Genomic DNA, 68,662 nt, shown 5'->3' on the forward strand with positions numbered 1-68,662 from the left:
TTTGTGAAGGACCTGTTCACTGGGGGCACGTGTTTGAAGCAGCTGACTTTAATCGTGCAGTTGAGCCCCTACTTGCAGAATTTAGTCACTCTTTGCTTCAAGGGAAAGAACTGGGTCTTGTTGGAACTGGACCTCAGGAAGTGAGCAGGGCGGGCCTCGGCACACGAGAGTTGGGGATTTGGGCTTGGCAGGAGGATGAAGCCTTGGACAGAGCCCAAGATACTTCTGGGGGGAGGATGTGCCTGTTCCCTGGAGACAGGACCAGATGCACGTGGGCTGCAAGATGGGCGCTGAGGCCAGGCAGGCCCAGGAAGAGGGTGGGCTGGAGGTGGGGCAGGCCTGCAGGGTGCAGGGCCAGGCGCCTCTCCTGGGGCCGCGGTGTTCTGGTGCCAGGGTGTGGGATTCTGCATCCAGCACACATGGGTCCAATCCCACCTCTCAGTTCCTGTTTTCTCGGGTAGGCTAAGGGATGTCTAGGGGCCCCATTTTCTCCGTCGGGTGGGGCAACATCACCCATCTCCCCATGTACGACTGCAGGGTCAGTTCACTTTCTCAGGAGCGACCAGTGGGCCCCACAGGTTCTGGCTGAGGTGCTAGAGGGTGGCCTCTGCTGCCCAGCCAGCCAGCCGTGGACCTGGGGAGCCCCTTGGAGGCTCTGCTGCGGCGCCTCAACCTGGAAGGGGCAGGGCTTGCGGGACTCTTCCCTGCAGTGCGCCTACAGGAGCTGGAGGGTGCTCTCCACTGTCACCACCCCTGCAGATGTTTTGGAAGCAGGTGGAGGGCGGACAGACTCTTCAGGGGGCTGGGAGGCCCTGCCCAAGGCCGGGAGGACCAGAGTAGGTGCTGGTTTCCCTCTCTGGGGTCCTGGGGACAGGAGGTTCCTGAGTCTCCCCACTTGCTAGAGGTCAGCAGTCCACGCTCTCAACCAGGACCTAGTCCTACTGCCCACCCCCAGCCTCATGCCTGCTGACAGCTCAGGCCTGTGCGGGCTTCGGACAGCGCCCCAGGTGGGGGGCTCCCCATGCAGCCCTGCTACCTGCCCCATGGCTGTGTGAGCCTGGGGGTCCACAGGAGAGGCCCGCCCAGCAGCCCCATCTCCTGCTCTGCCCTGGGAGCTGAGTAGCCCTGAGGCCCTGGTGCAGCAGGCCGGCTCTCTCCACCCACCTCCATCAGCAGCCCTGCCCGGGGGGACAGGCCCAGCTTCTCCAGGTGGCTTTGTGGACAGTGTCCAGACCCTTCACATCAGTGACAGTCGGGGAGCTGGGCAGGGTGGTGCTGTTCCCGCGCTGTCACACCTAGTCAGGGCTCTCACGCTTCTTGGTGCCTCTCCTGTCACGCTGGTCCTAGCAGCGGCTGGGCTTCCTGTGCACCTGGATTCTGTGGGCTGAGTCCTCAAAGAACAGGGCTTGCTGACACTTGCTGAGGGACGGGCAGGGCGGTGGGGGCCTGGGACACCCTGCTCTCATTTCAGGGGATGCCTGGTAGAAGCCTCATGGGGTACAGCTCAAGTCCAGCCCCAAGCCCTGCCCCTCTCTTTAGGGAGGAGAGCTGCCTCTGCCTGGCACCAAGGACTCACGTCCACCGTCTTCCAAATTCTTCTGGTATCAGGGAGCCAGCTGGAGCTGGGGGGGCGGGTGGGAAGGATGGTGGAGTGCATGGGCAGGGATCTACACAGACCCCCGGCTTCCACTCCTTTGTCTCATCAGTGACCAATGACACAATGCTTTTGTGTGTGTGTGTGTGGTACCAGGGATTGAGCTCAGGGACACTCGACCACTGAGCCACACCCCAGACCACTGAGCCACACCCCAGCCGTATTTTGTATTTTTTTTAGAGACGGGGCCTCACTGAGTGGCTCAGCACCTGGTAGTTGTGGAGGCTGGCTTTGAACTCATGGCTTTGAACTCCCGCTCCTCCTGCCTCAGCCTCCTGCTGGGTTTACAGATGTGGCCGCCACACCCAGTGAGACAAAATGCCGTGAGCAAACTGGTTCAGTTCTTCTCCTTCCCCAGAGCCTGGAACTCGGAGAGCCTGAAGCCTCCCGAGGGCCCTTCACCACACCCCGATCCCTGGCCCCATTCCCTCCCCTCTCCTGGAACTGGAGACCCTCCCAGGCCTTACAGTTTAGGGTATGGACATGAGGTGTGCCCTGAAGCTCCTGTGTCCCTGCAGGGACATCCAGAGGTGTCTAGTCCCTGGGGCTCCTGAGCTCACCCAGGGTGACTGGACTGGCGGGTGGCCATGGCTGGAGCTGGTCGCTGGGGGCAGGCCCTGCGAGGGCACATGTGCCCTGCCGCAGCTTCCCGGGGGCTTCCTGCAGAGAGCTGCTCTCCTCTCCTCCACCAGGCCCTTCCTGGGGCAATGGAGCCATCTATGGACTGAGGCTCTGTTCTGTGAGCCAAAGTAAACTTTCCCTCCTTTAATTGTTCTTGCCGGGCATTTTGGTCACAGAGAGCTAACGCGTGGCTGGAGCAGCATCCCCCAGTGAGACATCTCCATTCCTTGGAGTAGTTCTGCAGGAAGTCTCTCCTTCGTAAAACCTGCTGTTTCCCTTCTCAAAACCCCTGCCTCGCACCTACCCAAGCAGCCCGCCCTGCCCTGCCCCAGGAGGGGGCGACAAGTCCACCAGGCCAGCTCCCACCTAACTCCTCCGGCCAGGCTGGCCTTCAGGGTCCCCCTCCAGGCCGATGCCAGGCTGAGAGGAGCGGGACGGGCAGGGCTGTGGGGCTCTCCACTCCGCCAGCCACATGGTGCCTGAGGGGTAGCTTGAGGGTCTAGGACTGGTCTTGTCCCAGGGAGGGCCTGCCCCTCCCCTAGGTCACCTGGGAAAGGGGCTTTCTCCTAGCCAGCTGCTCCTGAGGACATGGGTGGGAATTGCTCAACCTGGGCCACTGTCCAGGCGCACCGGGTGTTAAGCTCACAGTGGACGTCATCAGGAAGTGCCGCAGGGCAGGGGTTTGGCAGCCCCTCAGGAGTGCCCAAGGCGCCACCCCAGCAGGAGGGGCGTGGCCGCTGCTCGAAGTATGGCCACCGGCAGCTGGGGTAGCCAGTCGCCCACTGGGCTGTCACCCAGAGAAGCGGGGCTCGTGGCCAGTCTCCTGCCCCAGGTGGCGCCAGGGCTGGTGTCAGGGTGCCGAGCTGCTGTGTCACCAGCTGCCTGTTTCACTGTGTCAGGGCTGGGGGCCACATAAAAGGCGGACCAGGAACTGCCTGGAGGTGGGCAGCGGGACTGGCGTGGACAGGCCCACTTCTTCATTTCACAAAGTGGAGGGAGGGCACCTGCCCAAGGCCTCTCTGTGCCCATCCTCCCTGCGTGGGAGGCACCTGCAAGTCCCGCTGCATTAGGAGGCAGCCAGCCCAGTTACCCTAATGGCAGATTGGGCCTGTGACCAAGGCCTACACCCTCCCCACACCATTCTGGGACAAGGTCCCCAGGTCCCCAGAGCAGGTCCTGGCCCCTGGGGTCGACACTGTGGTATGCCCCCTCCCTCCCCCTGCCTGGAATCCTCCATCTGGGTGCCCCACACCAGCACTCTGGCCCCCCAGGCCGGGCCCCTCCACCTCAGGGCTCCCTCAGCTGCAGTCCCTGCCCTGGTCCTGCCCTGTCCCTGGCTGCCTTCCAGCCTGGCCACCCCAGGGTCCCACACTTGTAAGGTCGTGACATCCCCCGCACTGTGCGGGGCCACACACACCTGTCCAGACCGATGACTGTGACAGCGATATTGGGGGGGGACCTGGAACCTCCCAATACCCAATGTGGCCCCAAAGAAGAACACAGAAGCACCAGCGATTTTTAGAATCTCAGTCGCATTTCTTTAAAAACAAAAAGACCCCACAAATAACTCCCCACCCCACCAGCCCAGTGTAACAGGTTAGCCATTAACACAGAATAGAAGATGTACCAGCCACGAGTCACTAGCTCTGTGGACGCCACAGTGGATGGCCAAGGTGGCCGATTCAGACGCGGTGCCAATACACCACGGCTCCAGCCGGCCACCTGAAATAAATAAACACGGTGCCAAGCGTACCTCCGCGTTAGTAAGTGTTAGGGGACAAACAGAGGCTGTCAGGCCAGGGTCTGCTATCCCAGGCCCTGTGGACTGTTGGCCATGCCTGGCTGGACAGCAGAGACTTCCCAGATGGGCCATGGTCCTACTATGCTCCTGGACACTAGCCGGCAAGTCAGAGTCAGCACCATGGACACAGGCCCCAGAACCAGACGGACCCTTCTGACCTGCCTCACAGGTGGGGGTCCCACGACCTGGCCACACCGCACCCCAGGAACACGCTGCACCCTGCCAAGTGGCTGGCAGGGCCCTCCTCCTGGGGGGTCAGAGGTCTGAAGCTGAGGTTGAGCTCCCAGGGCAAGACAGGAGCCTGCTGAGCTTCTCAGGCCTCAGAGTCCCTTCAGTCTGACCTGAAGAGAGAACCGCTCTCTGCGGGTGACTTGCAGGGACTTCCTGACAGCTCAGCAAGAAGAGTGTGGCCAGATGTGCTGGCCAGGCCTCAAGTGCCCACCGGAGGCAGAGAGAGGAGAGCCCAGGAAGGGTCTGCTGTCTTCTGAGAGTGGGATGGGGCACGTGAGGGGAAGGACACCCTGGCCACGGGGGAAGCCAGCCCCAGGGCTGCTGTGGTCAGTGGGAGGCCGAGGCTGGGGTCCCCGGCCGTGCCTTGCCTGCCTTCCTGGCTGTCCCTAGATGCACACAGCCCCAGGCTCAACCCCAGGGACAGGCAGGGCTGGCTCTTGCTGCTGAAGGTTCGTTCCAGGGCTCCCAGGGCAGGAGCCATCGAGACTTTAAGGCAAAGACACAGCCAGGGCTCTTCTCTCTCAGCCCTCGGCCGGCGCTGGAGGAAGAGGGCTGGAGCAGCTGGGGGTGCGCCCGCAGACAGGCACTGCCACGCCAGTGCAGGTCCTCAGTGCTCTGTGCAGCCACGGCGTCGGGTCCCTTGGAGGCCCACCTCCTCCTGACCTCTCTAAACAGCAGTCAGTTGGTGGCACTACCTGACCCCAAATTTAAGTTGAATGCAGATGAATAGGGAAGGGAGAAGGCGGTGGGTCCCACGGGGGGCCACCAGGCCTGCCCCAGCTCACTGCTGGCACCGTGCCCAGGAGCCACCAGGGACATCCATCTTCCAGAACACCATTCGTACCAGAGTGTTCACAGCTGCTGTGGGTGCCGCCCCGGGCAGGGACGGTGAGGGACGAGGGAGGCCGGGAGCTGCTTTTCTGAGTTGTCTGCGCGTGGCCTTCGCGTGCTTCCTGCCCGCAGCGTCTGCCGCCAGCTAGGTCTCCTGCGGGACCACCTGCATGAGCTTCTGGCAAAGGACGGTGGTGGAGACTGCGGGGAGAGGACAGAGTGAGCGCGGCCAGGCCACGGGCTGGGCCAGGCGTCCTTCTTGTGGAGACGAGGACCCACAAGCCCAGCTCCCACCCAACCTGTCCCCACACCGTGCCAAGCTGCAGGAGGACAGGAACTCCAAGTTTTGTGTGGCCCTCCAGACCGTGTGGTCAGCACTGGCGCCTCCCCAGGGCCTCCTGGCCAGCAGCACATTCTGCAACTCTCCGTCATGCCAGACTGCCCTGGCCAGCGGGCGAGGAGTGTGGGAACAGGTGCAGCTGCCCACCCCAGAGCCCTGTGACTGCACAGCAACCTGGTGGCCTCGCCACTGTGCGTGTGCCCAGCCCATACTGCCTGCGAGGGGCCCCAAGAACCGCCTGGCACTCTCTCCTTTTTCTTTGTAGTGCTGCCTGGCCAGCGCCCCCGCCCCCCCCAGCCACCTCCAGGGCCACCCTGGCACTCTACGCAGAGCCTGCCTGGGGAGGGAGACGGGTGGTTTCAGAACAAGGTTTCTGTCCTACGTCTGCTCTGGGCGTGACCCTGCATGAGATTGCACAGGGACCCAGGCTGGAGGGAGAGTCCTGCTCAAATGATGGGTGGCTCAGCCCTTGGTGTGGGTCTCCTCACCTGCACAGGGGCCACCCTAGAATCTTAGGTCACCCAGCGCTTAGGTGCTGGCAAGGCCCGCCGGTGCGGACTCTCTCAAGCCTGGCCTTCCACACGGGTGAGGACAGGGCCCACTCTGATGTGGACCCCCCCGGGCCTGGCGCCTTCTCCTGCTCTGCCCAGGAAGGTCAGGCAGTGTGTCAAGGCTGGTGAGTGACAGTGGGCACTTCTCTGGCAGCAGCAGCCTGGTTCTCGGGAACCCCTCTTTCTGAGATGAGCTGCTGCCCAGCTCCTGAGCTGGGAGTAGGTGGGTGCCCTCACCACTGACACCCTGCAGTGGCCAAAGGCCTGGCTGCTGCCAGCCCATCTCGGCCAGCAGCCTGGACACTCACAGATGCCCTGGAGGAGCCACTTGGGCTTGTTCTGCCACCAGACCCCGAGGAAGTAGACAGGCAGCCCACTGAGGATGATGGCGAAGCCAATGCCACATTCCACAGGCGTCTTCCAGAAGGACACGGCGATGAGGAACAGGCAGGCCAGGATGAAGAAGACCGGCATGGCCAGGTTCACCTGGGGGCACACAGCAGGGCGTCAGCATCTGGGCCTGGGCTCCTCCCGACCACCACACCCTGCCGAGTGACCTCCACCAGCCCACGGAGAGCTCCAGCCCATGTCCTGTGGCCGGCGGCCACCCTGGAGCCTCCCTGGGATCTGCGCCCACCCCACCCACAGCCCCGGCCAGTGCCTGTGCTGACAGGGCAGGCGCTGACTTGCACCTTCTGCAGGGTCAGCCCCGGGGCACGAACTGAGCCCACGTCCGCAGCACTTCACCTCGGCCCTGGCACAGGCACCAGGCATGGAATGGCCCCAAGTCAGCAGAGGAATGAAAACAAGCAGCCGGGCTCCGGGGGCGGAGGGGCTGCTGGTTCCCACATCACAGATGCAGAGCCTCTGGGAAGGCCTGGCCACCCACCAGCAGGCAGAGTCCTGCCTGCTCAGAGGGCCCTTTGTGGGTGGACCAGGCACTCCTGCCCCAAACCCGCGGCCCGCAGACATGCTGGGGCAGAAGCCAGGGGCCGCAGAGCCAGCTTCCCGGTCTGTCTGTGGGCGGTGCCAACAGGCCTGTTCTGACAGCTCTGCTGTCCTGCGCCCACAGGCGGCCAGGCTCAAGGGAACCGACTCCATGACAGTGCCCAGTCCCCTGGGAAAGCGTGCCCGCAGGACCTGGGGCCTGCACGAAGCCCTCCTGGACACCTGCCCCAGCTGTGGGGCTGGTCGCTGTGAAGGGTGGGGCGTCTAGCTGGCCACTCCTCGACAGCCTTCCTGTGGGCCCTCGTCAGGTGGAACATTAACCACATGTTAGATGCTACACTGGCTACCTGAGCTCCCAGGCCCAGGGCAAGGGGAGACCAGGGCGTCCTGGGCACTAAGTCACGGGGCTCCCTCCAGATAGCCAGGCTCTTCCCGTCTCTAAAAACAGCTGAGGTGGGGTGGGGACAGGGCAAGGCCTGTGGCAGGGGGCAGTTATCATGACCTAGTACCAAAGGGAGCTGGCCAAGTGACAGGAGCTGCTGCCAGTGGCCACCTGTTGCTCCCAGGACTCCCAGTTGCCGGGCCCCGTCCACCGCGCATGCTCACGAAGCTGACTGCAGTTCTCAGAGCCCTCCAGAGGGCAGCAATGCCCTTTTGCTGGGGGGAGGTGGAGACTGGGAGGTCCTGCGGGTCCCGCTCCTGCCTCAGGCTCCTCGGGACACTCCAGCCCTGCCTGCTCTCTGCCTGGGGTGCTGGCTGGACCCACCGCCAGTGCTCACCTTGATGGGCCGCTCCAGCTCGGGCTTCTTGAAGCGGAGCCAGACCATACCGATGATGGCCAGGGCCACGCAGAGCCAGTTGAAGAAGCTGAAGAAGTTGATGACGGAGAAGATGTCTTTGGAGAAGGCGTACAGCAGGGTCATGATGCACTGCCGGGAGAAAGGGGCTGGCTGAGCCCTGGGCAGGGCTGTGCCCAGTCCAGGGAGGAGCGTGACCAGCCTCAGCCTCCAGCACATGGGGGTTGTGTGAGGTGCAGAGAGGCCAGGAGAGCGATGGGCTTCCAGGACAGTGGAGGTGCTGCCCACAGAGCAAGCATAGATGCTTGGACCCAACGCTTCTTGCACACCCTGCATCAAAGCAGCAACCTGGAACTAAACTATGCACCCACCAACTGGGGATCATAGTAAGTACAGAGTCCCCACACTACACAGATGGCCGTTTTAAAACCAAGGTCAAGCTGGCCCTTTAAGCATGTCCAGAACTTCTGTGATACTTCTCTCTTTAAGAGGTGGAGCCTAACCCTGCTCCCCGAGGAATGGCACTTTAACAAACAGGCCCAGGCAGCAAGGATAGCAGACCCGGCCGGGGCTAGGCCACAAAGCACACGGCCGTCTTGCTCTCTGGATCACATGTGCAGCGGGAGCCAGCGTCCCATCGCGAGGGCACCCAAACTCCCTGTGGAGAAGCCCGTGTGCCCACAACCTTTGGCCTCCTGTCCACAGCCCCTGCCATGCCCTTGGAGGGCAGCATGCCAATTGCAGTCATCAAGCTCTGAGACCAAGGTGGGCAGCCCACGCTGGCGCTGCAGGATGTGGGAAGGTAAAGGCTTTGTGCTCTGGACCCCGGGTTGGGTGGCTGTCACACAGAAGCAGAGAACTAACAAACAGGCTCAGAGAAGGAGAGAGAAAAGTGCACGGTGGACGCATGCCCAAGCCCCAGAGGTGCCCGGAGAGTCTCAGCAGTGGGACTGTCTACACCAGCAGGTGCTGCAGAGTTAAAGTGCCTTCTCGGTGCCCGGGGCCTGGCTGACTAGAGCTCCCAGCCCCTGCAGCATCCCAGTCACCGTCCGCGGCTCAGGGACAGTGGCCCTTCCCTGGCTGTCCCAGTCCTGCTCACAAGGTGGCGCTCTGGCTGCTCCAGAGCCCAGAGCGCCACTGTGTACACCTGGACAACACAGGTGGCGGGGCGGAGGGTGCAGGGCTGTGTGGCAGGCTTACTGTGAACACCAGGGACGGCATGGGTGTCAGGAGCTGTGGATGGATCATGGACAGGATCGAGGGCAGGTGGCCTTCCCTGGACCCCACGAAGAACAGCCTGTGGACAAAGCAGTGAGCAGTCAGGCCCAGGACCCCACCCGTGGATGGAGGTGCCTACAGACGGCTTAAGGGTGGACCGCAGCCAGCAAGTCGGGTCCCAGGGGCAGGAGCCCTGGTGGCCTCCCTCCAGTCCTCCTGGTGTTACTCCTGCAGTCCAGGAAGGGGCACACCACTTCCCGCCTCCCTCCCACACCACAAACAGGACTTCAAAGCACAGGCTGTAACACAGATGAGGGGCTGGCAGCCGGACACTCCCTCGACCCCAGGCGGGCACTCACCTGGAGGACGTGAACAGGGACCCGTTGACAGAGCCGAAGCAGGACAGGCCCACAAAGACGGGGATGATCCAGGACATGACTCCCAGGTGGTAGTTCCCAAAGTCCTGCAGGGACACAAGGACGTGAGCCCTGGGACCTCACCAGGGCCGACCCAGGATCCACCTGGCCTAATCCTGGCTTGTGCACACATAGCCATCCCTGGGATCAGATCTGGACTGTGGGGACAACTCAGGACAGTGGCCCTTCCCTGACTGTCCCAGTCCTGCTCACAAGGTTGCACTCTGGATGCTCCTGATGGCAGGCCCTCTGGTGGGCCTCCCTGGGTTGCCTGGCCATGCCCAGCTGGTGCAGGTCTGGGGACGAGGATCTGCCTGCCTCACTTGGGGACTCTCACAGGGCCTGGTGAGTGGCTCTCTGCAAGTGCGGGATCTGAGACTCAGGCACAGCAAGGACACCCTGCTCCCACCGCATGGGAGGGCAAGGGGCAGGAGCCACAGAGGCCAAGGACACAGCCCAGGGGCAGTCTGTCCACCTGACCAAGCGCAGACGTGCTGATCATGGTGGAGGCCGCCACACCTCCGGCCAGCGGGGGAGCCCTCCTGTGACACCTTCCATGGAGACTGAGGACAGCCGCGTGGCCCTTCCAGGTAGGGGAGAGGCTTACATGCAGGGACAGCCTGGTCTCGGGCTCTTGGACCCTGGGGAGGCAGGCGGCTGTCTTACCACGGCCACAGCCTCGGACGTCAGCATCTGCTCAGTGGTCAGCGTGGTGAAGTAGGCCAGGTTCGTCAGCACGTACACCAGGGTGACGATGGGGAGGGAGATGATGATGGCCAGGGGCAGGTTCCTACAACAGGGAGGGACTGGTTGTTGGAGCACAGCCCTGCGTGTCCCCCTGTCTCAGCTGGCTTCTCAGGCAGGGGCCAGATGCCTGGCCAGTGGCTCTATCTGCCTGCCTCGCTGCCGCTGATGGGGTCCTGCTGAAGGCCCACAGCCCTGACCAGTCCCCACCCAGGAGACCCTGGGGGCCAGGGCTGAGAGCCAACTCCGGGGGCGGGGGGACCTTCATACACACGCTGGGGTGGTCCAGAGGACCACCCTTTGTGGACCTGGGGCTGCCGAGGGCATCTAATGCAGGACAGGTGTCCCATGGGCACATGCGGTCCACTCCCAGGGCAAGGCTTATTCCAGTTCACACAGGTGGACGGGGCCCAGAAGCCAGCCCTGCCCGGCACCCTAGTTGTGAGCACCTGGCACAGCTCCCCAGAGGCCGAGCCAAGCCCACCAAAGGGTTTTGGATGGAACCAGCTTGTCCCTGTGACTTGTCCCTGTGACTTGTCCCTGTGACGTCTCCTTCACCCCCCCCGCCCCCCCCCCACGTACCTGTAGGGGTTGATCATCTCCTCTGTGACAAAGTTCAGGTAATTCCTAGAAATCAGGTTTCATTATGTCACCCCACAACCATTAGGAAAAAGATACAAACTCAGCAGGGAGCCCCCATAACCCCTGCGCGCCCCTCACTCCACCTATCAGAGCCAACCCCGGTGAGCAGGGAAGGCCAGGGCCTGGGCGCACCTGGCGGTCACTCCCACCTGCTCCCGCTCTCCCGCATCCCTGCCCACTCACCTCCCTCTAGCACCTTCCCACCTGCTGGCCACAGAGCTGCAGGCAGGTCCCAGCTGGGGAGGCTGCAAGCCTCTACCTTGTGCCTGTTCCGAGGACACAGAGAGGGACAGGTGCTACGGAGGCCTCAGGGGTCCTCTCGCGGCCCTTCAGGGCGGCCTGGGGTTGGGATGCCCTTGAGAGGGCTTCCAGTGTCTGTCCTGCCTGTCCCCAGCTGCACACTTGAGTGCTGTGAGGCCCTGAAGCGGCCAGACGCCCTGGAACCTACCATCCTCCGTAGGCAAAGAGGCCACTGTACAAGGCCAGCACGATGTTGCCCACGTCCAGGTTGGTGCCTTGGAAGGAGAACTCTGGGTTCAGATTAGATACGCCACCTGGCAAAGACCACAAGGGAATGCTGGTCAAGGGATGCCAGGCAGGGTCCTGCCGAGAGGAGCGGGGCACGGGAACCAGCGGACGCGGACACGGGGCCTCTCCCTGCCACCACCTCAATAGCCTGCTGAGCCCTGGACGCTTTCCTGGGCAGAAGAGAGCTGGGTCCCTCCCTGACATGGAGGGGCCTGGCCTGGCCAGAGCCTGGGCCACTCCAAGAGAGGACAGGCAGCTCTGCAGACTTGGCCACTGCTGCCCATTCAGGTCAAGGTCACCACTTGGCTCAATGAGGGTGACCACCCCATTTGCCAAGAGACCCCAGTAGGATGGCAGGAGAGAATGCCGGGTGGACCCACTGGTCATTCACCCATCTGAAGCCTGTGCTTCAAACGCAGCACAGGACCTCCTACAGCAGACACTGCTGGGGCCCCTTGGAGGGTGGACAGCCTCCTGTTCGGGGTCCATGTTCTTACAGCTCTGGAACTGGGCTGTGAGGCTGCAGACCCACCTGCCACCAGGCCCGGCATCCTGAGAAAACCTCACCCAGCCCCGGGGAACAGCCTCCTGCTCTCCTGCTCATACTGTGGTCAGCAAGCTGGCTGGACCCTGTGGGCTGGGGACAGGCATTCAGGACAGGCACTTTCAACAACGCCTCAGCTGAGCGGCCCACAGCCCCTCTAGGTTCTAACCCACCTGCTCTCCAGTGGAATATTCTGGAGTACCTTACAAGTGGGGAAACTAAGGCACGGGCCACGGGCCAGGGGTGTGAGGATCTGCCAGCCTGAGTAAGACCCACCCATAGTGCTATGGCAGAGTAGGCCCCAGGGACTAGGGACACATGCCTGCCTGCTGCTGAGCAGCACTGACCAAGCCAGCACACAGGACACTTCAGATCCCTGTTTTACCAATGGGTCACCACCACTGCCCTCCAGACTGGACAACAGCAGCCTCTTACCCACTAAGGACAAGACATGGGGCTGGGGACATGCTGAGGTCTCCTAGTCAGAGCCAGATACCTGCAGCCCAAGACCTTGGTGACCCCAGTGCCCATGTGGCACACCACTCTGGCCACCAGCTCAGGGTGCAATCATCACTCCGGATGGTCCCCAGGGACAGAGTTCCTACTACAGGACAGGACTTCCTGGGACTCGGCTCGACTTGGTGGCCTGAGACAGCCAAGCGCACGCTGGACCAGGTCCTCCCAACCAGCCATGTGGCTCTGTTCCTGGGACAGTGTGGCTGGGGCCACCCCACCAGGACCTCCCCTGGAGGAGACGACTGCCCAGGTGCAATGGGACAGTACCCCAGACCACACAGCCTTGAGCACAGCTGGTCAGCTCCAGCTTCCCACCTGCCATGGGGTAGGTGACAGTGGGAGGGCAGGGTCGAGTCCCCTAGGAGGTGAAGCTCTGCCAAAGATTGTTGGTGTGGGCCCCCAACTGACACCGAGGCCCTGGAGGCTGGCTGCCCTGCCTGACCAGGGACAGAGGGAGCATGGGGTGCAACAGGTGTTCAAGGACCTCAGCAAGCAGCAGAGCCCAGGGAGTGGCCAGCCTCCGTCTACACTGGATACTGGCCCAGGAGGGAGGCCACAGCTCCACTGGCCACTTGACCAATCACAGGCTACCTTCTCTCCACAGGTGCCATGGGGTGGTGCTAGGTCTGCTGGTCTGGACCCCGAGCTGTCCCTGGGCTGGGGCTGGCACGGCCTGATGTGGTTTGGGGGTGACCGTACAGAGCCAAGGCTCTACCTGCCCTCTCCAGGGCAGCCAGAGGTGGCAAGGCCACCCACGCAGGGTGGCAGCGGTTCTGTGGGAGGCTGGCGCTGGCCAAGGAGAAATGGGAGACATGCACCCTCCTGGGAAGATGACCCCAGGATGGCAGTCCCACCCCGCGATGCCTGGACTCTTTCCAGGTTGCCACAACTGGGTGACACAGAAGGGTTCAGCTCAGAGTGGCTGCTCAATGTCTGGAAACGCATGGCGCAGCCCCAGGCTGGGTCACACTGGCCTGTCCCCCACTGCCCAGGCCAGGCAGAGGTGACTCCCACAACCTGCCATGGATGGAAAGAACTGCGCTGCCAGCTCAGGGAACGGACAGAAAGGACAAAGTGGACCCAGCACAAAGCAGCTCCTACCACTGAGGTGCCAGGGCCTCACTGCCTCCTCTCCTGCTCTGGCCACCCAGGAGCAGTGACTCCGCCCCAGGCAGTTCCTGGCTGGCAGCCTGTAGCAGCCCCTGAAGTCCCTCCCCTGGGTGTCCCCATCCCCACCCATAAAACGCGCCTTCCTGAGGGGCTGGAGGAAGCCAAGGCACATGCAGCTCCATGAGCCCGGCAAACCAGAGGCCGCGTGGCCCTGGGAGCTGGTGGGGCCTGAGAACTGGGGGAGGTTGGGTGTGTGCAGAGACCCAGGAGAGAGGTTTCAGGGAAAGAGTCCAAGTCCCTGTCACACCAGTGCAGCCATGGGAACCACCCACCCTGGGGGACAGGGAGCTGCCCCTGACAGATGCCGGGAAGGGAGGGTCCCCTTGATGGCCAAGTGCATAAGGGAATGGGACTGAGAGTCAAACTCTTCCCACCTGGGACGTGGCCAGCCCTGTGGCCCTGACTCAGGACAGAGGCTCCCCATGGCCACTGTGTCCCCCGAGATCTGCTTGGCCCTCGTGTCGAGGAAAGCCCTGCCTACAGCTTGCCAGGGCCCAGGCCTGGGAAACCCGTGACCTGGAGACGGCCAGCTCTGAGCTCCCTCCTGTGCTCGGAGGCGGGGGGAGCCTCAGAAGCCCACCCCAGGCCAGCCCAGACACACTTGCTGCAGGGAGGGGACCTCCGCTTCCACTGGGGACAGCTGCCATCCCGTCCCTCACTCTGCCTCTGGGCTCCAGTGCAGCGGTCAGACAGAGGAAGGCGCTGAAGCGCGAGGCTCGCCGCCTGAGGGCAGGGGGAGCCCTATCTGAAGAGATGGCCTGAGCGGGCCAGTGAGGGCTGCGGTGGGACCCTCAGGAATTAGACAGGTGTCCCCACCACGTCTGGCAGAGCCGGAGGCAGACCTGGGGCGAAGCAGCCCCGGGCTCAGGGACGCCTGGAGCCCCCAAGCTGGAACCCTAACCTAACCCTCCCCAAGGATTTTTTTTTCTTTTCTTCTATGTCCTCCCCTGGAGACTTGGGAAGGGCGGTCCTGACAACACCTCGACTTTGGACTTGAGACCTCCAGGACTACGGATGGGCACCTGAAGTCCATAGAGGCAGCCCTTTTGCCTTAAGATGAACATCGGCTGTCGCAGCCACCCAGTGCTGGGGGATCCTACGCGCCAACAGGCCAAGGTGCCCCACTGTGTCTCGGACATGCCACCCTAGTTCTGGGCAATTCCCTCTCTGGAAGATGGGCTGGCCCTTGGCTGGTGCTGGGTGGACACTGGTAGGGCCTCAGACTCAGGGCCTCCATTGCTCTGTGTGGCTGCTGGCTCAGCGGGCTCAGGAGAAGGCGCAGTGCCGGCCACCCCAGGGCTCCCTTGACTGACCCCTGGCCTGAGTGCAGGCCCATATCGCTCTGCCTTCGCCTTAAGTCTGGGAATGTGGACACGGAAGAAACCTGGTTCTGGGGATTACGGCTGGGACCAGATGGCATCTGTCCACCACGGTGAGTGGCATTGGCTTCTGGAAGTCTAGGAGCGGGCATCCTAGACTTGGCCTCCGCGGCCCCGGCTTTGACTCCCAGCACCACACGCAGGTGGAACCAGACCCTTTGCCTGGAGAGCAGCTCTGCTCAGCCACCCTGAGTAGGAAGGCATTCCCAATCCAAGCTAAGGACAGTAGAGGGCCCCTGCCAGTGACCGCCCCTCGTCCTGCTCGGCTCCCCAGCCTCCATCCTCTGCTGACTGGCCCGGGGCACTGGAAGCCCGTCTTCCTGCCCTCTGACCCCACCCTGATGGCACGAGTGGCACATGTGACTTCCACATCCGTCATTCCTGCGATGCAAGGACGCACTTCAGAGCTCTCGAGGAGCGCCAGCGGGAGAGCGGCCTCCCTGGGCAGTAGCTTCCTCGACCAGAGCTTGAAGTGGCCACAGAGGCCCCATGAGGATGCCACATGGCCTGGCACTCCTGTCTCCAGGGCCTGGGTCACCCGCTGTGGAGGTCTGACTCTGAGTCTGGCATGAATCCAGAGGGTGCCTGGAGGCCCTGGGCAGGCCAACCCCGTTCTAGAATGACCCAAGTCCGCCAGAACGCCCCGTCAGACCAGCTCCCTGGACCCCTCTAAGGCGGGGCTGGCCTGGGGGGTCCCTCTAAGTTTTGCTTTGGCAGCCCGAGGCTGAGCAGTGGCTGGCTTCTTCTTGGTGATTCACTTTGAGGATCCCACCCGCTGCTGGCAGGGGTGGCCCCGAGCGCAGGTCTGAGGAGGAGCTCAGCTCAGACGATAGGGCCCTGAGACTCCTGCAGCTGCGGTGGAAGTGGGCTTGGGAGAAGGACTGAAGGCAGAGAGGACAAAGGGAAGTGTCCTTATCTGTGGGGACCCAGGGACTCGCTCTCTCCACCAGGTGCAGTGACTGTGGGCAGGTGCCTTCTACAAAGCTCAGGTGGCCCCTGGCTGGAACCCGTCCTGCCAGAAGCTGCTCTCAGCCTCTAGGGTGTAGGGTCCCCACCCTGGCCACCCCAGCCAGGAGCTCCGGGTCAGGTAGCAGGGCGGCGGTGGCTTCTGGCAACCTCTCAGGTCCTTCAGGAACAGACCTGGAGGCTCCAGCACCGTCCCCAGCGGTACTCAAGGACAGGGCTCATGACCCTGCATGCCCACAGCTGCTGCTCGGGAGCCACAGGACTGGGACACTGCACTGCTCTGAGCCTGGGGGACCTGGCCAACCTAAGAGCGCTGTGGAACACTCACTTCTGACCCGTGTCTGGGCCCTGGGTGGGCAGCACTCAACCTCCAGGGCACCTGGCAGCGAGGGGGTCTAACCCAGACAGCTCCCGGGAGGCGCGTGGAGGAGGAGAAAGGCTCTAGGAATGCGTCTCCCACCACCGTCCACCCAGCCTGACCGCTGGGGAAAGATAAGCAGGTCCCGCCCTGGTGTCAGCCACAATGGCCCCCTTGTGCCTCCCCAGCAGCAGTGGGGGGAGAGGCCCTCCTTCCCACTCCCACCCTGGCCTCAAAAGCCACGTTCCAGCCGCCCACTCGTGTTTGGGAACAGCCTGACCCTGGGCCGAGGCCATGGGGCTGTGTCACGAGTGAGGGCCATCTGACAAGAGGGCCGAAGGCAGGTGGTGCCCATGCCCCCCACACTCGTCGGCCACCCCTCCCTGACCTGGTGCCCTGGGCTAACCTGCGCCGTGCGCGGACCCCATGCTGACTGCCCGCATCTGAAATGCCCATCTGGGCTGCATGCGTCCCGAAGGCACTGGACGAGACCCAGGGGCTATGAGGAACTGCGGCCCCCGCCCAGGGGCACCCTGGTCCTCACAGCCACAGAAGAGCACTGGTCAGGACGACTGTGCCTGCAGCCAGTCGCCTGGGGAGAACGGACATTCCAAAGGGTGTTTCTGGGAGCCCCACCTGGCCCTCCAGAGCTCTCCTGCTCACAGGTCGGGGGATCACCAGCCCAGGGGGGCAGGGCCAGTGGGGAGGAGGGGTGGCCTTGCCCCAGAGCCAGGACAGTCAGGACCCCTCTGCCGCCAGAGCCCACAGAGGCCAACCTCAGCACTCGGTGTGTGTCCAGGGCTGTGACCCACCGAAGGAGGAATGTCTGATCAGACCACACGGCTCTCAGCTACGGAGCATTCCACAGCCTGGAAAGGAAGGGGGCGGGCCCGCAGCAAAGGTGCAGGAGGTGGCAGGAAGAGGCCCAGCAAGGTGGCCGTCCATCAACACCTGCACAGGACTCCCCTTCACTCCTCCCAGCCCCTGAGAAGGTGGCCAGGGAAAGACTCTGACACCCGGTGACTGGCCTAGAGCCACAAGGTCACCACCAAACCTGGTCTGCACCTTAACACAGGCGCCCCCAGCGCTGCTCTGGCTTGGCCCCGAATGTCTGAGGCCTCTGTCTGCTCATCTTTTATTTCCATTAAACAGAGGAGGACGTGTTCCTCACCTGCAGTCTCCACACCACTCAGAATGTGCCCCCAGCTGGGTCCCCACCGAGGACAGGCACTAGGGTTTATGCTATCCCCTGGGTGACACTCCCTCTCAAGGGGCTCTCAATAATCCTCCGGGGGTTTTTTGCGGGGGAGGGAAGGGGGAGTACTGAGGACTGAACTCGGGGGCCCTGACCACTGAGCCACATCCCAGCCCTGTTTTGGATTCTGTTTAGAGACAGGACCTCACTGAGTTGCTGAGGCTGGCTGGGAACTTAAGATCCTCCTGCCTCGGCCTCCTGAGCAGCTGGGATTAAGGTGTGCGCTTAATCCAAAGCCACATAGCTGCAGGCCCAGGGACAAGGCCACTGCGTTTGCCAAGAACACCAACAAGAGCTCCCTGGAGGCCCTATCCACAGCTGCCAATGACAGCCTGCGGTGTGACAAGGAGCCCAGCTCAGTCACAGGGCACAGGGCAGCAGGCCACTCACAGGACACAGTGTCCTGGCTCTCCCTAGAGGTGGCCTGAAGGTGCCCTGAAGGTGAGCACCCATAGCACAGAACTGAACTCCCGCCCTGCTCCCGGGGCGCCGGGGGCCAGTCTGCGCACACACTTCCTGGGGTGTGTGCAGAAGGGGCTCCCTGCCCACCTGGAAGGGCATCGGCCTTCCCAGAGGACTCACCCCATGTGGGAGCACGGTGCCAGGGCAGGGCCCACCTGGCTGGGGCCATGCAGCAGGTGCCCAGCACCGCATCAGGCCAGTTGCCACTCACCCTTCCCGATCTGGATGAAGCCGAGCAGGATGATCAGGGCCAGGGCCAGGAGCTTGGCTGCCGCGAAGGCGTCCTGCACGCGGGTGGCAGCTTTCACGCTGTAGCAGTTCACGGCCGTGAGCAGCACTGAGGAGACAGGGCAGGCAGGGTCAGGGTGCCTCAGGCTGGGGGCAGATCCAACAGAAACAGGAGTGTCCCCACCAGCCCCCTCCCCCCAGTTTCAGGTTTTCTGGGACTTGTTTTGATCAACTTCCTGGTTGAAGGTCAAAGGTTGGAAACACCAAATTCTCAAAAGAGCTGGATCCCAGGTGCCCTAGGCTGGGGCAAAGGACTTCCTTTTACTGAGCTGACCTGCCCTGAGGGGCAGAAGTGCCCTCCACCTGCGGGGAAGTGCCAGCTTCAGACTCATATCAAAGAAACTCTGCCCCTGGAAGAGGGATGCGTCACCTCTGCCCCCAAGTGAGCTCCATGGGGTCCCATGAAACAGGGGGCCACCTGACAGGCCAAGAGAGAAACAGGACAAAGTGGACGCAGCCACCATGGGTGGCAGGAGAGGAGCAGGAGGCCTCCCGACACAGGGCACTCAGGTGGGCTCAGGGGACAGCATGTGCTCCAGTTCCACTGCTCCCCGGCTAGCAGACACCAAGACAGAAATCCACTCTGGAACCTTCTGCAGACGTGCGCAACTGCACCGGGAAAGCCTGAAACCAGTGCCCTGGAGGGCCAGGTGGGCAGGCAGCATCTGCAGGAGTCACGGGCTCAAGCCTGCAGCTGGTCCTGCCAGCCCCACTGGACATCCAGCCCTGAGCCAGGGTGGGCGGTGGGCATCTCAGTGCCCAGGAGCCACCGGTGAGTGCCCAGGAGCCGGTGGCACAGCTGTCCCACGCGTAGCTGCTGAAATGAGGTCAGCTAAAGGGCCACGGCTCCTGGCTCCTCCCTGGCTGTGGACCTCTTGCACTCCCAATGGTCCCCACGCCCAAGACACCAGCTCTCCCAGGCAGGCCCTTCCTGGGGGCTGCTGTAAGGTGGGCAGTACAAGGCCTTGGAAGGCCTGCTGGACTCCACAGGCTGCAGGAAGGTCTGAGAGGCGCTGGGCTGGCCCTTCCTGACCCCTACGCAGCGCTGCCAGAAGGCCGGGTGAAGACGGGCCTGACAGACAACTGGGGGCTTCTCTGCTAGAGCCATTTGCAAAGTCTGAGAAACAGGCTTCAAACCAACGACTCCATGAGGGAGGAGAGCGCCAGGGTGCTGGCCCGGCTCCTTCGGAAGCACCTCATTAGCTGGCTCCCTGACTTCTCTGTCCTGGGGCTGTTGTAACGACCGACAGGTCACTCTGCCTTGAGAAGGCATGGTTGACGCGTGCTGAAGGTGGTCATTTTGACTACTACAAGGACACATTTGTCCCTGAGCCCCCTCCCTGACACACACTGGGGGAGGCGGTGAGGGGGGCAGGCCTTTTCCCAGGGCTCCCGGCAACACAGCAACGCTTCTATTCCAGCCTGGCACCTCTCTGCTGGGCGGGGGGCGGGTCCTGCGTCTGCAGGAGTCTCACATTTCCTGATAGGTGACTGTGTCACCACGTGGTGACTCAGCCCCTCCTACCGGCTCCCCGCCTTCCGGATGAGGCAAGACGCCAGAGGATTGCATCACTTACCCATCCGGTGGGCAGGAGAGTGGCAACCAGCCCCAGGCTGCCTCGCAGGCCCACCTCTCATCCCCCAAGGAGAGCAGGCTGCAGTCTCCACAGCCATCTCCAGGGGCCAGGAGCCCAGCAGGGGCTGATTATGCTGAGTGGCAGCCAGGGACCTCCCCCACCCTCGGAGCCCAGGAAAGAGGGCAACCAGAGGCCATGCTGGACCCCACACCAACACAGCAATCCCCAAGAGGTCCTTTGTGGCCACCCCAAAGTCCTGCCCTGGAGATCCAAGGCAGCAGTTCCCTGGCTCCAGCTGTTCTGAGCCAGGGCCAAGTGGACAGAGAACCAGCAGGTGCCAGACCATGACCACTCTGGGCAGAGCCCCTCCTCCCAGTGATGCAGACCCCTCTCCTGACATTAAAAAAACAGGTCACTGGCAGCCAGGGTGCCCGGGCAGACCACTGCATGATGCAGGTGAGGCTGGTCCAAGACGAAAGGCAACCTTAAGTAAATAATGGCACCTTCCGGACCTTCCCAAGTCCTACAGTCACAGGACACTGCCCGAGGCTGCCTGGAACCTCAGCTGCCCACCTCAGCTTCCCCAAGGTCAGCTGCTCTGATGCCAGTTCGTAGGAGCCCACCACCTTACAGCAGGTGACACAGAAAGCAGCTGTGCCACATCAAAGAGGGGGCATGGGCAGGAGGCTGGCGCCCTCGGGGTACCCTGTGTGGCCCGATAAGCGCAGCTGCGTGGGCTCACGGCCGGGGCCAGGGAGATAAGGCAGCGCCCTCCTCCACGGGCAACCCAGCCAGGCTCACCCCACGGCCAAGCCCTTCCTCTCCCGACCCCCATGTGATGAGACGGCTGCAGGGACTCTGGGGTTCAAAAGTGACAGAGGGTCTCTAGGCAGCAGCAGGCTCAAGGGATCCCTGCCTGGCCAGGCCCCTGCAGTCACCCTCCGATGAGCTCCTGCCCACCTCCTCTCTCCCCGGCTCCAGGTCCCAGCGGCACCCTCCAAACAGCCCCTATCTCCAGGCCCACCTGGGCAGGGCGCCAGGGTGCTCTTGAAGAGCAGGACACACTGCCCCGCGCAGGCAGGAACACTCCTGGGGTGTCTGACTGCACCAGCCCGTGTGGCAGGCCCCGCTGGGACATCTGGGACGCCGACTTCTGTCCCTTCTAGACACCACAAAGAAGGACAGCGGCGCTGCTGTGACGTCTTGCAGGGCCCAGGAGTTAGAGGCAGGGGACTCTGCGGGTGTCAGGGTCCACCCATCAAAAGGGTCAGCACTCGGGGCTGTGGGGACGGTGCAGCCTCAGGCAGGTGGTCTGTGTTCTGAACTTGCCAGAGACTGTTCTGCCCAGGACTTGCCCACAGCACCACGCCTCCAGAGGCCCCCGAGACAGCACAGGCAAAGTAGCCAGCAGGATTCACTGGTTCCAGGAAGCAGGGCCAGCCTGGTCCCCAAGGGCACCAGGCCAAGAACAGAACCAGCTGACCACTGCAACCAAAGCTGGCCAAGACCTGGGTCCAGACTGCACAGGGGCTCCCTGCCAGCCCAGCCCAGCCCAGCCCAGCACCTGCCAAACAGGACGCTGGGCATGGGCCCAGATCTGTCTGGCACACACAGGGACCCCATAGGCTGAGTGTCCTCACCCCGGACTCACTTCCTGCCTGGCACTCGCATCCCTGCGGGTACCAGAGGGCAGGCACCACATGACCAGTTGCCACACGGCTCACAGGACCAGAGTCCCGAGGGCGGTGGAGAACTGGGAGCAGCTTCGACCTGGCTGGGCCTGGCAGGAGCCCACCTGCACACTTGGAGGGCCTGCCTGTGACCCCATGACACCGTCCTACCCCACGTGGACGAACGAACCAGCTCTGTTCCTGCTGTTTCCCCACCGCTGGCCACTGGGAAAGAGAACCTCAGGGTGGTGGAAAGCAGTTCCAGCAGGGAGCCACTCACAGGGGACCCCAGGAAGCCTCCCTGCTGCCAGCCCACAGGCTCCGGGGATCCCGCCTGGGCTGCCCACCTCCCGCACTGGCCACCCAACCTTCTGTGGAACAAGGACTGGGGCACACTGTCAAGCTCCCTGTGACTAGCTCGTGACCACAGGGCTTTGTGTGGCTCCCTGCCTTGGAGCCGGCCTTCTGCGTGCCAAGCAGGCTCCTCACCACCCCACGCACCTGACCAGCTGTGTCCTGCACTTCCTCGCAATCCCACAGCATGGGAGTGGGATGTCAGCGGCTGTCCAGAACGGGGCAGGGACTTTCTTTTTAAAACAGGCCAGAAAGAAGCACACTTACTACAGTAACACAGCCACATCCATGTTTATAGCAGCTCAATTCACAATAGCTAAACTGGGGAACCAACCTAGATGCCCTTCGATAAAGAAAGGCATCCTTGGATAAAGAAACTATGGTACATATGCACAATGGAATATTACTCAGCATAAAAAAAGAATGAAATCATGGCATTGGCAAGTAAAAGGGTGGAGCTGGGCAATACCATGCTAAGTGAAGTAAGCCAATCCCCAAAACCAAAGGCCAGAAGTTCTCTCTGCAAAGTGGATGCTGAGCCACACTGGGGAGCTGGGTGGGGGCGGAAGAACTGTGACTGGGAAGAGGGGAGGGAGGGGCACGGGGGCAGGAAAGACGGTGGAAGGCGATGGACATCATTACCCTGGGTACGTGTGTGACTGCACGTATGGTACAACCACAGAAGTGAAGAGTCGTGCTGCAGTGTGTGCAGTGGATCAAGTGCACTCTGCTGCTGTACAGACCTAACTGGAACAGACCAACTTATTAAAAAATAAACTCTTAAACACCCGCAGGCACCCTACGTGTCCCGAGTCAAGGAGGGGACCCTTGAAAGGAGACTTCTTTCACCATGTTCTTCAAAGCAAGCGTCCTGGGGGACAAGGTTCCTGAGGGTCCCTGGTTCTGACTGGCCGGGTGGCTGTGGCCTGTTACCTGACAGGTCTCAGCTGGCCTCTACCCATAACAGGAAGACTCCCTGCTCTCTTTACGGTGAAGCAACATCTGAGCCTCCTTTGTGAGGCCCTGTTAAGGTCTGACTGGTCATCGCAGCGCACCTTCAGAGGGCTCAGCACCACCAGCCAAGCGCCTGGCCCACAGCTCACCTGCCCTCCCAACCGTGCTCCTCCAGCAGTTAAGCTAACCACGAAGGAAAAAAGGAGGGCAGACCTGCTCCAGCTGCAGGGTGGCGTGGAAGACATCTGCAGTACCCCATTTAACACCTTCACTTGAAGGTTGAAGTAATGGAACTCAGAGAGGCTATCCATTTGCCAAAAGTCACACAGTAGTTCCTCCTCAGGAATGATTATACTCAAGTCTCCTAAATCCCATGCCCAGGCCACTGGAGAGGGGTCACCCTGGCTGTGTGTGAGCTGTGCAGGACACTACCCCAGGAATGGCTCAGGGCCCAGGTCTGGGTGGTGGTGGTGTTCTGAGTATCCAACGGAAGCAAATACCACGAAACTTGCAGGATGGGTAGCATTTGGCCCAACCAGTACACGACCTGTGCATGGGTCTCAGACTGTGCGGCGGCTGCTCCCTAAGACTTCACTCGGCTCCTGGCAGGCCTACAGATGTAGTGACGACGGCAGGACAGAACCTCTGAGCAGGGCCTAAGGTCCTCTCAGGAAGAACCCCCGGAGTGGCAGCTGGGCTGCAGGCTCCAGGTGGCACCTGTCCCCTTGCGCTGCCAGCTGCTCTCCTCAGGCCTGCCGTCCAACAGGACCCCTGCTTGACCCTGGCTGTGATGGAAGGACAGCTCTGAAACAGGCCCAGAGACCAGCACCCCGCCCGGGCTCACAGGAAATGATTACTCAAGTCTCCTAAATCCCATGCCCAGGCCACTGGAGAGGGTCACCCTGGCTGTGTGCGAGAAGCCCAGAGCTGTGCAGGATTCGCCCTGCTCAGGCTTTCTTGGTGGCCAACTCAGGCTGACGGGCTCCTAAGAGGGAACCCAGTGAACAAGTCCAGGAGCCTTCCAGCTCTGCAGCCTGGCCTGGTGGTGCGTCCAGGAGCTATGAGCAAGGATGCATGAGCAAGGGCGGATCCACACTGGCCTTGGGCGGCTGGTGATAAGGCCCAAGGGCCACACTTGGGCAGCTCACAGCAGATGGTCTTAGCAGTGACAGAGGTCAGCCAGCCCAAGGTCAGGGTGACTCAGGGCGGATAGGGTTGCACACATCCTGCCCCAGGAGCTAATTCTTCACATAGCCCAAGTCCCAGCCCAGAGAGGGGTGGGTCCCGCACTGGGCAACGCCCTGCCTGGGGCAGGCCTCATGGAAAGGGGCTGGGGAAGGGAGCATCCCCCAGGCCTGAGGAGAGAGGATGGTCAGTTGGAGGCAGGGGGCCACAGCTCTGGGCACCCAGCCTACCCTGGCCTCAGTTTCTCCAGTTTTAAGTGGGGCGGTTTCAGAGAGCAGAGACAGGGTGGCGAGGGCAGAGAGCTCTGTGCAGGCCACACTGTGGGCCGGGGAGCCCCGTGCTCACAGGCTGGCGGCAAGTGCCTGGAAGGCCTTACTGGGCAGAGCGCCTGCACCTTCTACGGGATTACCCAAGGGGTCTGTGAACCAGAAAGAAGGTCAGGAACGCTCGCCACATCTCGCCTGCCGTGGGATCACGCGCTCTGTGAACCACCCCAGCAGGCCTTGGCCCCAGGTCCCGTGATGAGGCGTGACCCGCTCAGGCGGCAGCCACACTTTCATGTCTGCTGGGAAAGCCGGATTTCAGTGCTAATTACAGAGCTGTTGGCTGTGATGCCAGCGCCCACTGGCACCTCAGGAACACTAGAGCCTCTGCCAGGCTCAGACGGCGTCCCAGCTACGATGGCTGGCAAGTAGGGACAAACTCTAACACTGGTGAGGGTTCCGTGGGCCTCATGGGACGGGCCTGTATGGAGAAGCAAGGTCCACAGGGGTGGACACCCTCATAGTAGAGGAGGCCAGCAGGCAACTCTAAGACTGACTCCTTCCATTCTTTCTGGTCCTCACCCCATGCCTTGGTGGCATCAAGTCAGTTGGCCGTGGCTAGTTCCACAGCCTCCAAATACCCATCTTATGTACCCAGACTTTCCAGGAGGGGCTGAGCAGCCAGATCGCCCAATGCCAGATCATCTAGCACTGGTACCCAGCACGGAGCCCAGAGCTCCAGGAGAAGAGAACCTGCCACTCACCTCTGCCAGTCCTCCCCTCTCCTCCTTTCTCTTTGCTAAAGGCATGAGTGAGCCCAGCGGCTACTTCAGGTCAGGAGAGACAGGAGACACTAAGAACCTAATGGCCCACATCCTCACTGACGGCAGGATGGGCCATGAAACCCCTCACAGACAGGGGGCTTGAGGGGAAGTTCTCAAAACTGACCCATGTTGCTCCTGACCTGACACCTGGTGGAGAATGTTGCAGGTCACAGCTCCTAGACACCCACCGGTTAAGAGAGGCCACCAGCCTGTCCTGTGCTCATGAGGTGAGAGGTGGCAGTTAGGTAGCCGGGCTCCTGGCTCTGGGATCCCAGGTGAGCCTGCCCCTTTCAGCTGCCTGAGACCAGAGATTCATGGGGCTGTTGGTTGGCAATGCATAAGTGGGGGTGGCTGTCACAGCAGGTAGTGTCCCATCCACACCAACCAGGAAAGAGTGGGAGACTGTCTTCATTAGAGAGCCAGTCCCAGACCAGGTCCCCCACACCCACTTGCTTGGTAGGTGATCGTGGTGGCAGAGGGAACAGAGAGCCCCTTTGGATGCCTCCTTAAGAGCTCCCTGGGGGAAGGCGGCAGCTGCCCTGGCCCAGAGCCTGCCTGGAACCGCAGTGGATTCCCCACTGGGAGGCCTGATAACTGCCGGATCTAATCCCAGGATCTAATCCCAGCGAGAATCTCAGCTTGTCTCTGTGACTGTAGCTGATAAGATAAAATCCAGCATCACCTGAGTTCCAAGTGGTGCTACCTGTCATCACTGCACAGTAAGGAACCCACAGAACCAACCCTTGTTCCAATTCCACATGCCACCAAGACAGCAGCAGAGGGGATGTCTCTCCCCCTTCAGGGCTGACAAATTCAAAGTGCTGTGAACGGGCTCAGCCCTGGGGCCCAGGCCAGGCCACAAGAGGAGCTTCTGCACTTCACCATCTGCAGGACCCCTCAGCGCATGGGGGCCACGCTGTTCCTTTTCAACAAGCGGAAAGAAACTTTTGAGGGACAGGATGGAGAGCTAGAGATCAAACGGCAAAAATGAAAGCTTCTCCCCAGCATCTGTGCCTTCTGTGTTGTCAGCAGAACCCTTGCCAAGGCAGAGTGAGGTGCCAGCACAGGTGAAGACCCAGATGCCAAGGTACGTGCACCACAGTGGAGAGACCCCAGGAAGGAGGGGCACAGAGTACCCTTGCTCTTCCTAGGGGGAACTTGCAACCCTCCTTTACGGGGCACCAGGACGCACTTCCACAGGGGTGTCAGGCAGGTGCTAGACAAGGCTGTCCTGCAGACCCCTCCCTTTGTCACTAAAAATCCTCCTTCCATCAAACACCAGAGCAACTCACACATACCCTGCACGCAGGTCAAGTGTCGACGGCTGATGGTACATGAGGCTGGGCCTACTAGTGGAGGCGTTGCTAACTGACACCAGCCCCTGCTGCACCCCAGAGGGTGCAGGGCAAAGGCATTTCCACCAGCTCACCCTAAGGCTTCACCTACTGGGGCCACAGAGACCTGTGAAAGCTATTTAGAATCTATTTCAAAGCCCTGTATCACAAAAGACCTCCAGGAACACCTGGCGGGGCAGCCTCCTGGGAAGGCACTGTGGCCATCTATGCCAGGAAACCCCAAATGCTGAGCACACCTGTGCAGTCCTACGGCTGCTCTGCAGCTGAAAAGCAGGAGCTGACCCTGCGTACTGATCTGGAAACCCTGCACTGTCACTTCAAACTGAGTTGTGCACAATGATCCAACTGAGATTGAAAGAGTAAGTGATTATGTTTATGGCTGAGAAAGCTCCAGAAATATGCACTGTTAGCCATGGTGTGGTGGGCGGCTGGAGAAGGAATTTGGACCAGCAGTCAGTTTGACTCGCCGCACATTGGTATGGTCAAATTTTTACATGGTCACCTATTCATATATTCATCCTTTATTAGAAAGAAGACTTCAGAAAACCTCCACCCTAACTGCCCACTAGGCCAAAGCAGCCTTTCCCACAACTTGCCAGCACTGTCAAAACTTCCACTCGGCTCCCAGGGTCCATCTTCCCAGACAAGAGAGGAGCCCTTTAACAACATTACCAACCAGGCCTCACCAAGACACACTACCTAGAAATGACATGACTGGACAATTAAAATCCTCCTACAGACAAAACAGGCAAACAAAGTGTCCTCTGCTAGAGGCTGGCTCTGTGCGCACACAGCACACAGCACAGCGAGTCACCCCAGTGTCTCCTGGCCCACCCAGAAGTCACAAGCTCCCTCAGCTCCCATCCAGTGCACCCTACTTGGCCTTCCCATCGGGCTCTGGGTGCTGAGCCCCACCTTCTGGAGTCAACCCTCCACCGCGGCCTGGTCCTCTCTTACCTCAGGAAAGCGTCGGATCCTAGAAGCCCGCACAGCCCACTGGGTTTTTGCCTTCTGCATCTTGAGTTTATGGAGTATGTGACTAGAGAAGAAATGGTCTCCAATTGTAGGCTGCTCAAGGCTGCCATGGGATGAGCATGAGTGGCCCAAAGCCAAAATATACAAGTTGCATATATGTGTGTGCGTGTGTGTATGGCATTTACTACGCAAGATTTCTTCATCCTGAAACCCCACAAGAATACTGTCTTGAAAAGCAGCAGTCCTCTCTGGCCCACTAGTATAGTGCCCACCAACATGATAAAAATGCCCAGGGCTGGGGATGTGGCTCAAGCAGTAGCGCTCTCGCCTGGCATGCGCGCCCGGGTCCGATCCTCAGCACCACACACAAACAAGATGTTGTGTCCGCGGAAAAACTAAAAATATTAAAAAATTCTCTTTCACTCTCTCTTAAAATAAATAAATAAAAGCCCAGTGGCTGTTTCTTGGCAAACTTGGGACCCCCTAAGCCCACCCAACCCCAACACACAGATTCAGTGTCAGGCCACCTTCAGAGGAACTCAACGCGGCTGCTCAGCCTAATGAGCACTCTAACTACACACAAGTTCATTACTACGCTTTTCAGTGAGTCAGCCTGTGCACCGATTCCTGACAGGCTGGTCTGGAAAACATGAAAAATGAATGATTTCACTGCAATTTCCCTCTTGACAACCAGTCTGCAACTGACGCTGAGAAGGAAACCAGTGGTTCACTCACTCCACGTGGTGCCCTCAAAGAGGCAGGGCGCACTGCTCTGCGGGGCCCGGGAAGGCTGGCGCTGCTGGAACTGCTCAAGTCCTAAGGGATTAGGTGGGGAGACCGAATGCCCGCTGGGGGTCAGCGCGCAGGCCCCGCTGTCAGAGGTCTTCCCAGGCCGCCCCAGAGTGTAAACGCACGCGGGTTCACGGACCAGCGACTTCGGGGATGGGGTGCTCCAGGTTAGGGATACCAGGAGCCGGGATTGGGGAGCAGAGATGCAGCGTTGTAGGAAGCGATCCAGCGGCCCCGGGACGCAGGGGCCCGGCTCGTGCCCGCCCGCCGGGGTCCCGTACTCACGCACGCAGAGGCAGGCCACGAGCTTGGCGGCCTCCTCCGGCACGGGGCAGGTGGGGAAGAGCGGCTTGAGCAAGTAGGTGGCGAACACGAGCGCCACGATGTACTGCGAGGACGGCCGGATGATGAGCAGCTCGATCCAGAGCTTCAGGAAGGCGGGCAGGGAGCCGTACACCTCCAGCATGTAGGCGTAGTCGCCGCCGGACTTGGAGATGGTGGTGCCCAGCTCGGCGTAGCAGAGCGCGCCCACGATGGAGAAGATGCCGCACACGGCCCACACCACCAGCGCCAGCCCCGGCGAGCCGGCCTCCTTGAGCACGCCCGTGGGCGTCACGAAGATGCCCGAACCGATGATGGTGCCCACGATTATGGCCACGCCGTTGAGCAGCGTGATGTTGCGCTGCAGGGTCACGCCCTCCTCCGCCGGGTCGCCGCCGTCCGCGCGCCGCGCCGCCAGCATCCTCTCCCGCGCCTGCCGCTCCTCCTCCTCGACCGCCGGGCCCGCCACCGCGCGCCGCTTCGCGCCCGCGCCCGCCATGCTCGCCGCGCCGGCCGGCTGGGCCTGGACACGAGGTGCGCGCCGCGGACGAACGAGAAGCCCGCGCGCCCCCGAGCTGCTGCGTCTGCGCCCGCACTACCGGCCGCAGCTTTTTATCCCTGCGCCGGAAGGCCCCGCCCACCGCCGCCGCTACCCTCCCTCCAGGCCCCGCCCACCGCCCTCCGCCGTTGGTCCGCCCCAGAAGGCCCCGCCCCTTATCCAAGGCACGCCCGCCGCCCGCTGGTCCCGCCCGGCCGAGAACCGCCCCCAGCAAGCTGCTGGGAGCACGTGGAGCGTCGCCGACCGGACCGCGCTGGCCGAGTCCAGGCGACCAAGTTCGGGGCTTACGCGCCGCCCCATCCCAACTCCCCGGGCGTGCGGGCCGCCTAGGGGCCCTTTGTTTGGCGTTCCCCTCCCCCTGGCAGCCCTCCCCACCTAGCCCAGGCGGGAGCAGGTGGCCTGGGGCCAAGTGCGGGAAGGGTGGGGTTGGGGTGTGGTGTGCTCGCCCACCCCCTGACGGGAACCCGGGCCCAGTTCTGCCTGGCCCGAGTGATGGGACACTCCCCAGCCCCGCCAAGTCTGTGGTCCCAGGCTTCTGGGAGCTGGGGCAGCACGTGGCTCAGCTCAGTCCTGGGGAACTGAGTCACCAGGCTGTGGGTGTGCTTGCCGGCGAGCAGGGGAAAAGCCGGCCGTTTAGGAGCCCATTTCTGCACTGAGAGAATCCCATTTTATCCCAAGTCGAATCTTGTCAGAAACCGGTGATGTGGGGCGCACGCTCTCAGAAACAGGAGCACAGGCTTTGGGAAACCAGGGATCTGCTTATGCTCAATCAATATTACGAGGTCTCCTCTGAAAGAGCAAGAATGAGGACCCCCACCCCAAAACCTAAATGGGCTTCCCAGGCAGGCTGCTGTCATTCCTGGGATAGGCCAGAGGCCTCTGAGGTAGGAAGGCTGCAAGGTGGCGTGGTCAGAAGTCAGAGGAGGGGCTGCTGGGATCCAGGGTCCTAAGCACCTGCTGAGTGCACAGGGAAAACTCAGCCCAGGGTCAGGCCCGGGCAGAGAAGCTCTTGGCACACTCCATCATTCCCCTTTACTTGTCATAAGGTGTCCTGGGAAAGGCCAGCAGGAGAAGTGGGCGTGTGGGGAGGCCTTTGTTCCAGAGGACAGTGCATGGTGTCATTGCAGGACAGTCTGCTGAGCCACGGTGTGCTCCCCGGCACCCTGAGGAGTGGCCATGGTGGAAGGAGGTCAGACCTCTGCCATCTTTGGTCCGCTAACTGCTGCTGGGAAGCTGGCTGTCCTTAGAGCCCCAGCAAGGGGTTATTCGTGGGGAGGCCAACACATATCCTTCTGGACCCCCCATGTGAGCTGGTCATTCTTCCAGAGTGATAAAACTGCCTGAATTTTCTGCAGCACAAGAAGCCAGAGCAGAGCCGCCAAAAAGTTACACACATGAACTTGCGACACTATGTTGCCTAAGTTGGTGCCTAGGGAAAGATTAAAAAAAAAAACCACACTCCCTACTCTGGCTTCTCACACTGTCCTTTCAGAAGGCAGAAAACCATGTGACCAACTTACTGAGCCCTTGCTAAGACTTCAGTATACGACTTCTAATTTAATAAGGCAGGTGCCAATTCTTGGTGGTATTTTATCAATGAGGAGACTGAAGCTTTGCCCCTATGTAATCTCTCTGGCCAGTGAGTGGGCTAGAACCCCATCCTTTGGCCCCCAAAACATGGGATTCTTTTAAGCAATTTGCCTCCACCCTGTACCTGTGGCCTCTTTATCTTTAGATGGTCAGGTTTCTATGATTCATTGATTGTAAGGCATCACCATCTCAGTGTGCATTTTGATTTCACATGTAAGGCAATTGTTTGGCAAAGCCACAGGAGAGGTCCCGAGCACTGTCACACCAGATCTATGCTGCAGTCACCTTCAGGGTACAGTCTCAGTACAGGCGCCTAACTGCAGGTGCCTCCAGAGCTCTGGGCCACAGAGAGGTGGCCAGCATTGGTGCGGGAAGTGTAAAATCACACCCTGAATAAGCCAAGGACACTACAAGAGACCCAGAGAGAGGTCGGTCACAAGGAGTCACGCATGCCCAAATGGGCTTTTCTGGGGAGTCCTAGAAATGAGTCCAGCGTGAGAATTACCAAGGGAGGTGAAGGGAGCCCTCGGGTGCGTGGAAGGGCCCGGTCAACGGAACAGTTGTTGCCTGGGAGTGGGGCTGTGGGAAGCTGCGGCAGACCTTGTTTGGGAAGAGGGCTACCCTGTGTGAGTGTCCTCAAGGGCCCACAAGGGCTGCCCACGCCCACACCGTTACTTTTCATAGGGGTTTCCACGTGGGCTCCTTCCTGTGAGTTGGTATGTGGACAACTCACACTTTGCCCCTGCTAGCTGAATTAATCCTGACTCCTTACCAGACACTGAAAACTTAATCTTTGTAAACAGTGCCATCTAACGGTGGGAGTAGTGGCAGCGTTTTTTTGTTTTTTTTTTTTTAAGATTTATTTTTTAGTTGTAGTTGGACACAATACCTTTATTTTATTTATTTATTTTTTAGTAGTGCTGAGGATTGAACCCAGGGCCTTGCCCATGCCAGGCGAGCGCTCTACTGCCGAGCCACAACCCCTGCCCACCCCGGCAGCGTATTTTTTAAACAGACTCAATTCAGCCCCTGGTCCAAGTGCAACTCTCGAACTGACTTATCAAGTGTTGTGTCGTTTGTCCTAGTGCAGGCTGGAGAGAGAACGGCTGGACATTTCTGTAGATAGAAATTCGAGGGTTTCTATCAAAATCCTTGAAATTGCCCTTCCCCTTGACCAGTAACTCCACTCTGGGAGGGTCTCTGAGGAGGACAGATGGATGCTGTGTCCTGTCTGCAGCTATTTGTTATAGCTCTAAAAAATAACAGCCAGTGCTGAAACAGGATGTCCAGAGATCTGCTCTGGTCACGCCACACGACACAGAGTGCCTGATCATGAAAACTCCTGCTGTGACAGTGTATGCTGAAGTGACAAGTGCCCACGATCCTGTCATTCTGCTGGGGATGCTTTGGCTGAGATGGGACCTCACATGCATTTTTAAAAAAGATTTTTTTAGTTAATCATGGGCACAATATCTTTATTTTGTTTATTTATTTTTATGTGGTGCTGAGGATCGAACCCAGGGTCTCACACGTGAGAGGCGAGTGCTGTACCGCTGAGCCTCAGCCCCAGCCCCTCACATGCATTTTTTGAGGTCTGGGAAAGCTGTTCTTTCATAGCGATTTCTGTCCTTCAGATGGCAGGTACGGCTTGTCCCAGGGCAGTCGCCTCTTTTCAGGGACACATCCCCCTGGGCCTCTGGGGTCAGGGAGGAGCGGCCTTTCAGGAGCTTAACAGCCCTGGAGGACAATGTATGTGCTTCACCGGGTCAGACAGAGGTGTTTTGAGGTGACAGCCCAGTTTCAGTAAGCCCCTCCCACCTGGACGGGGCTCAGGCTGGGGGCCCTGAAGCCACAGACGGTGGGCTGGACCTGGACCCACAGACAGAGGTGAGCGTTCCTCCCCCTCCCCTGAGTCTGCATGGTAATTGTCAATGATCTCCAGGTGGCAGAGGGTGGGGGGGCGGAGGGTTTCATGCCACAGTACCAGCCACAGGTTTGGCAGGTGGTTGTCCATCTTGAGCCTCTGGGGCCTCTGGGCAGAGCTGCTGAAGGAACCCAGGTACATCCCAGCTCCTCACTTCAAGCAAGGCTTTTCTGTTTCTGTGGTCTCACCTTCTACAGCACAGGAGTCCGTACTTACCGTGTATGAGCTAAAGCACACAGAGTGCTTTGAGGAACCCGCTAACCGTGGTGTCCGTGGTAGCAACAGCCACCTAGGAAACAACTTGGGGAACTGTGCACCAGGAGGGGATGCAGATACCCAGGCTGGAGCTTGTTGCACACAACTCTTCTCTGCGTTTCTCGGTTGTTTCCAAACTTTCTTCAAGGAGCATATTTTCCCCTTACCTTGCTGAGCTGTTGCAAAGTCCCATTTTACAGGTCCACGCCATGGACGAGGACGTAGCCAGTGAGGGCGGGGCGGTCTGCCCCCTTTCCAGTCTGCAGTCTCCTCCACACTCCCGCCCTGGGGAGGGCAGGGCTCTGAACTGTGGTGCTTTGCTGCTGCGCCCCTCGCTCTGCAGGGCCAAACGTGGATAGGTTTTCAGGGAGCACTCCGTGGCCTCCAGCACCTTGGATTTGCTGAAGTGAGCTCGACATCTTTTTCAGACTGCCGAGGGGTCTCCGCCAGGCGTGTGTCCTGTGACGTGAGCCTGTTTCTGCAGTGGGGCGAGGGCTCTCCCTGTCCTTGCTGTGTGAGACTTTCAGCATGGGGACCGAGTTTCGTTTTTGAAAGCCATGGTCTCACTACACACGGCAGATAGGTCTCCCTGTGTGCTCCAGGTTGCCCCCTGCCACTTCTGAATCCTGAACACTGACCGTCCAGCTGGGGCCAGGCCTTGAAGGAGCCCTTTTCCATTTAATTTCTGGGACAATCACGATTAGTCTCCAGTAATGGGCCCTGCTCACAGCTGCAGAAGTAGCTGTGACCAAGCCTGGCCTCAGACCCAGGCGGCCCTCCCCGACCTGCCATGCTGCAGCCGTGCCCTGTGCCCTTCCCACAGGCCAGAAACCAGCGGCGGAGTTTCCTGTGCAGCTGCTCATGGGAACTACTGTGCCGCCCGCTCCCCTTCAGAGGCTGGCGAGTTCCCCCGTCCTCTGAGGTGCCCGAGGGTGGAGCAGTGTGCACAGTTGCAGGGGGTCCCGCAGCCTGGACCTGCCGAGGGGGCGTACTAGGGCCATGCTCCCCTGCTTGAGTTCAGGTTGGTAAAGAGCACTCGCCTTGTCCCAGGGGCTGGGCTGGTGACTGCCACCGCGGAGGTCATCAAGGGTTCTTGGTCTTGTTGGCACTCTTGGGAAGGTGCTCTGCTCATCCCGGATTTGCGGGAACACAGTAGGAAACCCGGGCTTCCGCATCCAGGATGACCTCTCAAGGCCCAGTGGCTGGTGAGTACGAGAAGCATGTCCGTGGTCCAGCCATGGGAAGGACTGAAGCTGTGGACTCAGGCTGCAGCACAGGTGACCCAGGGACAGAGCTGACAGAGCCAGACACAGAAGGGCCTCATGGCCTGTGATCCGCGATGTGACCTGTCCAGAGCAGGAAACTCCCTAGAGACCAGCAGATCGCGGCTGCCTAGGGCAGGAGGGAAAAGGGAGGGACTGGTGATGGGGAGGCTGGCTCTCCCCAAGGTGTGGAAGCGTCTTGGACTAGACGGCAGGACAGCTGCACAGTGTTCTTGACGCACTACATGCCACTGAGCTCACTGAGCGGCAGCTTTTTTTCCGTTTTCCATTTTTGGTGCCAGGGATCGAACCCAGGGCTGCGTAAGTCATCAGTCCAGCCCCTGGGCCACGTCCCCAGCCCTGTTTGTGGTACGTAGAGACAGGGTTTTGCTAATTTGCTGAGGGCCTTACTAATTTGCCCAGGCTGGCCTCAACTTGTATCCTCCTGCCGTAGCCTCCCGAGTCATTGGGATTACAGCTGTGCGCACTGTGCCTGGGGAGTTACACACTTTCAAATCATTAATCTTACGGTATCTGAATTTTACCTCAAACAGAGAAGAGTCCAGGCCAAGTCAGGGGCTCTGGGTTCAAATCCCACTGCTACCACTTGCTAGTTTCTGTGGCACCAGGTGTGTGACTCCCTGGGGGTTTCCAAGCCTCAGCTTCCCCTTCTGTAAGGTGGGAGAGCTTGACTCCACCTCCCGAGTGGTGGGCACAGGTGATGGAAGCCCACCAGTGAGCTGCCGTTAGCATGGCCGACACTGTCAGGGTCACGTCTTCCAGGGGGCTGAACTGGCTGGCACAGCACCTGAATGCCCATCTGACTTTCTTCCCAAACCGGACAAGGCTGGGAAACTGAGCAGGGCGATGAGATGGAGCAGCAACCCTGCGCTGACCCTGCGCTTCCTGGGTCTGCAGCCACGCATGCCTGCGCTCTGGCGGGGAGTCTGTCAGTGGCCCTAGAAACACGCGGGGCTTGCTTGCTCCTCCTGCCCCTCACTCAGACACCAGGCCTTTGTAGTGTCTGCCCAGCACACTGGTCCTGTGCCCTGCAGCCTGGGTTGCCCAAGGGACACCTGTCTGCCTCTAACCTCGGCTAACCCCAGACCTGGGCCCACCGGTGCATCCCACTGGGGGTCGGGCGTCTCAGGAGGTGGGAAGGCCAGATGGACAAGCTGAAGGAGGGTTCAGGAGCCTGGGTCCCGCTGTGCCTGCTTCACCTGGGCAGCACCCAGTGGTGGTTTGGTTCTCGCCCAGTCCAACAGCCTCCCTGGAGGTGGCTCCGGCTCATCCCGCTGTTAGAGACCCGATGACATGTTGAAGTCCTAACCTCCAGGGCCTCAGAAGTGGCTGTATGGGAGGAGGCCATTGCCGACGTGGCTGGTGAGAACGAGGTCACCCGTGACTCAAGTGCCCTGATAAGGACAGCCTGAGACGGTGGACACCCCGAGAGCAGCCAGGTGGCCATGAAGGTGGGGTTCAGTTAAGGGTTATGAACCAAGGACCCGGAGCACACCAGGCACTCCCAGAGCCGGGAGAGGAAAGTGCCCCGCAGAGCCTTCCGAGGCGGAGAACAGACGTGTCGCTCTCAAAACCGAGAGGGACCAACACAAAGCCACCGATGGGACCGAGGGAGCTCCCACCTGGGGCAGAGTTCACCTTCCTCCTGGCCAGTCGGGGGAAGCAGACGGGAGCCCTTCTCCCATGGCGGCGGGCATGGTTGCCCAGCTGCCTCTTCTCCCCCCCCCCAAGAACACAAGAGCGGCGCTGCCCCTGCTCCAAGCAGCCCCTCTCCTCTTGCAGTGAGCGTCCAAGCCCCAGAGCTGTCACCCCTGCCATCCACTGGGTCACGCTGGTCTCTGCCCACACTCACCCCTGCACATCCCAGCTCAGGGGAAAACCCCTAAGAAAAGTAACGGTGTGGGCGCGGCCCTGCCCCTGCCCCTGCCCCTGCCCCTGCCCCTGCCCCCGCTGGCCACCGCAGGGCAGTCCACAGGTGCTTATCATGTTGGCCACCCCTGGTGGGCAGCTCCCACCAGGCAGGGCCAGGACGTCCTGCCTCTGATCTTGAATGGGTCTCGTTCTGCCCAGCACCGGTGGCGGGTGGGGGAGTGGAGTGTCTCTTGTGAATCAACCTGTAAAGGAGGTGCCTCGCGCACTCAGGAGGCGAGCCTTCCTCGCAGGTGCCGCCCCCTCCCGGGATGCCTGGGTCCTGGCCTCTGGTCTGCGAACAGGAGCGAGCGCAGGGGACCTCTCTAAGTTCCCAGAGTTCAGTCAAAAGATCAGCTGACTTGCCCTTGATGAAGATAATCCCCAGGTGAGAGACATTTCAAAAGAGAGGTTCCCCTTGGACACAGGAAGTTCTGACAAAGGGGTCGGTCCTCACTCTGAAAAGGCGCAGCCTGTGTCTCCAGTGGTGGCCAGCGTGTGGAGCTCGGCGGAAGTGGAGTCTCTTCCTTCCTGGGCAGGTGAACTGCCACTTCCCACAGGCCTGGCAGCTGACCTGGCTACTGCTGGGCCTCGGCACAGGAAGGCCAACCCTTGGTGCTGGACACTCGCCCCTCTGCCCTGGACTGTGAGAAGAACCTCTGCCCATCATCTGGTGCCCAGGACTAGGGTTGGCAACCTGGGTGGAAGCAGGCAACAGACCCCGCACTCCTGGAGCCTGTTCTCTGTGACGCTCGCTGGCTGTGCGGCCTGAGCCCTCGGCGTTGGGCACGGGGGCCGAGGACAGATGCCTCAGCACGGAGCAGGGAGGGGGCTCAGCCCTGCAAAGGCAGGATCTTGAAACTCAATGTTCAATTCTGTCCTTTGGAAAATCTGGGCGAACATGGTTCACCACCCTAAGGACCTTCCCTTGTGAGGGCAAAGAAAGGCAGCTGGCCACGCGCACACAGCTCAGGGCGCCACTGGGTGCTCGGAGGCTGAGGAGCTTGACGGGAAGTCAGACCCCTGAGAGCCACGGTGTGAAGTGCCACTCCATGCAGGATGGCAGCTGCCGGGTCTCACAGGATGACCTGTGCGCTAAGGCCCGGCACAAGGACTCCTGTCAGGAACAGAGAAGAAAAATGGTCAAGGTCACGTTCCAAAAGAAATCCCTGCCCTGTTCAGAGAGGAGGGGTTTGGTGGGGACAGGGGTGAAGGGACAGAGGCTAGAAGACAAGTGGCTAAGCTTGAAGGTGAGAGGTCCTGGTCAGACTGCAGCAGAGTGGACAGGAGAGGGACCCAGGAGGTGCAGTGGTTTCAGGGGACCCCCAATAGCCCTCACCAATGCCATGGGACAGGGAATAAGGGCTGAGGGAGACCACAGGGGTGGAAAGCAGGATGCGCCCCCCCTGGTGACTCCACGGTGTGTAGAACAGCAGTCCTCAGGCTGTGCCTGCCCTAGTGACTCCATAGTGTACAGCACAGCAGCTCTCAGGCTGTGCCTGCCCTGGTGACTCCATGGTGTGTAGAAGAGCAGTCCTCAGGCGGCGCCTGCCCTAGTGACTCCATGGTGTGTAGACAGCAGTCCTCAGGCTGTGCCTGCCCTGAGTGACTCCATGGTGTGTAGGACAGCAGTCCTCAGGCTGTGCCTGCCCTAGTGACTCCATGGTGTGCAGAAGAGCAGTCCTCAGGCTGCGCCTGCCCTGGTGACTGCATGGTGTGTAGGACAGCAGTCCTCAGGCTGTGCTTGCCCTAGTGACTCCATGGTGTGCAGGACAGCAGTCCTCAGGCTGTGCCTGCCCTAGTGACTCCATGGTGTGTGGAACAGCAGTCCTCAGCTGTGCCTGCCCTGGTGACTGCATGGTGTGTAGGACAGCAGTCCTCAGGCTGTGCCTGCCCTGGTGACTCCATGGTGTATAGGACAGCAGTCCTCAGGCTGTGCCTGCCCTAGTGACTCCATGGTGTGTAGGACAGCAGTCCTCAGGCTGTGCCTGCCCTGGTGACTGCATGGTGTGTGGAACAGTAGTCCTCAGGCTGTGCCTGCCCTGGTGACTCCATGGTGTAGAACAGCAGTCCTCAGGCTGTGCCTGCCCTGGTGACTCCATGGTGTGTAGACAGCAGTCCTCAGGCTATGCCTGCCCTGGTGACGCCATGGTGTGTAGAACAGCAGTCCTCAGGCTGTGCCTGCCCTAGTGACTCCATGGTGTGTGGAACAGCAGTCCTCAGGCTGTGCCTGCCCTAGTGACTCCATGGTGTAGAACAGCAGTCCTCAGGCTGCGCCTGCCCTGGTGACTCCATGGTGTGTAGGACAGCAGTCCTCAGGCTGTGCCTGCCCTGGTGACTCCATGGTGTGTAGGACAGCAGTCCTCAGGCTGTGCCAGCCCTAGTGACTCCATGGTGTATAGGACAGCAGTCCTCAGGCTGCGCCTGCCCTAGTGACTCCATGGTGTGTAGAACAGCAGTCCTCAGGCTGCGCCTGCCCTAGTGACTCCATGGTGTGCAGAACAGCAGTCCTCAGGTTGCGCCTGCCCTGGTGACTCCATGGTGTGTAGAACAGCAGTCCTCAGGCTGCGCCTGCCCTAGTGACTCCATGGTGTGTAGAACAGCAGTCCTCAGGCTGCGCCTGCCCTAGTGACTCCATGGTGTGTAGACAGCAGTCCTCAGGCTGCGCCTGCCCTGGTGACTCCATGGTGTGTAGAACAGCAGTCCTCAGGCTGCGCCTGCCCTGGTGACTCCATGGTGTGTAGAACAGCAGTCCTCAGGCTGCGCCTGCCCTGGTGACTCCATGGTGTGTAGGACAGCAGTCCTCAGGCTGAGCCTGCCCTGAGTGACTCCATGGTGTGTAGGACAGCAGTCCTCAGGCTGTGCCTGCCCTAGTGACTCCATGGTGTGCAGAACAGCAGTCCTCAGGCTGTGCCTGCCCTGGTGACTGCATGGTGTATAGGACAGCAGTCCTCAGACTGTGCCAGCCCTAGTGACTCCATGTTGTGTAGAACAGCAGTCCTCAGGCTGCGCCTGCCCTAGTGACTCCATGGTGTATAGGACAGCAGTCCTCAGGCTGTGCCAGCCCTAGTGACTCCATGGTGTGTGGAACAGCAGTCCTCAGGCTGTGCCTGCCCTAGTGACTCCATGGTGTGTGGAACAGCAGTCCTCAGGCTGTGCCTGCCCTAGTGACTCCATGGTGTGTAGAACAGCAGTCCTCAGGCTGCGCCTGCCCTAGTGACTCCATGGTGTATAGAACAGCAGTCCTCATGCTGCGCCTGCCCTGGTGACTCCATGGTGTGCAGAACAGCAGTCCTCAGGCTGTGCCTGCCCTAGTGACTTTATGGTGTGTAGAACAGCAGTCCTCAGGCTGTGCCTGCCCTAGTGACTCCATGGTGTGTAGAACAGCAGTCCTCAGGCTGTGCCTGCCCTGAGTGACTCCATGGTGTGTAGACAGCAGTCCTCAGGTTGCACCTGCCCTGGTGACTGCATGGTGTGTAGAACAGCAGTCCTCAGGCTGTGCCTGCCCTAGTGACTCCATGGTGTGTAGAACAGCAGTCCTCAGGCTGTGCCTGTCCTAGTGACTCCATGGTGTGCAGAACAGCAGTCCTCAGGCTGTGCCAGCCCTAGTGACTCCATGGTGTGTAGAACAGCAGTCCTCAGGCTGCGCCTGCCCTGGTGACTCCATGGTGTGCGGAACAGCAGTCCTCAGGCTGCGCCTGCCCTAGTGACTCCATGGTGTACAGAACAGCAGTCCTCAGGCTGCACCTGCCCTAGTGACTCCATGGTGTGTAGGACAGCAGTCCTCAGGCTGCGCCTGCCCTGGTGACTCCATGGTGTGTAGGACAGCAGTCCTCAGGCTGTGCCTGCCCTAGTGACTCCATGGTGTGTAGAACAGCAGTCCTCAGGCTGTGCCTGCCCTGGTGACTCCATGGTGTGTAGAACAGCAGTCCTCAGGCTGCGCCTGCCCTAGTGACTCCATGGTGTGTAGAACAGCAGTCCTCAGGCTGTGCCTGCCCTAGTGACTCCATGGTGTGTAGACAGCAGTCCTCAGGTTGCACCTGCCCTGGTGACTGCATGGTGTGCAGAACAGCAGTCCTCAGGCTGTGCCTGCCCTAGTGACTCCATGGTGTGTAGAACAGCAGTCCTCAGGCTGTGCCTGTCCTAGTGACTCCATGGTGTGCAGAACAGCAGTCCTCAGGCTGCGCCTGCCCTAGTGACTCCATGGTGTGTAGGACAGCAGTCCTCAGGCTGTGCCTGCCCTAGTGACTCCATGGTGTGTAGAACAGCAGTCCTCAGGCTGTGCCTGCCCTAGTGACTCCATGGTGTGTAGAACAGCAGTCCTCAGGCTGTGCCTGCCCTGAGTGACTCCATGGTGTGTAGGACAGCAGTCCTCAGGCTGTGCCTGCCCTAGTGACTCCATGGTGTGCAGAACAGCAGTCCTCAGGCTGTGCCTGCCCTGGTGACTGCATGGTGTGTAGGACAGCAGTCCTCAGGCTGTGCCAGCCCTAGTGACTCCATGGTGTATAGAACAACAGTCCTCAGGCTGTACCTGCCCTGGTGACTGCATGGTGTGTAGGACAGCAGTCCTCAGGCTGTGCCAGCCCTAGTGACTCCATGTTGTGTAGAACAGCAGTTCTCAGGCTGCCTCTGCCCTAGTGACTCCATGGTGTGTGGAACAGCAGTCCTCAGGCTGTGCCTGCCCTAGTGACTCCATGGTGTGTAGAACAACAGTCCTCAGGCTGCGCCTGCCCTAGTGACTCCATGGTGTGTAGAACAGCAGTCCTCATGCTGCGCCTGCCCTGGTGACTCCATGGTGTGCAGAACAGCAGTCCTCAGGCTGCGCCTGCCCTGAGTAACTCCATGGTGTGCAGAACAGCAGTCCTCAGGCTGTACCTGCCCTGGTGACTCCATGGTGTATAGAACAGCAGTCCTCAGGCTGCACCTTTCCTAGTGACTCCATGGTGTGTAAAACAGCAGCTCTCAGGCTGTGCCTGCCCTAGTGACTCCATGGTGTGTAGAACAGCAGTCCTCAGGCTGCGCCTGCCCTGGTGACTCCATGGTGTGTAGAACAGCAGTCCTCAGTCTGTGCCTGCCCTAATGACTCCATGGTGTGTAGAACAGCAGTCCTCAGGCTGTGCCTGCCCTAGTGACTCCATGGTGTGCAGAACAGCAGTCCTCAGACTGTGCCTGCCCTGAGTTACTCCATGGTGTATAGAACAGCAGTCCTCAGGCTGCACCTTTCCTAGTGACTCCATGGTGTGTAGAACAGCAGCTCTCAGGCTGTGCCTGCCCTGGTGACTCCATGGTGTGGAACAGCAGTCCTCAGGTTGTGCCTGCCCTAATGACTCCATGGTGTGTACGACAGCAGTCCTCAGGATGTGCCTGCCCTAGTGACTCCATGGTGGGTAGAACACCAGTCCTCAGGCTGTTCCTGCCCTGAGTTACTCCATAGTGTACAGAACAGCAGTCCTCAGGCTGCGCCTGCCCTGGTGACTCCATGGTGTAGAACAGCAGTCCTCAGGCTGCGCCTGCCCTGGTGACTCCATGGTGTGTGGAACAGCAGTCCTCAGGCTGCGCCTGCCCTAGTGACTCCATGGTGTGTAGGACAGCAGTCCTCAGGCTGTGCCTGCCCTGGTGACTCCATGGTGTGCAGAACAGCAGTCCTCAGGCTGCGCCTGCCCTAGTGACTCCATGGTGGGTAGAACAGCAGTCCTCAGGCTGTTCCTGCCCTGAGTTACTCCATGGTGGGTAGAACAGCAGTCCTCAGGCTGTGCCTGCCCTAGTGACTCCATGGTGTGTAGAACAGCAGTCCTCAGGCTGTGCCTGCCCTGGTGACTCCATGGTGTACAGAACAGCAGTCCTCATGCTGCGCCTGCCCTGGTGACTCCATGATGTATAGAACAACAGTCCTCAGGCTGCACCTGCCCTGAGTAACTCCATGGTGTGCAGAACAGCATTCCTCAGGCTGTGCCTGCCCTAGTGACTCCATGGTGTGTAGAACAGCAGCTCTCAGGCTGTGGCTGCCCTGAGTAACTCCATGGTGTGTAGAACAGCAGTCCTCAGGCTGTGCCTACCCTAGTGACTCCATGGTGTGCAGAACAGCAGTCCTCAGCTGTGCCCGCCCTGGTGACTGCATGGTGTGTAGGACAGCAGTCCTCAGGCTGCGCCTGCCCTAGTGACTCCATGGTGTACGGAACAGCAGTCCTCAGGCTGCACCTGCCCTAGTGACTCCATGGTGTACAGAACAGCATTCCTCAGGCTGTGCCTGCCCTAGTGACTCCATGGTGTGTGGAACAGTAGTCCTCAGGCTGTGCCTGCCCTGGTGACTCCATGGTGTGTAGGACAGCAGTTCTCAGGCTGTGCCTGCCCTGAGTGACTCCATGGTGTGTGGAACAGCAGTCCTCAGGCTGTGCCTGCCCTGGTGACTGCATGGTGTGTAGGACAGCAGTCCTCAGGCTGTGCTTGCCCTAGTGACTCCATGGTGTGCAGGACAGCAGTCCTCAGGCTGTGCCTGCCCTAGTGACTCCATGGTGTGTAGGACAGCAGTCCTCAGGCTGTGCCTGCCCTGGTGACTCCATGGTGTATAGGACAGCAGTCCTCAGGCTGTGCCTGCCCTGGTGACTGCATGGTGTGTAGGACAGCAGTCCTCAGGCTGTTCCTGCCCTGGTGACTGCATGGTGTGTGGAACAGTAGTCCTCAGGCTGTGCCTGCCCTGGTGACTCCATGGTGTAGAACAGCAGTCCTCAGGCTGTGCCTGCCCTGGTGACTCCATGGTGTGTAGACAGCAGTCCTCATGCTGCGCCTGCCCTAGTGACTCCATGGTGTGTAGAACAGCAGTCCTCAGGCTGTGCCTGCCCTAGTGACTCCATGGTGTGTAGAACAGCAGTCCTCAGGCTGTGCCTACCCTAGTGACTCCATGGTGTGTGGAACAGCAGTCCTCAGGCTGTGCCTGCCCTGGTGACTCCATGGTGTGTAGAACAGCAGTCCTCAGGCTATGCCTGCCCTGGTGACTCCATGGTGTGTAGAACAGCATTCCTCAGGCTGTGCCTGCCCTGAGTGACCCCATGGTGTAGAACAGCAGTCCTCAGGCTGTGCCTGTCCTAGTGACTCCATGGTGTGTAGAACTGCAGTCCTCAGGCTGTGCCTGCCCTGGTGACTCCATGGTGTGTAGAACAGCAGTCCTCAGGCTGTGCCTGCCCTAGTGACTCCATGGTGTGTAGAACAGCAGTCCTCAGGCTGTGCCTGCCCTAGTGACTCCATGGTGTGTAGAACAGCAGTCCTCAGGCTGTGCCTGCCCTAGTGACTCCATGGTGTAGAACAGCAGTCCTCAGGCTGCGCCTGCCCTGAGTAACTCCATGGTGTGCAGAACAGCAGTCCTCAGGCTGTGCCTGCCCTGGTGACTCCATGGTGTGTAGAACAGCAGTCCTCAGGCTGTGCCAGCCCTAGGACTCCATGGTGTATAGGACAGCAGTCCTCAGGCTGTGCCTGCCCTGGTGACTCCATGATGTGTGGACAGCAGTCCTCAGGCTGTGCCTGCCCTGGTGACTCCATGGTGTGTAGAACAGCAGTCCTCAGGCTGCACCTGCCCTAGTGACTCCATGGTGTGTAGGAGAGCAGTCCTCAGGCTGCGCCTGCCCTAGTGACTCCATGGTGTGTAGAACAGCAGTCCTCAGGCTGCGCCTGCCCTAGTGACTCCATGGTGTGTAGAACAGCAGTCCTCAGGCTGTGCCTGCCCTGGTGACTCCATGATGTGTGGACAGCAGTCCTCAGGCTGTGCCTGCCCTGGTGACTCCATGGTGTGTAGAACAGCAGTCCTCAGGCTGCACCTGCCCTGGTGACTCCATGGTGTGTAGAACAGCAGTCCTCAGGCTGTGCCTGCCCTGGTGACTCCATGGTGTGAGGAACAGCAGTCCTCAGGCTGTGCCTGCCCTAGTGACTCCATGGTGTGTAGAACAGCAGTCCTCAGGCTGTGCCTGCCCTGGTGACTCCATGGTGTGTAGAACAGCAGTCCTCAGGCTGTGCCTGCCCTAGTGACTTTATGGTGTGTGGAACAGCAGTCCTCAGGCTGAGCCTGCCCTGAGTGACTCCATGGTGTGTAGGACAGCATTCCTCAGGCTGTGCCTGCCCTAGTGACTCCATGGTGTGCAGAACAGCAGTCCTCAGGCTGTGCCTGCCCTGGTGACTGCATGGTGTATAGGACAGCAGTCCTCAGACTGTGCCAGCCCTAGTGACTCCATGTTGTGTAGAACAGCAGTTCTCAGGCTGCCTCTGCCCTAGTGACTCCATGGTGTGTAGGACAGCATTCCTCAGGCTGTGCCTGCCCTAGTGACTCCATGGTGTGCAGAACAGCAGTCCTCAGGCTGTGCCTGCCCTGGTGACTGCATGGTGTATAGGACAGCAGTCCTCAGACTGTGCCAGCCCTAGTGACTCCATGTTGTGTAGAACAGCAGTTCTCAGGCTGCCTCTGCCCTAGTGACTCCATGGTGTGTGGAACAGCAGTCCTCAGGCTGTTCCTGCCCTAGTGACTCCATGGTGTGTGGAACAGCAGTCCTCAGGCTGCGCCTGCCCTAGTGACTCCATGGTGTGTAGAACAGCAGTCCTCAGGCTGTGCCTGCCCTGGTGACTCCATGGTGTGTAGAACAGCAGTCCTCAGGCTGCGCCTGCCCTGGTGACTCCATGGTGTGTAGAACAGCAGTCCTCAGGCTGTGCCTGCCCTAGTGACTTTATGGTGTGTAGAACAGCAGTCCTCAGGCTGTGCCTGCCCTGGTGACTCCATGGTGTGCAGAACAGCAGTCCTCATGCTGTGCCTGCCCTGGTGACTCCATGGTGTGTAGAACAGCTGTCCTCAGGCTGTGCCTGCCCTGAGTGACTCCATGGTGTGTAGAACAGCAGTCCTCAGGCTGCGCCTGCCCTGGTGACTCCATGGTTTGTGGAACAGCAGTCCTCAGGCTGCGCCTGCCCTAGTGACTCCATGGTGTGTAGGACAGCAATCCTCAGGCTGTGCCTGCCCTAGTGACTCCATGGTGTGCAGAACAGCAGTCCTCAGGCTGCACCTGCCCTAGTGACTCCATGGTGTGTAGACAGCAGTCCTCAGGTTGCACCTGCCCTGGTGACTGCATGGTGTGCAGAACAGCAGTCCTCAGGCTGTGCCTGCCCTAGTGACTCCATGGTGTGTAGAACAGCAGTCCTCAGGCTGTGCCTGTCCTAGTGACTCCATGGTGTGCAGAACAGCAGTCCTCAGGCTGCGCCTGCCCTAGTGACTCCATGGTGTGTAGGACAGTAGTCCTCAGGCTGTGCCTGCCCTAGTGACTCCATGATGTGTAGAACAGCAGTCCTCAGGCTGTGCCTGCCCTAGTGACTCCATGGTGTGTAGAACAGCAGTCCTCAGGCTGTGCCTGCCCTGGTGACTGCATGGTGTGTAGGACAGCAGTCCTCAGGCTGTGCCTGCCCTAGTGACTCCATGGTGTGCAGAACAGCAGTCCTCAGGCTGTGCCTGCCCTGGTGACTGCATGGTGTGTAGGACAGCAGTCCTCAGGCTGTGCCAGCCCTAGTGACTCCATGGTGTATAGGACAGCAGTCCTCAGGCTGTACCTGCCCTGGTGACTGCATGGTGTGTAGCACAGCAGTCCTCAGGCTGTGCCAGCCCTAGTGACTCCATGGTGTGTAGAACAGCAGTCCTCATGCTGCGCCTGCCCTGGTGACTCCATGGTGTGCAGAACAGCAGTCCTCAGGCTGCGCCTGCCCTGAGTAACTCCATGGTGTGCAGAACAGCAGTCCTCAGGCTGTACCTGCCCTGGTGACTCCATGGTGTATAGAACAGCAGTCCTCAGGCTGCACCTTTCCTAGTGACTCCATGGTGTGTAGAACAGCAGCTCTCAGGCTGTGCCTGCCCTGGTGACTCCATGGTGTGGAGAACAGCAGTCCTCAGGCTGCGCCTGCCCTAGTGACTCCATGGTGTGTAGAACAGCAGCTCTCAGGCTGTGCCTGCCCTAGTGACTCCATGGTGTGTAGAACAGCAGCTCTCAGGCTGTGCCTGCCCTAGTGACTCCATGGTGTGCAGAACAGCAGCTCTCAGGCTGTGCCTGCCCTAGTGACTCCATGGTGTGTAGAACAGCAGCTCTCAGGCTGTGCCTGCCCTAGTGACTCCATGGTGTGTAGAACAGCAGCTCTCAGGCTGTGCCTGCCCTAGTGACTCCATGGTGTGTAGAACAGCAGTCCTCAGGCTGCGCCTGCCCTGGTGACTCCATGGTGTGTAGAACAGCAGTCCTCAGTCTGTGCCTGCCCTAGTGACTCCATGGTGTGTAGAACAGCAGTCCTCAGGCTGTGCCTGCCCTAGTGACTCCATGGTGTGCAGAACAGCAGTCCTCAGACTGTGCCTGCCCTGAGTTACTCCATGGTGTATAGAACAGCAGTCCTCAGGCTGCACCTTTCCTAGTGACTCCATGGTGTGTAGAACAGCAGCTCTCAGGCTGTGCCTGCCCTGGTGACTCCATGGTGTGGAACAGCAGTCCTCAGGTTGTGCCTGCCCTAATGACTCCATGGTGTGTACGACAGCAGTCCTCAGGATGTGCCTGCCCTAGTGACTCCATGGTGGGTAGAACACCAGTCCTCAGGCTGTTCCTGCCCTGAGTTACTCCATGGTGGGTAGAAGAGCAGTCCTAAGGCTGTGCCTGCCCTAGTGACTCCATGGTGTATAGAACAGCAGTCCTCAGGCTGTGCCTGCCCTGGTGACTCCATGGTGTACAGAACAGCAGTCCTCATGCTGCGCCTGCCCTGGTGACTCCATGATGTATAGAACAACAGTCCTCAGGCTGCACCTGCCCTGAGTAACTCCATGGTGTGCAGAACAGCATTCCTCAGGCTGTGCCTGCCCTAGTGACTCCATGGTGTGTAGAACAGCAGCTCTCAGGCTGTGGCTGCCCTGAGTAACTCCATGGTGTGTAGAACAGCAGTCCTCAGGCTGTGCCTACCCTAGTGACTCCATGGTGTGCAGAACAGCAGTCCTCAGCTGTGCCCGCCCTGGTGACTGCATGGTGTGTAGGACAGCAGTCCTCAGCCTGTGCCTGCCCTAGTAACTCCATGGTGTGTAGAACAGCAGTCCTCAGGCTGTGCCTGTCCTAGTGACTCCACGGTGTGTGGAACAGCAGTCCTCAGGCTGTGCCTGCCCTGCTGACTCCATGGTGTGCAGAACAGCAGTCCTCAGGCTGTGCCTGCCCTGGTGACTCCATGGAATGTAGAACAGCAGTCCTCAGGCTGTGCCTGCCCTGGTGACTCCATGGTATGCAGAACAGCAGTCCTCAGGCTGTGCCTGCCCTGGTGACTCCATGGTGTAGAACAGCAGTCCTCAGGCTGTGCCTGCCCTGGTGACTCCATGGTGTGCAGAACAGCAGTCCTCAGGCTGTGCCTGCCCTGGTGACTCCATGGTGTGTACGACAGCAGTCCTCAGGCTGCGCCTGCCCTGAGTGACTCCATGGTGTGCAGAACAGCAGTCCTCAGCTGTGCCTGCCCTGGTGACTGCATGGTGTGTAGGACAGCAGTCCTCAGGCTGTGCCTGCCCTAGTGACTCCATGGTGTATAGGACAGCAGTCCTCAGGCTGTACCTGCCCTGGTGACTGCATGGTGTGTAGGACAGCAGTCCTCAGGCTGTGCCAGCCCTAGTGACTCCATGTTGTGTAGAACAGCAGTTCTCAGGCTGCCTCTGCCCTAGTGACTCCATGGTGTGTGGAACAGCAGTCCTCAGGCTGTGCCTGCCCTAGTGACTCCATGGTGTGTAGAACAGCAGTCCTCAGGCTGTGCCTGCCCTAGTGACTCCATGGTGTGCAGAACAGCAGTCCTCAGGCTGCACCTGCCCTAGTGACTCCATGGTGTGTAGACAGCAGTCCTCAGGTTGCACCTGCCCTGGTGAGTGCATGGTGTGTAGAACAGCAGTCCTCAGGCTGTGCCTGCCCTAGTGACTCCATGGTGTGCAGAACAGCAGTCCTCAGGCTGCGCCTGCCCTAGTGACTCCATGGTGTGTAGGACAGCAGTCCTCAGGCTGTGCCTGCCCTAGTGACTCCATGGTGTGTACAGAACAGCAGTCCTCAGGCTGTGCCTGCCCTAGTGACTCCATGATGTGTAGAACAGCAGTTCTCAGGCTGCCTCTGCCCTAGTGACTCCATGGTGTGTGGAACAGCAGTCCTCAGGCTGCGCCTGCCCTAGTGACTCCATGGTGTGTAGAACAGCAGTTCTCAGGCTGCCTCTGCCCTAGTGACTCCATGGTGTGTGGAACAGCAGTCCTCAGGCTGTGCCTGCCCTAGTGACTGCATGGTGTGTGGAACAGTAGTCCTCAGGCTGTGCTTGCCCTGGTGACTCCATGGTGTAGAACAGCAGTCCTCAGGCTGTGCCTGCCCTAGTGACTCCATGGTGTGTAGAACAGCAGTCCTCAGGCTGTGCCTGCCCTAGTGACTCCATGGAGTGTCGAACAGCAGTCCTCAGGCTGTGCCTGCCCTAGTGACTCCATGGTGTGTAGAACAGCAGTCCTCAGGCTGTGCCTGCCCTGGTGACTCCATGGTGTGTAGAACAGCAGTCCTCAGGCTGTGCCTGCCCTTAGTGACTCCATGGTGTGTAGAACAGCAGTCCTCAGGCTGTACTTGCCCTAGTGACTCCATGGTGTGTAGGACAGCAGTCCTCAGGCTGTGCCTGTCCTAGTGACTCCATGGTGTGTGGAATAGCAGTCCTCAGGCTGTGCCTGCCCTGGTGACTCCATGGTGTGTAGGACAGCAGTCCTCAGGCTGTGCCTGCCCTAGTGACTCCATGGTGTGTACAGAACAGCAGTCCTCAGGCTGTGCCTGCCCTAGTGACTCCATGGTGTGTAGAACAGCAGTTCTCAGGCTGCCTCTGCCCTAGTGACTCCATGGTGTGTGGAACAGCAGTCCTCAGGCTGTGCCTGCCCTAGTGACTGCATGGTGTGTGGAACAGTAGTCCTCAGGCTGTGCCTGCCCTGGTGACTCCATGGTGTAGAACAGCAGTCCTCAGGCTGTGCCTGCCCTAGTGACTCCATGGTGTGTAGAACAGCAGTCCTCAGGCTGTGCCTGCCCTAGTGACTCCATGGTGTGTAGAACAGCAGTCCTCAGGCTGTGCCTGCCCTAGTGACTCCATGGTGTGTAGAACAGCAGTCCTCAGGCTGTGCCTGCCCTAGTGACTCCATGGTGTATAGAACAGCAGTCCTCAGGCTGTGCCTGCCCTGAGTGACTCCATGGTGTGTGGACAGCAGTCCTCAGGCTGTGCCTGCCCTAGTGACTCCATGGTGTGTGGAACAGCAGTGCCCAGGCTGTGCCTGCCCTAGTGACTCCATGGTGTGTAGAACAGCAGTCCTCAGGCTGTGCCTGTCCTAGTGACTCCATGGTGTGTGGAACAGCAGTCCTCAGGCTGTGCCTGCCCTGGTGACTCCATGGTGTGTAGGACAGCAGTCCTCAGGCTGTGCCTGCCCTAGTGACTCCATGGTGTGTAGGACAGCAGTCCTCAGGCTGCGCCTGCCCTAGTGACTCCATGGTGTGAGGAACAGCAGTCCTCAGGCTGCGCCTGCCCTAGTGACTCCATGGTGTACGGAACAGCAGTCCTCAGGCTGCGCCTGCCCTAGTGACTCCATGCTGTACAGAACAGCATTCCTCAGGCTGTGCCTGCCCTAGTGACTCCATGGTGTGTGGAACAGTAGTCCTCAGGCTGTGCCTGCCCTGGTGACTCCATGGTGTGTAGGACAGCAGTTCTCAGGCTGTGCCTGCCCTGAGTGACTCCATGGTGTGTGGAACAGCAGTCCTCAGGCTGTGCCTACCCTAGTGACTCCATGGTGTACAGAACAGCAGTCCTCAGGCTGCACCTGCCCTGGTGACTCCATGGTGTGCAGATCAGCAGTCCTCAGGCTGTGCCTGCCCTAGTGACTCCATGGTGTGTGGAACAGCAGTCCTCAGGCTGCGCCTGCCCTGGTGACTCCATGGTGTGTAGGACAGCAGTCCTCAGGCTGTGCCTGCCCTGGTGAATCCATGGTGTGTAGGACAGCAGTCCTCAGGCTGCGCCTGCCCTGGTGAATCCATGGTGTGTAGGACAGCAGTCCTCAGGCTGCGCCTGCCCTGGTGAATCCATGGTGTGTAGGACAGCAGTCCTCAGGCTGCGCCTGCCCTAGTGACTCCATGGTGTGTAGGACAGCAGTCCTCAGGCTGCGCCTGCCCTGGTGACTCCATGGTGTGTAGGACAGCAGTCCTCAGGCTGTGCCTGCCCTGGTGACTCCATGGTGTGTAGAACAGCAGTCCTAAGGCTGTGCCTGCCCTAGTGACTCCATGGTGTGTAGGACAGCAGTTCTCAGGCTGTGCCTGCCCTGGTGACTCCATCGTGTGTAGAACAGCAGTCCTCAGCTGTGCTTGCCCTGGTGACTGCATGGTGTCCAGAACAGCAGTCCTCAGGCTGTGCCTGCCCTGGTGACTCCATGGTGTGCAGAACAGTAGTCCTCAGGCTGTGCCTGCCCTGGTGACTCCATGGTGTGTAGGACAGCAGTTCTCAGGCTGTGCCTGCCCTAGTGACTCCATGGTGTATAGGACAGCAGTTCTCAGGCTCTGCCTGCCCTGGTGACTCCATGGTGTGCAGAACAGCAGTCCTCAGACTGTGCCTGCCCTGGTGACTCCATGGTGTGTAGGACAGCAGTTCTCAGGGTGTGCCTGCCCTAGTGACTCCATGGTGTATAGGACAGCAGTCCTCAGGCTGTGCCTGCCCTGAGTGACTCCATGGTGTGCAGAACAGCAGTCCTCAGGCTGTGCCTGCCCTGGTGACTCCATGGTATGTGGAACAGCAGTCCTCAGGCTGCGCCTGCCCTAATGACTCCATGGTGTGTGGAACAGCAGTTCTCAGGCTGTGCCTGCCCTAGTGACTCCATGGTGTGTACGACAGCAATCCTCAGGCTATGCCTGCCCTGGTTGAGTCCATGGTGTGTAGAACAGCAGTCCTCAGGCTGCGCCTGTCCTGGTGACTCCATGGTGTTTACGACAGCAGTCCTCAGGCTGTGCCTGCCCTAATGACTCACTCCATGGTGTTTACGACAGCAGTCCTCAGGCTGTGCCTGCCCTGGTGACTCCATGGTTGCACAACAACAGTCCTCGGGCTGCGCCTGCCCTGGTGACTCCATGGTGTGTAGAACAGCAGTCCTCAAGCTTCGCCTGTCCTGGTGATTCCATGGTGTGTGGAACAGCAGTCCTCAGGCCGCGCCTGCCCTGGTGACACTAGTGTTTTCTCTAGACTACTCCAGTTTGGGTGTGAGTGAACATGTGAACCACCACCACCCACTGGCAGAACCATTAGTCGTAATTGAAAAATAAATTGATCATGTTAATGAGAATGACCGCCGTGAGCTTACCAAATGCATCAGAAGCCGTGCATGGTGGTGATCCAACTCGTGTTGGGCTCATGAGCCTTTCAGACACCCAGACCTGAAGGAAGCAGCGCCCTCACTGGAGACCCATAAAGGGTGGCACCCTGACTGCATCACGTTGTCACTCATCACGAGACTTGCCCAGAAGTGTCCTCTCAGTGACAAACCTCCGAATCTCTGTCTTTGGGCTTAACAGATTGTGACAATCAGCAAGCCCCACTTCACACTGACATCTCAACCTGCCTCCACACTGACACTCTGCAGCTGCCATCTGTGTGGACCGTGATCTGAACAAGCTCTTTGCTGGTTCCTCGTCTTACCTGGCCACCTGCAGCGACTGTCCACATGTGCTCTCTGCCTTTGCCGCTGCTCAGCCTCTGGACCCTGTGGCTGCCTCAGCCCTTCCTTAGCCCTCTGTAACACAAAGCTGTGGAGGCAGATGTGTGGCTTGAGTGTTTAGATGTTAGAGATTAAGATCAGAATAAAGGACCTGCCGTGGCCAGGCTTCGGACCGCGGGGGCCACAGTATCCAGAGAGCTGCTGCCGCGGAGCGTAAGTCCTGACCTGTGGGAAGACACGGTGTGTCTGTCTGAGTTAAGGACACACCCTCCTGACAGAGGGAGACCCCGAGTCTGGCTCTGGTGCTGGGTGGATGGAAGCACCATTTCCTGTGAGGGGGCCCTGGGTGCTGAGGGGGGACATGGCAGCAATGCCACAGCGCACTTGGGGGCAGGAGGGGGCGCCGGTGAAGCCCGGTCAGCAGGCGCACACACATCCTTGGGCTCGGGGGCCTTCCTGGGGAGATGCGGGGACTCGGCAGGCGAGAGGTGGCACCTAGGCCCCTAGGAATATTCCCGGGAAAGAGAGGCCGGGGGTCCTGGATGGCCCAGGGACAGCGATGGGGAGGGGGAGGGGTAGTGGGCAGTGGGCGCTGTCCCCAGAGGCTGGCCACAGCCCACAGCAGCCCGTGCAGGGAGGTCCCAGGCGGGGGCCGCAGGGTTCTCGTACTCTGTGATCTTACAAAGGAGCAGAACATGAAAGCAAAGGGAGGAAGCCGTGGGCTCTGCACGTCGGCCAGAAGTTCCCAGGACAATGGCCCTGGGGCTCCTCAGAACGCAGCCCCGGCCACCCCTCCGCGCGGCCAGGCCTGGGAGCTGCCCTGTTTGTTTTTGTGCCGGTGCTTTGAGCTCCAACCTGCGTCTTTCCCCTGCGTTCCAGGGCTGTGTGTGCAGCCTGGTCCCTTCCCGGGTGCGACCGCCTCTCTGGGCTGACATCAGCCCTTAAAATAGCCCCCAGACCACATTCTCAGGAGGCAGAGACTCTGTGTTCTCAGGGGAAAGTCCCTGTCACGGCTGAGATGAAGAAGGCAAACTGCCAGCCCCAGGCGGTGGGCACGACAGCATGGCACAGTCCACGGACCTGCAGCCCGGGTGCCCGGTCCTTCCTCCCTCTGTCCCTGGGCCCCTGGGAGCGGACAGCTTGTGGAGAGTTGGCTGTAGATTCTGTCGCCACCAGGGCTGGACCCCGAGACCCGACCTCCGTCTCGCCCCTCCAGAGCCAGCAGGGTGGCACCTCCTGGGGCAGGTGGTGGCGCAGGCGCTCCTCTCTGATGGCCTTGCTTCGACTGCAGTCATGGTGGACGCTGTCCTCTGGGCTTGACGTCCAGGGATTTCTCTCCTTTACTCCACACTTTTCCTTTACTAACGGCACACACTGAAGGGCAGGAGCAATGAGCTGCCCGGCCTGGTGCCTAGGGGAGACCCACAGGCTTCTCAGCCTTGCAAGTGAGACTCGGTTTCCCCACTAGGAAAGGAAGGGCTTCAGGGGACACTGGCAGGACTCCCTACAGCTCTTGTCCCTCCTATGCCACGCAGCCACCTGGAGAGATTTGAGAATGAAGGCACTGCGTGCTTCGGGATGAGGGTGGCTTCCCCATGTGACCCTGGCCTGCGGTGGGTGAGGACCGAGCGTGTGGGGATAGGTCAGCCTGGTGCGGGGGTGCGGCCCGCTGTGTGCCCGGCCTCCGGTGCCAGCGCAGCCTGCAGCGGGCAGACACTCCTCACTGAGAGGTCCTGAGTGAGGGGAGCCGGTCACAGGAGCAGGGCAGGAGCACCTGCACAGACCTCTGCTTTCCCACTTGTGTTTGGACACCCAGGCCAGCATGACCTCTCGGCCAGCATGACACAGACGTGATCTTCTAAAAGCAAAACACTTTCTTCTTTAAACACAGCCTTGAGCCAACACCTGGAGCCTGGGAGGAGCGGGCCTCCTGGTGATGCTGGTGACCCTGACACTCACTAGTGCGCAGAGGCCCTCCAGGTCCCGTCCCAGGGCTGGTGTCCTGTCTGCAGGGGCCTCCCGAAGGCACCCACACCCTGACGCCACTCAGTGGAAGACTTTGGGCTTCTGACCTCCAGAACCCTAGGAGCCGACCTGGGTCCACGAGAGGCCACGGAGCCACAAACTCACATTCACACGGACGGCAGCCCCGTTGCCAGAGGCTCAGCAATGGCTGCACTTTCCCAAATGACAAGAAATACTTGGGGTCCAAAGTACACCGAAGAATGTCTCCACCTGTCCCAGAGACAGGATCCAGTGTCAGAACCAGCTCCAGGCCACCCAGGTGTCACCCAGCCCCTGGGAAACAAGGAGAGTTCTGTGGCTCCTTGATGGGCATTCCAGGGGCGGCCATCGCCGGGCACGGGCGCTGGTCTCTGCAGGAAGAGATATGCTCCGGGAAGCTGCTTGCTGCTTTCTGCGGGGGCCAGGCTGCCGGTCACGGCCACCACAGGAAGGCCTGAGGCGGAACAGGCCCAGCCTCTGCCAAAGGAAGCTGCAGGTGCAGCACCAACTTTGATCCCTGAGGCTGTTTGAGGAGCTCAGTGAGGGTTTATCCTGTGTCCCCAGAGCCACAGGGGTCATCACTGGGCTGGACAGACAGCAGCATCTACTTGTTTTTCTGTGCCGTTTCCCTGGTTTATCCGACAGTGAGCTGATGTTCAGAGAGGCCCATTAGGTTGTTTGCAGAACCCCGTCTCCCCTGAAGGAAGAATTTTAATGCTATAAAATAAAAATGTTATATCTGTGGGGATTTTACTACGCACACGATCAGGAAAAACACAAAAACAAAAAATTCCTGCTGTGAGGCAGAAGGGCAGCTGTGGGCTCACAGTTTGCCCAGGTGGAGCAGCGGGCAGTCTGGACCCAGGGCTTCAGCTGCGGCCGGCCGGCTTCCCTGAGTGGAAGGAGCTGCCAGGAGCTCTGCAGGTCATTCACTGACAGGTATCACCGAGCACCCCTCCCGCCCCGTGCTAGGCTCTATCCTAGATGGCTCAATTGTCCTTGCCCCAAGGAGCTTAAGTTCCCCGAGGCAGAAGCAGCAAGTACAGAGCACACCTGGCGGCAGGTCTTGGGAGACACAGGGTAAGGCCTGGAGCAGGACAGCAGAGGCTGGTGGAGAGGCTGGGGGACTCCAGGTGGAGGCAGGAGGCTGCAGGACCCAGCCCCAAGGGGCAGGGTGAGGGGCTAGGAAGAGGAAGGTGGGACAGTCATTGCAGGAGCCCAAGGCACAGGGCCAGGGCCTGGCCTAGAGACTGCAGGAAGCCAGGGTGGCAGCTGCGGCAGGGCGGCACCTGGGGAGCACAGGGGCTTCTGAGACCCCGACGCAGTGGGCCTCTGCCTTCCCGCAGTGCAGAGGAGCTGAGCAGGAGCCAGAGTCCAAGAGCAGGAAGGGAGGGGCACCCCAGCCACGAGGCAGAGTGCCCCTCCTCCTGCCCCTTCCAGCCCACACCCCGCCCCAGTGCGGGTCTCGGAGTTGGAGATGTCCACATCCTAATCCTGGAATCTGTGGCTCTGAGACCTTGTGTGCAAAAAGGGGCCTACAGAGGGCATCAATTCGAGGGGCTTGAGACGGGAGGTCATCCTGGATGATCTGGTGGACACATGATCGCAAGGGTCCTTTAACCAGAGAGGCCACAAAGTCCCTCCTTCTGTGTTCCAGTGGCCAAGGACACTGAGACCCCCGGGGACTTGGAACTGGGGAGAAGGGTGTTAGTCCTGGTCTTATGTGGTGTGGGGACTCTGGGGTGGCCTTGAGAGTGGACAGTGGAGGACACCCCTATGCAGGGGGACGAGTGTAGCTGAGAGAGGCGAGTGGGCAGCCTTGGCCCTGGTGGCTGCTGGCCCCGGGGACCACCTTCTACTTGCCTGCCCTGGTTCCCACAAGACAAGGACATTCAGCATCTGTTCCCTGTGCCCTAGGAGTCCTTAGTGATTTCTTTCCCTTGCAACTTGGAAGCACGTCAGGGGAACCACGCTCTTCCTCTTTTAATCCGAGAAGCACAGTCACCAGAGTGGGAACCCTTGCAAGGTCCGCGCTGCCTACTCTGTGGACATGACGGTTCTAGGACCTCATCCCCACTTGAGTGGCCTGAAGGACGAGCGGACCCTCCGGCCCATCAGGGGCTGGCGTGGGCGACAGTTGTCCACCATGAACTCCTCCTCTTCACCAAGCGGGGAGAACAGGAGCTCCCGGAAGGCCGAGACCTGGAAGAGAGCGAAGGAGAGTGCAGGGAGCCGTCCTGCCCCTGGGGCCCTCACACCTTGCACAGGCCCCTCCTAGGCCAGATCAGGGATGGCCCTGTGTAGAGGACACTGGACGTGATGCCAGGCGGCTCCCAAGGCAAGGTCTTAGAGGGCATCACGATTGGCACCTTGGTCTTTAAGGCCACTTGCTCTGGAGGAAACCATCTACCATAGGAAAACTCAAAAGCCCCGTGGACAGCCACAAGGACAGGAAGTAAGGCCCCCATCCAACAGCCAGCAGCCTCGTGCCAGCACCCGGGCATGAGTCCTCCAGCCCCCACCGAGCCGTCAGGATGGGGCAGTTCCTGCTCAGGGCACCGTAACCCCACAGGGACTGCAAGCAAGGACCAGCCAGTTCCTAAGCCCTAAGTTTCCTAAGAAACTTTGAGAGAAAATACATAGCCACTATCAGTGATTAAGTTTGGAGCTCTTTGTTACACAGTCAAAGGTGACTAGCACACACTGCCATTCCTCCACATCTGTGGGTTCTGCATCCTCGGATTCAACCCATGCAGAAGTTAAAACTACTACCCCCCAAAAGAATTCTGTCTGTACTGAACATGCACAGAGATTTCCTCTGTTCCTTATCCCCAATCAAGAAAACCATTTACATGACACTCACATCGTGTTAAGTATTAAAAGTAACCGAGGGATGACTTGGGGCATATTGGGGACGTGAGCAGGTCCTGGGCAAACACTGGGCTCAGGGACTGCGAAGATCCAGCTGTCTCCCCCGCCCCAACCCTAACCCTAACCCTAACCCCAGCAGCTCAGTGTCAGGAGACCTGTGACAGGCAGAGTCCGGCTCCTTCTCCACCAGCCCACACGGCTGGGATTCCTCCCAGTCAGGGCAGGGCAGGGACATCAGTGGTGCCCGAGGGCGAGCTCCAGGGTGAGGAGACCCCCACACAGGCCACGACGGGGTCCCAGCCCACTCACCTGGCTGGCAGCCACCTGGACGGGCTGCTTCTGGATGATCCAGGTGACGGACTCTGCCAGGGGCGGGGTGGTGAGGGAGCCCGAGTAGGTCCAGTAATCCTGGCAGGCAGGCAGCAGACAGGAGGGGTTGAAGGGGCCCATGGCCGCCCGCATGTCCTGGGAGCAAGAACCAGGGGCCCTGGTGTCAGTGCTGGAGCGGGAGGGAGTGGGGCGGCCGCCCTCCGTCGGGGAGGTGCTTCCCGAACAGGCCACTCTAGGCAGCTGCCACTGCCTGGTTCTGAAGCAGGGACAGAGGTTTCCACCCAGGACTCACGACTTCCCTGGGAGCGCTCCTTCCCGAGCTCTGGCCGCGGAAAGCTCACACTGCTCTACTGTGATGAAACACGGGGACACGCTGGTCCCCAGCCGCTTTTACCAATGCAGCAGGGCACCCGCGTGTTCCCGCTGTGCGGCCATCTTGGGCTCTGGGACTATGCCACCCTCCACACCCAAGGCCATCCCACCCACCAGCTCCCCACGGGAGCCCTGGCGTCTCCCGTGCCCCTTGCTGGCTGGTGACGTCCACTCGGTGTGCCTCACTGAGTGGAGGCTGCGCTCGGGGGGTTGTGCCGGCGATGCCCCTGAGCTAACGTCCTCTGTGTCACCCACACTGAAGTAGGGGCCGCTCTCCTGCTCGTGCCTGAACACTGCGGTGTGGGACCCCACATCTTGGTCTTCTCACCGCAGAGGACCCCTCACCGGGGTGCCGGTCTGCTTTCCAGCTCTGGGGCTGCTGGTGCTGGGGGTCTTAGATGTGTGGGGTCTCGGCGTGTGGCCTTCTGCCCCTGCACGTGTCCTCGGGGCTGGTCACGCTGTGTGTGCAGGTGTGAATGCTCTGGTCATGTTCCATTGCAGATGACCTCCCCACGTCAAGGCCCTTCCTCAAGGACCTCAAGGCGCTTGGCCAGAAGGCGACACTGGGGCACCCGGTGTGTGGGGTGGCCATGGGTGAAGGCGTCTACTCCAGGGTCCCACTGAAGCCAGATTTAAAGTTAGGCAGTCAGTGTAGTTAGGTAAATCGGGCCTGATATCGAGTGAGATCCAAAATGGAGGCCATGCTGAGAATGAATTCCCGGAAAAGCCAAACAACTCCTGGAATGTTAATGAAGTCCGGGAATTGCAGGACAACTCCTGGAATGGTAATGTCCCCAAGGCCCAGAGCCCATCCCAAAGAAGTGAGGATGAAACGGCCCCCAGCAGACTTGACGATGCTGACTCAAGCCCTTCCTGCCCAGACGACTTCTTTGACCCACCTGTGCCCCACCCCTCGGGTCTTCCCACCTACACCCCATCACCGAAGGAACTATAAAATGGGGAGACAGCCGCACTTCCACGGATTCCCTCTCTTGGAACCCCTTCTTCCTCCGGGAAAGTCTTCTACTGTCCTTTAATAAACCTCTGTTTTCCACTCTGACCTGGCCTGGTCACCGGTCAACGGCGGTAACACCACTGTCCTGGTCCGTAAGCTGCTGTCCTACTTTCCGAGGATGAGCGTCCCACACGGAGTCCACAGGACTCAGCCAGAGGGCATGACATTGGGGAGAAGAGGCAAAACTCGGGGCAGGAGCAAAGGGCGGGGGCGGAGGGCGCTGGCGCTGTGATGCAGGTGGCACTGCCCTCGATGAACTGTCCCCACCTACTGGCTGTGTGCCCCAGGGCAGGTTCCTCGCCTCACTGAGCTCTGGTTCCCCAAGAGGTGACAGTCCTAACCCAGAGGAAGGACCACGGGGCCATTGGAGAGACTGAAGATGAGACCCATGTAGAGTGCTGTCATTTCCCTCCAGCAAAATTTGGAGGTGCTGTCTCCCCCTTGAGCCCAGGCAGGTTCCTGTGGCTGGGTGGTGGGCAGGGTGTCACAGAAGTGACGCGGGGTGGCCGTGGAGGCCAAGGCGTGGAAGAGACGTGAGTCCGCCTGGCCCCTTCTTGAAGCTGTGCCCCTGAGCCGCAGCACCCTGCAGAAGTGGGTGCCCTGAGCGGCCGTGCTCAGGAGGCCCGGGAGGGGTCCCTGCCGCTGGTCTCCCAGCTCCGGTGTGGCTCAGGGCAGCCGGCCTGGAGGAGTGGTGCCAAGTGACAGGTCTCCTGAGCTTGGAACCCCAGGGGAGGAGCGGGCTGCTTCAGGTGGCCTCCCTGGGGAGGGGCTCACCGGGTGCCCAGGGTGAGTGGCACAGCCAGCCACCTGGCCCAGAGCCACTCCTACCACCGCCCAACGGCAGGGAGTCAGAGCTGCCCTCCAGTGTCTGTCTCCAGGCTGCGGTCTCCAGGACTCTCCCAGGGCAGACACTGGGGTAGCTAAGGGAAAGCACTGTGGTGACAAAGGGGACTCCAGGCCTCACGCAGCAGGTGTGCAGGTGTGGGTCTGCCCTCCCCTCCCCCGGTGTGCCCCCTGCTGTGTCTCCACAGAGGGGCATCCAGGCTCTGAGAGGCTGAGTACTGCCCTGAGCCCCGCGGCTCACACTGTTCTGCTGTGGGAACGCCCGGAAGTCGAGGCTGGCAGACGGGAAAGCTGGGCCAGGTGACCTTCAGGTGCCCCCATCCCCTGACCTTGAGGCCCTCCAAGGCTGGTCCCCTCATCTCTGGGGTCTCGGCCTTATTTTTCACGGGGAGACTGTGGCCCCGCGATCAGCGTGGGAACCAGAACCAAGCCCTGGCAGCACTTCTCGATCGTCCCCAACCCAGCTCTCCCTGGGGGTTTGCCCAGAACGTTCTGTGTGCGCTCACGGGGAAGAGCCCTGCAGACCCAGGGGAGGAAATCAGACCCCCGTAAACACGGCTGAGCCGCCAGCTTTCTTCCCACCAAGAGGTGGAGCCCACCCTGCCGGGTCGGGGCTGGTTGGGAAACATCCGCACCCCAGGTTTATTCTGGCAGGGGCCTGGCACCTTGGCCTTGAGGCCCTCTGAGCGGGGAAGCGCAGTGGGGGTGACCGCTTGGAGGTCGGCACCAAGGGGAGGAGGTGGGAGATCAAAGCCTCCTGGCTGGCCAGGAAGGGCTGCCTGGCTTTCAAGTGCAGCCACTGGGCCCTGGGGGAAGAGCCCGCCCCTCCCGCGGCCACCTTGGCTCCTTCCTCCTGGGGACTCTTTTGTTCAGTACTGAATAAATAAACCCTTTTCTTTGGAATTTCCACCTCTCCTTCAAAGTCCCCTCTGGGCTGACCTTGGAGAAAAGCGACATTGTTCTCCTTGTCACCTTTCTGAGCCATGCCAGTGACTAAGGTGTGCAAAGGTCGCCTGTAGGGACAGGCAGGACCAGCCGGGCCACCGGGCACTGGCCACACGACAGCTTCCCTTCCCTCTCTGGGCTCCACGTTCTCCAGGACAGGGGTGATGTGAATTAAGACCTTCCCAGAGCACGCCCGGTGGCACACGGGTCAAGACTGAGGTTCTGATTTGCTTTAGAAGGAACTTTATGACCAGTAAATGTCATCGCCTTGGACCAAGCTAAAGATTTTTAAAAGCAAATCAGTGATGATAAGAGCAGTCCCGCGGGCAGGCAGGAGTGTCCGACCCTCAGAAAGCTGCCTGATCCCGGGACACCCGAGTCGACCCCAGCAGACGAGCTGAGGAAGAACGGGGTCTGGAGTCCCTGAGGGGAGAGGTGGCCTCCCGGGCCAGGCAGGACCTATGGGGAACCCCACCCCAGTCCCAGCACAGCGCTGGTGCCCCATGCCCTCCTCGACGCCCCTGCCACTGCACTCTCCCTGCCCAGGGGGCGCCTCTGAACGGTCTGCCCGTCCACTAGCTGCTCCCCAGACTCGGAGCTCACCTTGTGCTTTATTTCTGGCAAGACGTCCACCAGCCTCTGCAGGGCCTCGTGGCGGGCCCCCACCTGCAGGGCACAGGCACAGACGTGAGCGGGGAGGGGGCTGAGAACACGCCTCTGTGCGGGGCAGTGAGAGGGGCCGCCCGGGGGTGCTGCAGCCCTGCGGGCGCCCTTACCTGCAGGAACACGGCCAGCACGGCCAGGCCCTTCTCCCCCAGGACGGCTTCCTCGTAAGCCGGGTACTTCGCAGCGTTCCAGTGAACCAGGTGCAGCTGAAACACAGCGGCCGGGTGTGAACACCAGGCGCTCGGCCTCCATGGGGCCGACACAGGGCCACTCCATCACGTGAGTGAATCGTGTTATGGCCGCCCGGCGCGCAGGAGGCCAGCACCCTGGGGCTCCCAGGCACTTGGCAAGGCCACAGGCCCGGGGCAAGAGGGAGGCCACTGTGACTACCAGGAAGAAGAGGGCCACGGGATTACGCCAGACACAGCCCAGGACTGCAGTGGGGCAAGTGGGTCCCAGATGCTGCCCCTCCTGACCCTGGAGCCCAGCCCTGAACTTCGCCCGTGGCTTTAACACTCCTTCAGTTTCTGATGTAGGAAGATGGATCTGGGGTGGCGGACGTCTGCTGGACTCCATGCCAGAGTTGGCCGATGAGACGGGTTTGCCTGGAGGCCGGGGGTGAGCTGGGGAGGGGTCCCTCACGGGAGTGGAAGGTTGGCCAGTGTCCAGGGGATGGTGTGGCTCCCCCAGGAGGGGCCTGGGCCTCTGTGCAGCTGGCCCTCTGCCTTGGGTGCTACTCTGGGGGATTCAGACCACCACAGATTAAAGACATTGGGTCAAGACGCTGTGTCTGGGCTGAAGGAGCAGAACTCTGGTGCTGGGTAGCAGGTGGCCTGCAGATGGCCTAGAGCCTACAGGACGGGATGAGTCCTGCGCACACGCACCACCAGGCACATGATGGGCTCGAGCACCGGCGGGTTGGTACCCCAGGGTGCTGGGTCCAGTGCCCTGCAGGACCCAGGGACAAATGTTCATGTTTCTGCTAAGTGCCTGGCTTAGAGGTGGCCCAGGCCACGAGTCCCCGGGCTCCTGGACGCTGAGGAGCCCTCTCTGGCCAGCACTGCACTCTGCCGAGGCACTGGGCCCAGGCGCTCTTCGCAGACCTCACTCCCAGCAGGAGCCAGTTGTCTGGCCACGTGCCCCTGGGGTCCAGGGTGTGTCTAATGCTGCCCGCGGGCCCCCCTGAGTCATTTCCCTTCATACCCCCTCTTTGCAGCCAGGTTTGCCTTCCCACCTGACCTCCACACCCCAGAGACGGCCAGCAGGGACCAGGCCCAGCCTGACTCAGAGACAGCCCCGGTGGGTCCCCTGCTCTCATTTGTTACCCTGGCAGTCGACGGCAATGACCTCCCTGGGAACAAGTGGCAGACACACAGCCACTACCTGAAAGGAACACTCAGGGCAGGAGGAGCCACAGCCCACCCTGCAGGTGCCTCTGTGTGCAAGAGCAGAGGTGACAGCAGGCAGAGCTCATCCCCCGTGGGCACCGTGGGACAAGATGAACCCAACCAACCCGTCACTTGGGAGGCACACAGATTCAGGGTTCCGTGGGGACAGTGGTGACCAGTGGACAAGGCAGTGTGGTACTCACAGGGTGGAGATGGCAGCCTCATGGATGCTGGTCCAGTTCTTTCTGTGTCTGAAAGTCACCACTGACCACTCCACTGCGATGCATGATCATCACCATTCAGACCCCCTGTCTCTTCTTCTGCTAACTGAGCATGCCTGCATCACCCTCCTCTTTGGACAATGGTGTGATAAAGTGGGTGGTGGGGTGCTAACTGCTCTGCCCGGGGCACTGAAAGTCCTGGGTCCCAGGAAGTGCCTCACATCTGGGCATCTGGGATGGCTGGCATCTGCAGGAGAGCCTGGCACATGGAAAACACCGGGACTCGCGCTGCCTGGCCCACGTCACCTACGAACCTCTGCCGGGTATGTGTGGCCGTCCACCGTGTGCTCCGAGCCCCGCTCGTCCACTGCTCCCCAGTGGAAGTGGAACTGCCTCAGTCTGTAGTGGTTTTCCAAAGGCCCCCCGCTGATCCCTGCGAATGAAAGGGCAGTCTGTGACTCTGAGTTCCCCTCTGGCTACGGCGGTGCTTGCAGCACCATCTGCATCTGGTACAAGTGCGCTCTGGAGCTTGGTGCCTTGCTGAAGGGACAAGCTGAAGGGCAGGGTTTCCTCTTTCTGGTCCCCTCTGCTCACCACCTCGCCCGCGCAGGCTGACCCTGTTTTCAGAAAACGCTTGAATGCACGCAGGCACCGCACGCGGCCTGCAGGGAGCAGTGAGGGCCTCAGCTCCTGCCCAGGGCAGAGGCACCCGAGAGGCACACCTGTCCCATGAGTTTCTGGGATTTTCTTGAATTAAAAAGGAGGTTTAAGTCCTATCACCAAGTAACTCAATAACACAACACACAGGGAGCAAGGCCTTTCCGGGAACACGTTCTGGGGATCAACATGCCACCTGCTCACCAATCCCGATCCCACACAGCTCTGTTTAGTCCAGGCCCACCGCTGAACCAGGCTACACGAGCACTCCTTTCTAAGTCACCTGAGACACTCGCTGTGGAGGCCACGGCTCTTACCAGCAGGCCCGGGAGCACTGTTCTCCAGCGGCACAGTGCCAAGCGTGGCCTCCTCAAGAGCTCGGCTAGCTTGACGCCCAGGCCCAGAACACAGCTGGCATCCCTGGGGGAGCTGGCTCCACAGTCCAGGGCAGGGCTGGGTCTGCACTTCAGCAGACTCCGGATGACGTGATGCCTGTGGTTCAACCCTCAGTTGCTGCTCATGTGGAGACAGTCGGGGCTTGTCTTTTTCGGCCGGAAGGAGTGCCGGGTGCCCAGGGCCGGCCACTGCGCGGTACTGGCTGCAGAGCTGGGGAGTGGCTCAGGCGCTCGCAGGGCCCGGCTTCACCCGCTGCACAGTGTGCTCTGCATGGCCCTCCCGGGCCTGGCTGCTGTCAGGTCCCGGAGTGGCCAGCACAGGGGAATGTCCCTGGGTGAAGGATGCCACGGAGCACCCAGTGCATCTGTCCTCACAGGAAGTACTCACAGCAGAAGGCATGGGGTGTGGGCGCAGCGGCTTGCCAATTCTGCCAGGCCAGGAGAGCCCCCTGGGAGGGATAGCAGTCCTGGCCACCCCAGGATCCTCAGAGCACCAGATGCACCTGTGAGCCACAGAGGGGCGAGCTGGAGGGACCACGGGGACAGCCACGCCCGACGGCGTCGTCTCTACACTGACACCCTGGACAGCTGGACGGGATGCAATCTGGTGGATGCAGCTGACCAGGCCCAGCCAAGGGTCACCCTGTCATACCTCAGGGCAAGGCCCATTTCTCTTTCCACCGGGTTCAGCACTTAGTTCAAGGAAGGGTCCTTGAAGGTGCCCGTGGACCCCAGCAGGTGAAGGAAGGGATTGGTCAGTTCATTGACTTGTTTGTCCAGTCACTCAGCCACTGGATAAGCAGGTCTATATGTCACAGTGGGATTTTGCCTTTCTTCTGGCAGCTTGGGAACTGTCTAGGATTTCTAGAAAAATCCACCGGACACTACAAGTACTCAAAGACTGGATTGGCAAGTTGGCTTTGCCTCCAACTCGCTGTGTAATCTTGGGCAGGTGGCTTCGCTTCTCTGAGCCAGAGCATCTCTACCTCTAAAAGGAGGCCTGCAGGCAGGAAAACGGAGATACTGTCACTTTGTGAGATGCTGTCAGGTGATGGTGACGACGCTGGTGGTGATCACACATCACAGAGACTTTCAGGACTTCAACTCCTTCACTATTTTTAAAAAAGAGCTGCCAGCTGTTGCTCGTTGTCCCCTGCAGCTCACACATCCTAGGACCCTGGGCAGGCACAGGAGCAGGTCTCCCTAAGGAATGATGTCCTGCACCAGCTGGACGCGGCTGGACTTCCGCCAGCAGGGCTTACCCGCAAAGGCGCCCGGCCCTCCTGCCTGCAGCTGGGTTAGGAGAAACGGGAGTCACCTAGACCTGCCGAGCAGCGGAGAGCAGCAGCAGAGCCCAGAGACAGGGAGGCGCGGGCGACTGCCGAGCCCTGCTCTCCTCAGGGACGCGAAGCCCTGCAGGTCGGGCTGGACCCCAGAAGGCTGGCTCTGGCCCCTGCAGCAGGACGCCGCGGGGCCTGGATTGGTGAGCACTCTTCCCCGAGGCCCCGCTGCCCAGAACGCTTCACAGAAACGCCTCACCAGCAGCAAAACACAACACCCACTTAAGTAAGAAACTTTCAGTTAGAGTCTGTCCTTTGGGATCCTGGGCACCTTCCCATGGCAAGCCAGAATGTTCCTCCTTAACGGGCCTGTTCTGCAGACGGGCGGCGTCTGCTCACTTGCATGGAAACAAAGGTCTTGATGGAAACCATGGTTACCCCGGGCTGGAGAGCCAGCCAGCTCGCACACACACCAAAAAGCAAAACAGAACAACAACAAAAACTGCTGCGTAATTAAATAAAAACAGGGGAGACACCTGCGCCAGCCCTGCCAGGAGGGTTCCTGGGTCTGGGGCTGGGCTGGAGCGCCCCCTGGTGGCACACAGGTGGAAACGGACCGGGAATGGGGGGGGCCTTCCAGGAGAAAGGGCGGGAGCAGAAGCACAGCCCTTGCTGGAGAAGGCCAGAAGGAGCCTCTGCAGCTAAAGCCAGGGAGGGGCGGCCAGGGAGGGGTGGCCAGGCCAGGGAGGGGCCAACAGCTAGGGCGTGTTTAAGTTGGAACAGAAGATTCTCACTGTGACAATGTTTCCAAAGTTGGAACTCACTGGCAAAGACAGCGCCAGCCAATGGCAAGGGTGTTTATTTAAAGACTGGAAATCCCTGTTCTGTGGCTTTCTGTAGTAAGCACACTGCGGCCCAGTGTCAGGACTGGGTCTGGAGGCTCACCCGGCTCCTCCACTGTGAGCCTGGTCCAGGAGACCGTGCTAGGCAGAGAGGACAACAGGTGGAAGGAGAGCAGGTCGCAGAGACAGATGGACGTTCCATGGGGCTGGACGTGGGGTCTGTGCAGAGGACACTCAGGAGGTAGGGCTGAGGGGCAAGAAGGAGCCTGCGGTGGCCAAGCAACGGGAGCCTCAGGCGCTGGATGTTGACTCTGCACAAAGTGGACAGGTCACGCGTAAGGACCACCCATGTCTGCCCTGGGCTGTGGAGCCAGTCTCCGGGGACGGCAGCAACAGCCCCCACTTTGGAGCCAGGTCCCCCAGTGACGCATGCTCTGTTCCAAGCCTGAGTGTCGAGTAGCTGAGCTCTTGAGTACCCTTGGTACTGTGCCGGTGGAGAACATTGTCCCCAGGCCTGCTGGTAGAGAGCCGTGGCCTCCACTGTGAGTGCTTTGGGGACTGAGAAAGGAGTGCTCAAGGTCCCTAGTGGCTGGCGGGAGGAAACCACGCAGCGTGGACTTGGTCTCCCATCGGGGCAGCAGTTGGCCACAGTGGGTCAGCACTTAGCAGGGGTCCTGGACGCTTGCTGGGGCCCATTTTACACAGACAGGAGCAGCTACACAGTGGCTGCGGCCTAACAGCACTAACAGCAGGGGCGCTCTGGTCACGGGAGGTCACGGGAGGTCCCAGGGACCTCCTTCTTACTCTGTTCACTCCTGCGGTCCTGAGGGGAGTCACCTGCCTCCGCTCTTGGCCACAGCTTGCTCCAGGGCTGGGTCGTCCCCCGGCTAGCCAGGGTCACTGTGATCGGCTCAGCCCAGGCCGGTGGCGGAGGCTGGGAGGGGTCTTTGCTGCTTTGCTCTGCGGGAGGTTGAACTTTCACCTTTGCCACCCTCAGGAAAGTCATGGCCCAGCCCAAGGCAGCCGGAGTCCACCAGGGAGAGCAGGGCCCAGAGAGGGCGCTGAGATGCAGGCTGCGTGGCTACACACCCTGGGCTTGGTCCTGTCCTGGGGACGCAACGAATTTCCCTCTTTGCTTAAGCCAGTTGGAGTCGTGTGTCTGCCACTTGCAATAGGAAAGAGCCGTCATTAATGTGGGACTTCCTCATGCACAGAGCAAAAAGGAGCCCAGAGGCTGCTGGGGTTTCAGGGTGCTGTGGGCGGAGCCATCTGGCCTTGGCTGGCGGCTGGGGGTCTCAGCTTCCCAGCTCTGCGCTCAGCGGCTTCACCTGAGAAATGGCACCCGCAGTGTGCCACCAGGCCGTCTGGCTCTGACCTGTGCCCAGCCTGGAGGGAGCTGCTCCACCTCAGCAAGGCTGTGCCCCTGGAACCTGCGTTTGGGCAGGTGAAGGGGCCTCTCCTCCTCAAGAGAGATCATCTCCCTGTCCCCGGCCCCTTCCCTCAGTCTTCCTGGGCCTCCCGTTCCCTGCCGACACAGTGTCAGGAAGGTAGGGTACTGCTCTCGTCCCCCCTTCCTAAGCTTGTGACCCCACTCATGGTGCAACAGAAGAGGAGACAGACCCCCAGCCAGACAGACTCACCTGACTGCTCAGCAGCATCGTCAAACTCCACCTGGAAGAAGTAGCCCGTGTTCCAGATGCAGCGACAGGACGCGGGGTCATAGGACACTCTGAGCGGCTGCAGATGGGGGTCGTAGACACTGTCCCTCCGCTGGATGTTGATGGGAGATTGCCTGGTGCCCCCTGACTTGGAGACCTGGCCTAGGGACACAGGGAGAGAGACCCTGACTGAGCCACTGGATGGAGATGGCGGACACAGCCCAGGGCCTGCGCAGGGGAAAGCCGGCCCAGCAGGGAGCCTGGAAGTCCCCAGGCCACCCTGCTGCTAAGCCTATGTGCCTTCCCAGGGCCCTTCACTCAGGCGCTCTGGACCCGGAGACTTGGAACCTCCTTCCCGCCCAGAGTGGAGACTGCCTGCATGTGCTCAGAGGGCCTCCACCTGTGTGCACTGTCCAGAGTGTGGCCACAGGGAGCCCAGCAGGGGCCTGGGGAGGGCAGGCCACACAGTGCATCGGGCCCTGTCCTGTGGGAAGGGTCACAGGAGGTACGCCACCCACAGGAGTAGCCTCAGGAGCTCAGCAGAGTTGCCCCTCACTCCAGGTCCACCTCCAAGTGTCTTGAGCTTGATTTTAAAGGAAGATCCAGGATCAGGAATATTTCAGAGGGGCTGGGGGTGTAGCTCGGTGGCAGAGCGCTTGCCTCGTCCGCGTGAGGCACTCCGTTCCATTCCCAGCACCACATGTAAGCAAGCCAATAAAATAAAGGTCCATCAACAACTAAAAAAATAAAAAGAATATTTCAGAAAACACAGAAAGGTTTGTAGGAGAAAAATAAGCTGCTCAGGGCTGCTCCCCCAGTGGAAGGGCCCAGGCTGCTTTCTGGGAAATGCCCTCATAGCGAGGTTTTTTTTAAGTTGTAGGTGGACAGAATACCTTTATTTACTTATTTATTTTTATGGGGTGCTGAGGATCCAACCCCGTGCCTCACACATGCTGGGCAAGTGCTCACCACTGAGCCACAGCCGCAGCGCCCCCCCCGCCCCCCCCCCGTTTTAAAAAAAATGAACAAAATGAATGAGAATCCTACTCTGCATGTCATCTGGTAAGCACCAAGAGCTCATCTGATGGTGAGATATCAACGGTGCGATTTGGGTTTTTGTTGTTTTTTATTTTCAGAGCTGGGGATGAACCCAGGGCAAGCGCTAAACACAGAGCCACCCCAGCCCAGGGATTACTTTTTAGTGGTGCACTCGCACTACACACTGCTTAGGCCCTTGCTAAGCGCCGAGGCTGGCCTTGAACTTGGGATCCTCCTGTCTCTGCCTTCTGAGCTGCTGCCATACCTGGCTATGCCATGATTTTTAAACCGGATTCTTTAGTGATGATATTTAGAATTTCCCCAACTTTTCATAAATTTAAACAGCTGTAATGAAGTTTGTCTTAGTTCTCTGTAC

General features: G+C 60.2%; 2 protein-coding genes and 1 long non-coding RNA gene across 3 annotated transcripts in view; all 3 read right to left on the reverse strand.

Moving 5' to 3' along the window:
• Positions 1 to 3,788: 3,788 nt before the first annotated feature.
• On the reverse strand, positions 3,789 to 29,123 carry Slc7a5 (solute carrier family 7 member 5). Its single transcript, XM_078032798.1, has 10 exons — positions 28,492 to 29,123; positions 18,184 to 18,309; positions 11,243 to 11,348; positions 10,735 to 10,779; positions 10,075 to 10,198; positions 9,352 to 9,455; positions 8,975 to 9,071; positions 7,757 to 7,906; positions 6,338 to 6,515; positions 3,789 to 5,339 (listed from the first exon to the last, which is right to left on the reverse strand). Exons 1-10 carry the CDS (start codon positions 29,024 to 29,026, stop codon positions 5,284 to 5,286), a joined length of 1,521 nt encoding a protein of 506 aa, XP_077888924.1. The 5' UTR covers positions 29,027 to 29,123; the 3' UTR covers positions 3,789 to 5,283.
• Positions 29,124 to 54,498: 25,375 nt separating this feature from the next.
• Ca5a (carbonic anhydrase 5A) overlaps positions 54,499 to 68,662 on the reverse strand; it is a 24,634-nt gene continuing 10,470 nt past the window's right edge. Inside the window, exons 3-7 of the mRNA XM_040280177.2 lie at positions 62,731 to 62,849; positions 60,918 to 61,013; positions 60,745 to 60,807; positions 56,946 to 57,101; positions 54,499 to 55,967 (exon numbers count right to left, since the gene is read on the reverse strand). Of these exons, the coding sequence (XP_040136111.2) occupies positions 55,833 to 55,967; positions 56,946 to 57,101; positions 60,745 to 60,807; positions 60,918 to 61,013; positions 62,731 to 62,849 (569 nt within the window). The 3' untranslated portion in view covers positions 54,499 to 55,832. The remainder of the gene's footprint in view (positions 55,968 to 56,945; positions 57,102 to 60,744; positions 60,808 to 60,917; positions 61,014 to 62,730; positions 62,850 to 68,662) is intronic.
• Positions 65,553 to 67,367, reverse strand: LOC144370954 (uncharacterized). The gene is made up of 2 exons (XR_013431100.1): positions 67,231 to 67,367; positions 65,553 to 65,901 (listed from the first exon to the last, which is right to left on the reverse strand). It is a non-coding gene; the product is annotated as an uncharacterized LOC144370954 (long non-coding RNA).

This window comes from Ictidomys tridecemlineatus, chromosome 15 (genome assembly GCF_052094955.1).
Source record: "Ictidomys tridecemlineatus isolate mIctTri1 chromosome 15, mIctTri1.hap1, whole genome shotgun sequence".
NCBI lineage: Eukaryota > Metazoa > Chordata > Mammalia > Rodentia > Sciuridae > Ictidomys > Ictidomys tridecemlineatus.

Coding starts and splice junctions, on each gene's coding strand:
- Slc7a5 (XM_078032798.1), bottom strand. CDS start 29,026: ATGGCGGGCGCGGGCGCGAAGCGGCGCGCGGTGGCGGGCCCGGCGGTC. Junction 10,199..10,734: donor GAGATGATCAACCCCTACAG/GTACGTGGGGGG, acceptor TCCCTGTTGTAG/GAACCTGCCCCTGGCCATCA. Junction 7,907..8,974: donor TGCCGTCCCTGGTGTTCACA/GTAAGCCTGCCA, acceptor TTCTCCCGGCAG/TGCATCATGACCCTGCTGTA.